At 36.0% G+C, this 72,089-nt stretch overlaps 3 protein-coding genes across 3 annotated transcripts; 1 reads left to right on the top strand and 2 right to left on the bottom strand.

The window, feature by feature from the left end:
- Positions 1-33,262: 33,262 nt before the first annotated feature.
- LOC145067646 (protein FAR-RED IMPAIRED RESPONSE 1-like) lies at positions 33,263-44,682 on the bottom strand. The gene is made up of 6 exons (XM_079014736.1): positions 44,595-44,682; positions 43,970-44,168; positions 34,678-34,901; positions 34,110-34,519; positions 33,518-33,730; positions 33,263-33,406 (listed from the first exon to the last, which is right to left on the bottom strand). The coding sequence occupies exons 1-6, from the start codon at positions 44,680-44,682 to the stop codon at positions 33,263-33,265; spliced, it is 1,278 nt and encodes a 425-aa protein (XP_078870862.1).
- Positions 44,683-45,627: 945 nt separating this feature from the next.
- On the top strand, positions 45,628-48,015 carry LOC145070585 (LRR/ubiquitin-like domain protein). Its single transcript, XM_079017526.1, has 9 exons — positions 45,628-45,882; positions 45,964-46,061; positions 46,190-46,453; positions 46,540-46,640; positions 46,720-46,857; positions 46,999-47,047; positions 47,139-47,204; positions 47,472-47,591; positions 47,696-48,015. The coding sequence occupies exons 1-9, from the start codon at positions 45,699-45,701 to the stop codon at positions 47,804-47,806; spliced, it is 1,131 nt and encodes a 376-aa protein (XP_078873652.1). The 5' UTR covers positions 45,628-45,698; the 3' UTR covers positions 47,807-48,015.
- Positions 48,016-50,178: 2,163 nt separating this feature from the next.
- LOC145068775 (serine/threonine-protein kinase STY46-like) lies at positions 50,179-53,306 on the bottom strand. Its single transcript, XM_079015773.1, has 3 exons — positions 52,732-53,306; positions 51,478-52,579; positions 50,179-51,128 (listed from the first exon to the last, which is right to left on the bottom strand). The coding sequence occupies exons 1-3, from the start codon at positions 53,139-53,141 to the stop codon at positions 50,814-50,816; spliced, it is 1,827 nt and encodes a 608-aa protein (XP_078871899.1). The 5' UTR covers positions 53,142-53,306; the 3' UTR covers positions 50,179-50,813.
- Positions 53,307-72,089: the final 18,783 nt, after the last annotated feature.

Here is a 72,089-nt window from a genome sequence, read left to right on the forward strand (position 1 = left end):
ATGTGTGTCTAAACAATTAAGACTAATTGCCAAACCTCACAATTCAAATTATGGAAAGGGATACCATAACCATGATCGAATTTGAGAATGCAATTTTACAATCACTATCTTCTTAAAATCTTTCTTAGTGAAAGCATTTCCTCACAATCATTTTCATGAAGGAGGAAATCTTATGACACTTAGATTTAAATGGTGTATGTGTTCCTATCCATGTGAATTTTTTAAAACTAAAGTTTACGACAAATTCAAACTCATATGGACCGAACTTTCTTAATCTTGATTTCTTGCCTTATGGTAGCATAGCTGCCCACCATGTCTTCCAAGTAGTTAAGCAGCTCACCGTTTCTTATCAATGTACCTTTCATTGATTAAGGTGCTTTGCCCTTTTATGCGTTCAAAATGAGAACTCATAGAACTCACATGCATAATCAACTCGCTTGGATTGGCACAGAAACAAAATAATGTCAACACGATAGGTTGTAAATCTCAACTTGTGTGCTAGTGATGATCGATTAAGGTTTATTTGATTTGTTCTTGAAACCTTTCAAGACCATTAAGACTCCCACTGACTCCTTGACATATAAGATTCTCTTGTCAATAACCATTTCTTGACAAACAAATATTCAAGAGTTAGTGTATCTTTTACCAATACACTTCATAAATTGGTCCTAGTTGGTCTTTGTCTTATCCAAGACATCACAACTTTCCACATTTGATGAATGTTATAAACCTTCTTAATACTTATCACTCAATGTCACAATCTTAACTCTAAGACTTGTTTTGGAACGAAGTATGATTGACTTCTTGATTTAACCATTTCTTCAATTCTTGATTCCTCTTCTTAGACATACAATTGTACTAAGACTCATTTAGAGGATCAATTGAGATATGGTTCTTAATCATTAAGACCTATCATAAAGCATAAAAGGTACTCTCCCTTCTTCTTAGAATGGAGAAACTTTTATCTTTCTGCCTACTTGATTCTTCTTATTCGCTTCTGCTATTGATCTAAACCCTTTAATCAATTCACAATTACACTTAATCTTGTAAGTATAATCACATTTACTAAACCTTTAGTAAATCATGACGAATATCTTTATTATTCTTGTGGTGGACTTGATCAACACACAACTTTGTGTACTCGATCTCCTAGTCCTTCACTCGACACTTTGTCAATGAATTAGTCTAATTACCAAATATGAAATTTCTCATTCATCGTGCAACCAAGTTGCATGATTCCAAGTTTCTGTCCAATTGAAACTTGGACGATGAGAAACTCTCCCTATTTGGTAAACTCTCGACTTTCCATAACATAATAAGAACCAAATCCATTATTGCTAATAATAGAAACATTTTAACATCAATTTTTCATACACGCCATTGCAAGGATAAAAAAAAATTGTCCTTACAATGCAACTCATTGAAAAACTTATGCTAATACATCTTTCTTAGCAATCTAATTCTAACTCTAAGTAGTAGCTTAAGAATCTAATCTCCGAGAATTGTGATTGAAATCCATTCCTTCTCGGTTAGATTCTGCTCACTTCTTCCCTTAAGCGTCCCTTTTCTTTTCTTCGATCCTACAAAACATCAATTGTAATCTTATCACATTATGTTTTAAGAATCTAGAATAGAAACTTAAAAGAGTTAGTCAATGGATATTACCTAAAGCAAAGCCATACGTTTTGACTCTCCCATCTCTTAGATCTCTTAGGTAAATAGGGCAGCTTCGTCTCCAATGCCCTTTCTCTTGGCAATAAAAGCAAATTGACTCTTTTGGAACATAACATGGAACTACTTCAGACATTGCCTTTCTCTTATGATCAAACTTTTCGATCATAGCATGTCTTTCATTGCCATTGTCTATATTCATAGAGGTCTCGAAGGCAGATTCACCAATCAACTTTGCTTTTCTATTGCGCCAAACCATTGTTGACTCAGCAGCAATAAGCATATAGGTGAGATCTATAAGGGTCACGTCGCGGTTCATCATATAGTACTCTCTTAGGAACTCATTATATGAGTTAGGAAGTGACTGAAGAACCCAATCAACAGCCATCTCCTCACAGACAACGGATCCCATCATTCTTAACCTATCAATGTGTGACTTCATCCCTAGGACGTGTGCACACACTGACTTTCCTTCTTTATGTTTACTTGCCAAAAGGGCTTGAGTGATCTTGAACTTTTCAAGCCTTTGAACTTGTGGGTTAGGTAGAATAATTGGAGGAGGAGGAGGAATTGAAGTATGATCTCTTGTTGCTCGATCGAATCGTGGAATATCATCTTCATGTGGAATGCATGTTCCACGGGATTTGGGAAAACCATAGTTGTCGAACTTTGACATCTACAATATGGGAGAAAACGAATTCAAGTTAGTTGATTGAATGAGTCCTTAGCAAATCACCCAAATGAGATACTAAGGCTTGGACCCAACACAATATTCTACAACTCGGGAGAGGGATGTCGTAACCCTAATTGCAGAATATTTGAAGGTAAGTGAATGACGATTCACTAATTTCCACCACGAAAAAACAAAAAGGAATTTAAGTTTTTAATCTATGAAAACTCCTAGATCCTTTGAGATTCATTGAACTTTCAATGGCATGTTTAAATCTCGATATGCCCCTCTTGTTTGTGACTGGGATGCCGAGGATCACAAAGCGGGTGTGAATAACCATGCAAACTTACATGGTGCCCTCACATGTTACAGTCACCTATTCGATGTGCCGGTAAACCACACACGCTCCACCGAACTATGACAAACATTGAGTCACCCTTTGCTACCTTTGCTTAGAACCATTTAGTGTGCCGGTAAACCACACACGCTCCACTAACGTCTTCGCAAGGGCACAAAGTGTAATTTCATGGAATTGCATCAATTCACTTTTGCCTAAGTAACTAAGATTGGGAATTTTATGAAAACATTTAGTTACTTTAATAATTCATTATACTTATAATGGAAGGTTTCGTCCTATCCTACCCGTTCGGCTAACGACCCTCCACTAGTCAAGAGTGTGGTGGGTAAGAGTGGATACCCATTCAATCGCCATTTTACAGGCAATTTCCTTAAACACCCCTTATAGACCAGCTTCGTGAATGAGGCCTACTAACGGTAAGACTGACTTTTACTCATACATATATATAATGTTAGACTTTTAATGTTATATATAGTATAGGGTATATTTTACACTTTTAAAATACTAGGTGGTCAAATTTAATAATTATACCTTTAATTCAATTAAATTGTAAACCAAAACTTTTTATGGATTTATTAAACTTCTTTAATTATACACCTTAATTAATTAATAAAACCATAAGGGTGTGATTTGAACTTTTCCAAAACTATACTAGAGTTTTAGAATTTAACATTCCTAATTAAACTTTTAATCAACTTTTAAATTCCAAAACTTGAGGGCAAGTTTTGAAACATTTCAACACATTAGGGTTTAAAATTTAAATATACATCAAAATTAAACCATTTAATCAAAATTTAAATTCCAAAACTTGAGGGCAAGTTTTGAAACCTTTTTCAAAACATAAGGGTTTCAACTATTTAAATTTCAAAACTTTTGGGTTCAAATTTAAACTATAAAACCTAAGGGGAAAATATGAAACTTTTCATAACAACAAGGATCAAATAACAAATAATTTAAATTAACATTTAATCACATAATTATCCATATTTGATTTGTTTAATGATTTCTTGCAAAACAATTTATCAATTTAGTTAAAATAATTAATCAATTATCTTATAAGGAAACAATTATCTTATTAATTGATAAATATCTTCAATTAGATCAAAATTATAGTAAAATATATCATATAATCGGATTAATATTCATCTAACATGATAAGGTAACTATCACAATGCAAAAACAGCAAGAAATCCCAAGATAACCTCCATCTGACGAGTTGACTCGTCGAGTCAAGCCTGGACTCGTCAAGTCACCTTGGACTCGGCGAGTTCAGCTATGGAATCGGCGAGTCCAGCCACTAGAAACCCAAAAAACGAATTTTCCAGATATGCAATGCATCAATACAATTGAAACCAAGCTAGGCTCTGATACCACTGATGGGTTTTGGTCATAAGACATCCTATGTGCTCATACAAACCCTAATGCTTGGATCTTGGTTTCTCTATTGTACATGCTTTGAATCCAAGACTATAAACCCTAATTCTAGCATATGGAAATCAATATTAACATATAATTAGGTTTAAGATAGTACCTTGATTGTTATGTAGCAATAACAATCCCAATTCCTCCTTGAATTGACTTTGGAAGGCTTAGAGTCACAAGTGTCACTCCCCTAATGGCTCACAAACACCATAAGCAAGAGGATGAAGAGGAGAGATGTTAGAGGCTGCCCAAAAACGTGTGAAACCCTAGCAAGAAGCTTTCCCCCGTTTTTGAGCCTTAAGGGTTCTATTTATAGTGAGGCTATTAGGGTTATCTAACAGGGAAACCCTAATTTGGTTGCTTAAGCCCTAAGCAACCCATAGACTCCTTTAATCAAGCCCTTGGACGATTTCCTTATGGGCTTCCCATAAGAATTCGTCCACCTCTTGATTTAAGACAATCCATGGCCCAAATTGCAATTATCTTATAATTACAATTTCAGTCCCTTAAGTTTAATTAATCTCTTTTAGTCACAAAACTAATTACCAATTAATTATTGACTAATATTAATTAAACAATATGATTTCTCCTTTAATATATTATTCCCATAATATATTAATAAATCATATTTAATCCTTTCTCTCCATAATTCATCCTATCAAGTTGCTTTGGTGAAGGCAACCCAAAAGGACCATGCACCATCGGGTCAAGTACATACCAAAATAGTTATGGACTTAGACACTAATCCAACAAACCGGTCAAAATAAACCGGTTAAACCAAATAAAAACACATGAAAAATAACCATTTACATAATGAACTTTGCTGATTTTTTAAAATCTATTTAGTTTTCTCTAAATAAAAACATATGGTAAATGTTATAAATTCTTTTGATGTGTTTGTATTCATCAATAACTATATTTCGTTTCGGTATTATACTTTATTTTCTTTTTGACGTATATGGATTGATGTAAAACACTAAACTTATGGTTATGTGTTATTTTAATGTATTTGGATTCATCTACAACTTATTTTATGTGTATTTTTATTGTTTAAACTTGTAAACATCAAATTCATAATTTCTATATGTATGTATGTGTAGGAAAATAGAAAAAAAAAACATGAAAAATATAGAAACCGGTTCATCCGGCGGTCGAACCGGTTAAACCGGGAACCAGTCACCATACCGGTTCAACTAAAAAACCGGTTTTTAAAACATTGATACAAACCATCAGAATACACATTGATATATATATATATATATATATATATATATATATATATATATATATATATATATATATATATATATATATCGGGGAATCACAACTCCTCAAGCTCCTTGGTCCATCACAACTTTCCTTGAATTGAGTATGGATCCCCTGCTTCCAATAGTACAGGCCCATACTACCTTCCACATCTATCCGTATTTTCCTCAAGAATCACTTTGACGCAACCAAGTTACTCTATAACCATATAACCTTCCTTCACAGATAAAGTTCCCAACACTAGATCTCATCCTAGGTTTTCCTAGGGAAAACTCCATACCACTCTGCACCATCAGCTGCAGAAGGAACTACTGTTAACTTCCTCTAACTAGCTCACGAATACAATTACATATCACTAAAACTAGATAATTCTTCGAATGAGAGGTCTCACACTACAACGGTTGGACTCAAACAAGAGTTGCACAATAGAGTTAATACCTAACCTTCTAAAATTATTTAATACCCATAATATGTAACTTAACATATTCGTTTACTAGTTAGTTGAAGCTAGTTAGAATCCCTAAAAGCACAAAGCAAATAACATTCGAGCATCAAGTAACTGGAACCAACAATAACCTAATCAGACCATCCTATCACTGACTGATCAGTACTAGCATGCAAGTCTATAAGCTCATACAACAGGCATATAAAGGCATCTCTCCTAGCGTTCTATCATGCAGAGACTGAGTAGATCCTTAACCCTAACTAGCATGTGGTTCACAGATTCACAAATCAAAGCATAACAAATATCATGTATGAGTATTTTGGGAAAACTTACTTGAGCTCGAAAGATTGCATGCACCACACCCCGTCTTATTTTAGAAAAACTTTTTTCTTAAAATATTTTTCTTTTTGAAAAACTTTACCAAAACCTCAGTATAAGTTCAGACACACCCGAGAGTGTGCCCAAATCCCTCAAACCAAGGCTCTGACACAAACTTGTATCGTCCCAAAAACATGATCCAAAATTTTCTTTTTAATTTAAGTAAAAACAGTATTCCAAACATTTCCATACATCCTGAATAAACTAAGTGTATCAAAATCAGAGTGAAATCTAAATGCAGAATCCATATGGTGTGTGCGATGAAGTTAACTCGAGCTCTTCCCTTTGGAACTAGAAATACCTAAAACATAAATTGAAAACTGTAAGCACAAAACTTAGTGAGTTCCCACATACCATACATAAATACATAACGGGCCCTACCTAACTCGCATAACGGGCCCGCCCGATGAGTATAACGGGGCCCACCCTAACTCGCATAACGAGCCCCGCCTACATACAAATCATAACACATGACAACTAATAGCATACAAAATAATCGTCGGGCCCCACCCATTAAGCATACGAACACACACACACACTAGTGTTACACAGACAATGAGTATTCTAACATATCAAATCCCGAGTCGGCATTAGTGCCTTCAACCCGCTATACATAGTGAGGAAACTCACATCGAATGTTAAATCTCACTTAAGATCCCTAACTGTTGTCCTGATGACTCCCTGAGCTATCAGTACAAAATAACACCTAATTAACACTTAGGCTCTAAACTATATCCAATAATCCATATTTAGGGTAAAATGACCATTTTAACCCTGATCTAGTTTAACACAAAACTAAGACCCAAATCCACAATCTAAAAGGCCCAAAGTCAAATAATCCTTCATGGCCCATTTATAGCCCAATTTTCTCAATTGGGCCCAACCCTTTCATGGGCCTTCCCTAATCCCAATAAAAATTTTTAAGACCAAGACACTTGCTCTCAGAGGGCCTAACAATAGATCATAAACCCAAGCCCAACAGGAGGCCCAAACCCTAATCCCAACTCGCAAAATCCCTCTGACTAAGTACGTGGGGTGTACTCAGTTGTACGCTAAGCGCACTCACTGCTTGGCTTGTACGTTGCGCGTACCGGCTTGTACACCCAGCGTACTCATCCATTAAGCCAACTTTTCCATTGAGATCTTATTGCTTAAGTCCAAGGGTCCAAACCACAAATCTAAGTCATAATCAACTTCTAGAACCATAATTCACTGACTTGGTGACTTTGCATGCCCCAAATGAACCCAAACTAGAAATATAACATTCTATTTCCATAGAATGAACTCAAACTCATGCATGGGTGAGTTCCAACCCAAAAGATGCTAACTTTAAGACTTAGAAACCTCAAAAACGTTAAGAGGAGCAACTCATAACTTTTGGTATTGCATCAAGCCACCAAAACTCACTCATGGGACCAAAAGTTAACCAAAATCAAGCTAAATCTATATCTAAGCTATAACACATCATGTTCAGAACTTTATACCTCCAAAGTGTGCCAAATGATGATGATGATCCGTATCTACAAGCTCTCACTCTTCCAATGAAGTTTCAAGATGATCTCCTTCCTTCAAAAGCACCAAAATACACCCAAAAAGAACTTATAATCTCAAGAACACTCAACAATGGAGTTAGGGTTTCGTGGAGGCTGATAGAAAGGATCCTTGGGACATCATGTTCTTTAAATAATGCTCAAAACCCTAAATATTAGGGTTTTGGGTCTGGACATGTACGTCGTGCTTACCAACTTGTATGTTGCGCGTACATGCATCTCCATTTTCAAGTACTCATCAAAATTAAATGAGAAACCAAATTAAGTGTGGTAGTTACAGTAATCTTTAAGTGTGGTTACTCCAATACTTAACATCTCCATTTTCAAGTACTCATCAGTATTGCTCGCAAGACTTATCAATGTTCATCTCTATGAACAATCTACCAATACTATGGCAATCTTAATTCACTACTATCTTCCAAGATTAGGATTGATTGTGGAAGTTTGAATAATATATTATTCAGGAAGTGGTTCTAAACATGCAAAAATGGAACATAGTGATATCCTAAATGAAATGACCGATCTCCATCAAATATTAAGTTCTCCACTTAATAATCGTACAATCAAATAGAGACTTATACTGCATTAGTTCCTAAATAAACTAAACTACACATGGAAATCTAATATATGATTCAATTAGATATGATTTTCTTCACATTCATGAACGTACTTACTAAGTATTTACCATGTGATCTTATGTGACTTGGGATCTATACTCGATGGAAAGTCACCTTATAGTCACAAGAAACTTAAAGAGAACCATTAACGATTGAATATTTGGGGTTACTTTTGAGTTCCTTTTAGTCACATAGTTTGTCATTACAATGCAATATACTCTAATATTATTATCAAATCCACTTAGGTGTATTACTTAGTACTCTTCAAAGCTAATACATTTATTAATTAAGAGCACAAACTCTTATTGCTAAACATAAATTATCAGGTATTTCAAATCATTCTTGAATATTTCATATTCTATTATTTACTATTAATTAATTAAACTATTAATCAATTAACAAAACAAGTCCCTCATATAATTATATTTTCAGTTTCGCTTTACTTTTTTCTTGTATGTAACCCAAAAGGACATTGTTATTTATAGTAATATTACCGGTTTGTTATGGCTATGGACACTATTATCCATCATCCTCATTCTTTGGAATGTCCTATAAATGCCTATGCATGCTCCTTTCTATGATTTTCCAAATGCATAGAATAGAGGTCACAATACTCATTGGATTGAATCCTTTTTCCACATCTAAAAATGGTCAAAGAATCGGTTGACTTAGTTAAATATTTTTTTACTAAATTTTGATATTTAAATGACGAAAGTAAACACTAAGCGAAATATTATTTATCAGCCAATCCGTCCACCGGACGTGTATTACGCTAGTTCTAAGTATTCATTAGAATGTTAAATAGTGCATGTCTCTTAGGGACTAAAATTCAGTCTTTATTAAGTGCCCTAATTAAAAGATAAATTTGGTGCAATTGTATAATTGACTGAAATTCAGTCCCTAATAAGGTTCTTGCATAGTCAAAACTGGTAGACATTTATTAGGGATTAAAATTTCATCCCTAATATGTTTTTATCAAAAGAATATTTTTGACTGATTCATTAGTCTCTAATATCTGGTATATATGACTAAATAACATGTTTCAAAAACTAAAATTCAGTCCCTAATGATTTCTCTCCAAAGAAAAAAGTGGTTTGTCTATCCAAGATTGGATTTCAGTACCTAATAACTTTCCTTCCAAATAGTATTTGTGATTGATTCATTAATCTCTGATATACGGTACAGTCTTAAATACTAAGATCTATCCAGTTACAAATTGTTCAGTCGAATGTGAAATAGTACATGTCTATAAGGGACTGAAATTCAGTCTTTAAAAAGTTTCTCATATGTAGGACAAATTGGTGCAATTGTATAAATGACCGATAAATTGGTGCAATTGTATAAATGACTGACTTCAGTCCCTAATAAGTTTCAAACACAATCAAAACTGGCACAAGTCTATCAGTAACAGAAATTCAGTCCCTCATAACTTTCCCTACAAAGTCAAAGTTTGCACAAGGCTATTCGAGACTGAAAATTAGTCCCCAATTTGTTTCCCACCAAACCTAAACAGATGCAAACAAAATAGGATTGATGTTTTGTCTTGAATAAGTTTGGTCACTCTCTAATAATTCATACATTAAAATTAGTTCTAGGTAGATTTTGAGACTAATTCATCTCTATGATATATGGTATCCAAGACGGATTCATCTGACATTTTAGTTACAAAAGCCCTTTTCTTGTAGTGGAGGGGTGTGTATATATATATATATATATATATATATATATATATATATATATATATATACACACCCCTCCACTACAAGAAAAGGGCTTTTGTAACTAAAATGTCAGATGAATCCGTCTTGGATACCATATATCATAGAGTATATATATATATATATATATATATATATATATATATATATATATATATATACAAGTAGGTTCATGCGAAAACATAAATATCCGGCGAAAACGAGAAAATAGATTTTATCTTATAAAAATCAAACACAAGTACTATAAAAATTAAATTTATTAGCAATAAATTAATGATAATAAGTTTATATTGGATTGTGTTACGATAATATAGATTTAAAGACGATTTTATCAACTATTTTTTTCACGTTTTTGACCACTTTTAAATTTATGTTTTCATAATAAAAATGTCAAAACTCATATTTTTCTAATATGAAATAATTTATGTGTGTAATCGATTATCATCATGTAGTTCAAAGTTTGGATGGATTATTGTCCAAAATATAAGGTTGAGATGGCAAAATCTCATAGTTTTTTCTTGTTTTCGCGTTTTCGCAAATTATTTGGATTTTCGCATTAACCTACCCCTCTCTCTCTCTCTCTATCTCTTTCTCTCTCTCTCTCTCTCTCTATATATATATATATATATATATATATATATATTGTCACACCCCAAAACCGGAACGTCGGAAACGTTCTGGGGTGGATGACGTCATGTCAAGTATCACAACACATGCATTATAGTAATCAAAGTACAACAAAACATTGCATTAATAGTAATAGTTTTACATGGTTACATTAATACATCAACTCAAAGTAATACCAGTAATAGAATAGATACAACATGATACTAAGTTATCTTCATCAACAGCTCTGAGATGTACCTGTCTAATGCTAACCTGAGAATACAAGTTATTTGAAAAGCGAGTATCAGCATTTTTACAAATGCTGGTGAGTTCATAAGTATTTAGTGACATTTATCCAAATAACTTTATAAAGTAGTAGTTTAAGTGTTTATTGTGTATTAGAGTTCTTTCCAGAAAATCCTATATTTTCTTTATTAAAGCAGCATTCTACCAAGACTGGTCAGTGTTATGTGGTAAAAAGTCATTTTCCCTAAATTGCTATCATTATCAAAATATTGAATTTGATTATTGAGGAAAGCAAACGACATCAGGGAATAACATATGCCTCAGCAGTGAGGACTGCTGACTAAGGCAAGGAATCATAGACTCCAGGAGAGTATCGAACTAACGACACGCATGGTTCAGTCTAACAAGTAGAGACTCAGACCCCAGAAGGTACCAAATGAAAGGTACAGCTGTTAAGGTCTAAAACAGTGAATAGCAGACCCCAGACAGTATCAAATGAAAGATACGTCTTGTAAGGTCAAAACAGTGAATACAGTGGATACAGTGAATACAGTGAATACAGTGGATACAGACCCCAGACGGTATCAAATGAAAGATACGTCTTGTAAGGTCAAAAATAGAGAAAACAGACCCCAGACAGTATCAAATGAAAGATACGTCTTGTAAGGTCAAAACAGTATGACTCTGAAAATGAATTACCAGCATACAGTGTAAATTTCCAGTGAAATACCGTTACCTTAAGGCCAAAGAATTATAAGGTAACCCGGGATACTCGTAACCATACTGACTAGAGTTCCAGACGCCCTACAAGCATCTATAAGATGTGACATTTGTCACCCGTTGGCTTGGTAGGCCGGGACTGTAGCTAGCAGTCTGGGTGCGGGGTTGTCAATCCCGTATAGATCTATACACACAATGTCTGCTCTCCCTACAGGAGACTCTGGTTACCAACTAGACAACGGAGAAGGCCGTGTCCTGAAGATGCATCCCAAATAGTGGGTAGAGACTTCCAACTAGTGGGTTTCTAATGTAAGTGCTGAACTGGAGGTAGAGACTCTTAACTGAACTGACTGGAATAAACCCGTATGTCTATGCTTGTGTACATAATATATAACTAATGAATCAACGACCTTCGGATGGACATCCGATCCCACCAGACCACATCTCAACAAAGAAAAGGAAATAGGGCGAACAAGCCTTCCTAAGTCCTTCAATCATTATTTATATGCATCTATACAAGCACAGACATACATCTAACTACACTTGAGTGTGTATCAAGTGGAATCATATCGTGAAGTATAAGTGTACAGTGTGATATCCGAGTCGTGAAGTATAAGCGTATAGTGAAATATCCGAGTCGTGAAGTATAAGCATACAGAGTGGGATAATCGAATCGTGAAGTATAAGTGTACCAAGTATAAGTGTATCACGAAGTGGAAACGACGATAAGTGAAGTAAGAGCATCTATCAAGTATAAGCGACTACAAGTATAAGCGAAATAGAGACGATAACAGGTATAAACGCATCACGAAGTGAAAGCGTTATCAAGTAGGAGTTTAAAATACATGAAAGTGAAACAGCAGTAACTAACAAGTAAAATCATACGTCGTGAAAGTGAACTTTGATGAAAAGCCTTTATACTCGGGAAAATCACAATTTGTATTCTTTTGTAAAAACATGTTTGAAACCTTTGGAAATCTTTCATAAACCAGTTTAGAATGAATTTAAGTAAACAGTATAAGTAAGAGTTCTAAAACAAATGAAAACCTTTTTAGAAAACCATTATAGTGTCCTACTCGGTAAAACAGTGTACAGTGTGGTAAAATCTTGAGCATGCGGGTTATCAATCACATGTGGTTGATATGATAACTGGCATGTTTAACTTGTATTCCCCCCTATAAAACATGTAAAAACATTGAAAGGTTCATTCAGGGGTATGAACTCACCTGGTGTAAGTAGGTCCGACGAAGGTGCCGTTTCGGCGTTCGGTGTCACGCAAGGACTTGAACACACACAATGACCTATTTAACATATGATAACATATGTTCACATACAATTAGTATATTTAATACTAATTAAACAAATATACGCGCTCAAAGGAGCGGAAAACACTTTGGATAAGTGTTTGGGTGTCCCGGGTAGCGTTTAAGGGTGTGTATGACCTAGGAATGAAGTTTACTCTCCGAGAGTAAACCCTTAATACTTAGTTTACGGCCCAGGGACTACTCACCATGAGTTTACGGCTGTAAACTCATGGTGAGGGTATCTAGTGTGCTAAAGTGTCTCATATCCATGGTAGATTTATGTTAGGCTCAAATATCAATTGTGTAAATGGGTTTAAGGCATGAAATGGTCCCTTTGAGGAGTTTACGGCCATAAGCAAGGGAGCTTACGGCCATAAGCTCCTATACATACCTTATTTTGGTGTTTTTAAAGGCTTAAGTGGTAGAGGGTAATTTCCTAAGCATTTTGGTAATAGTCTAAGGCCATTTGGGGGACAAAATTAATGTTTTGGGCATGTTTAAGGGTGTTTACGGCCCTGGTACATGCCTGGGCCGTAAACTCCTTATGACCCTTCATTTAGTTGTGTTTAATTGGTCCAAACCCCAAATACTAAGTCCCTAAATTATGTATGAAGCCTAAGGGTGTTTTAGGAGTGTGTTAGGGGCACTTTTGCATGTTTGTGAGGTGTTTACGGCCTTGGCAAAAGCCTGGGCCGTAAACTCCATTTTACACCCTCAATCTTTATGTTTAAGTGATCTAAACCCAAGAGGATAAGCCCCCAATTTATGTGTTAAGCCCTAGGGCGATTTTTGAGAGTATTTGGGACATTTAGACAAGGTTTAGAGGTGTTTACGGCCTAAGCATGTGCTTGGGCCGTAAACTCTCTTTTATGCCTCATTTTGATTGTTTTAAATGAGCAAACACTCCTAGGCTAATTCCTCAATTTAATTCCAAGCTTTTAGGGACAAGTTTGGGTCTTTTTGGCCTCAAATAAGGTGTTTATGGCCTAAGGAGGATCTTAGGCCGTAAACTCCTTTTCAACAGCTTCTAAGTCCGATTTTTAAGCTATAAACACGAATCAATATGTTTAGAATAAGCTAGGATAAGCGGACTTACGATTTGGAAGCGTTTGGTTGCGGTTTTGAGTCGAAAACGAGTCTAGAGAGAGAGGGTGGAAAAGCTCCAAATGGAGTTTACTCCCCTTTATATATGGGTGGGAGTTGGAGCTCAGTGGAATTCTACCCGATACTGCCGTCAGACGGGGCTTTTGGTCGCACCCGATTTAGTGGTCGTAATAATAAAACTTAACATTTTCCAACTAAATGGAAATGTGTGTTATGTGTTTTTATTTCCTGTTATCACAACTTAACGGCCTATTAAATATAAACACACTGAAATGTTTATTTAATTGACGACCTTTAATTAACGGAACTTTTATAAACTGGAATATTCCGTTAACGGTAACGGGGAAATGTAACGGAACAACTTGGGTTGTCACATCATCCCCCTGTTAGAGGGAATTTCGTCCCGAAATTCAGGTCTAGGCAAGGAAGTAGGTATGAATGGCCAAGTAGAGGTAAGAGAGTACTTCCTATACGGTTGTCCTCGCTTTCCCAAGTGAACTCTAGTCTGTGCTTGTCATTCCGACAAACCTTCACGTATGGGATGCAGATTCCGTCTCGTGTAGCTAGTGGGTTCCAACTGGTGTATCTACAAGGTTAGGGTTCTCAATGGGTTCTATCAAGATGAGTGAGGCATGAAGAGTGAAGTCAGGAAATCACAAATCAAGTCTAAGAAGTGGATCGATCGGGTGTGAATCTTGTGGTATATCCGAAGGTAGTGGTGGCCTGAAAAGGGTTGGACCAAGTCTCCATGAGGATTCTCATATGGTCCTAAGCTCTCGAAATGGTAGAGCTTTTCAGTACCAAGAACATAGTGTACTTCTATGGTAAGATCATCACTGGCGTGATCGCCATTCCGAAGTTCCTAACGTTCTCACTCGTACTGGCAGTGTAGTCCTTCAGGTTGGTTCTTAGGAATCTCGAGTGGTCTTCGGTTTCGCGTTTCCTATCAACTGGCCGATGGAGACTTTCTAGATCGTCAAGTGGGTTGCGTAACTATGGTTGTCTGTTTGCTGAAGAGTGTCTATCTCAAGCTTGTGCAAAATGGGCCTGCACTAACGAATCTTGAGATACGGAAACCCTGAGGGTCGGGGAGATAGGGTTTCACCAGACGAGTGTTGGACCATCTCAGGAGGTGGTTCTACTATTTCTGGCTGAGATAGTATTCGTGGAACACCTAATAGTCCAATGAATCTCTAAGACTTTGGTATATTCTAGCGCGAGAAGCGCATGTTCCTGCATAACCCCTCGACTAACACCGGGGCTGGTGTCGAGTCTATAATCTCTTCGGGATCTGGGTCACGAGGTTCAACGCAACTACTATCGCAATTTGATTAAGGATTCTTGGCCGCGAAGGCTATCCTGTGGTTCTCGGTATCCTAGTGTTCACTTCGGAGAATGAAGTCTATCGTCTACAGGGTGACGACGATTTCCTCCATACGAGAGGGTGGAGGGTGATAGGCACTACCTGTCTATAACAGGGTGGGCAAGGTGCCTGAGTAGTAAGAGCATCTACTGCAACTACTCTTCCGAAGGTTCTGAGTTTCCTCGGTCTAGGTCAACTCTAGTGAGTATAGGGTCTCATCACTCGGAACTTTACTAGTTTAACCCGCAGTGATTCTCTTGACTCCGGCTCCTATGTCATGGAATAGGGTGAAAGTGTTTTGCGAAGAGGTTCGTGGTAGAGCTCATGCTTGACTTAACCGCTAATACTTCGTGTAGGCAAGCAGTATACAATTGAGGTCGGTAGGATGTTCAGTTGTGCGACTCCACCCCAAACCCACAACCCAACGAGGAACAGGGAATAGGGAGGAAACACACACCTTAAATCTTTTTGATCTCAATTATATGCCACCTTTACGCATATACCTAGATATAGTGGTCAGTCTCATGAGTTCTAATCTCTATGCTTACGAACCTGACGTGCAAGGTGCGAAGGGTCTTTTTGGGGAAACTATGAAGTACGCTTCGGATGGTTGTTGTCTTCTGGAGTATCTGCAATGTCGTTCACTTCGGTGTTCATCTGACTACGAGGGGTCGGTCGACGGCGCGTGGTACCCTCTCTTGGTTACTTCGAAAGGTTTGAGATAAGAGGGACGATTGACGGATCGCATTAGGTTAGATTATTTGTGTTAGGTTTTAGGTTCGGTAGAACCTTTATTTGCCGACATGGCAATGGAGAAAGTTCTTTTTACACAGCACTAAGGATGAACACATGGTTGCACGAAGTCAAACCATGATCAATAGAGTCGTCGAAGTTGGCACACTCCGACATGATATAAAGTGAAGGTCGATAGAGTCATGCGTCGAACAGGCACACAAGTTCTAGGCGTCTCGGGTTTCGTCATGTGTATCACTACCACGGATACTTGGACCGATAGAGTCGACGCGGAACTATAGAGAGTTCTAAGTGTTTCCGAATAGAGTATCTTTTCATGAAGGAATTCTCACAAGGCATTTCTATAATCGCCTAACATATACTAGTCATGTATATTTAAGGTGGGGAGGACTGTTAACTGAGCGACCCCGCCCTAAATCCACAACCAAACGAGGAACAGGAAATGAGGCGGCATTCGCTCACTCTAGGTCTGTCCATCTTAAATATACATGGCTGTAACGTATATGTTTAGCCATTATAGTTTTACCTGATGAATTTTTTTTAAATCTTATAACAGTGCTGCGACTTTCGCCTTACTGGGGAGAATTTACATTTGAATTAGTCTTTTATTGTTCTTTTAGTTATCCGAGATCGAGAGACGTACCAAAATCTAACGAGTGTCTTGATGCTTCTCCCTAAGCAGTAGAGTTAGGCTCCTCCTGTGTCTTTGTTTTTCCTTCGGTTGGGCAGTCCTTCTTTAAGTGTCCCATTTCACCACATATATGGAAAACTGTGCGGGTCGCCACATTGGTGGTTGATGTAATGAACTCAACCGGGGTTCTGCAGACGCGAGCGGTATGCCCCAGCATGTGGCACCTAGCACAATAGAGTTCCCGGCAGGCACCATGATGATGGTAGTTGCACTTGCTGCAGTAGGGAAGGTCTCCTAGGTACGGTCTTCTTGGAGTCGGGAGGGAAGGATTGACAAGGGTATAGACTGCCTCAGCTCGTTGCCCTTCGGAAGGTCCTTGAGCCGAGGTACTTCCCTCCTCAATGTTGAGTTTTCTCTTTAGTGGGTTTGAGTGAGGTTCTTGGGTGGCTGAGTATGGAAGTGTTGGTTACTGCTGTCCATTGCCAGGATTGGAAATCCCGACAAGGCCCTTGCTAACATTGGCGGTGTTAGCATTCAGGTGAGCCATGACAACTGCTCCGGCTGCTGACACTGCAGCTTGGAACGTAGCTTCATCGAATAAGAGAGTAGGTTTCTTGCTTGTGGATTGGTTACGCTTCTTCGGTGGCATGGTTTTCCTACACGGAAAGGAATACAAGGTAATGAGAGACGATGGTTAACCCTGGACATTTCTGTCCTGAACGTATTAGGCATAAATTTTCCCATGCCTCGGGTACTAGTCGTCTGAGTGTCAACCTACATCCCTATGATGTAGTCCTGGTAATCGAAGTGGGTGTATGAGTATCGGAAAAAGGCCATAAGATGCGAGTCGTTCCTACTAAGTTACCTTTATACTGGGAAAGGTTTCACTCTCCCACTTGGAGAGATTTGAGAACGGTTCGGAACGAAACTGCGGAAAGAGAGGCTCACAAGGGCAAATGGCTAAAATTCTCTCAAATAGAGATGCGGGGATCTGCCCTAATCGTGTATCTGGCAACGGGAAACGATGATTTACCTAACACATAGCGTGAGTAGTGTAACCACTAACTCACTAAATTGTATTATTTTATGGGTGTATTAGCGTGACAAATCACGAGGGGAAGACAATTCCCGGGTTCCATGTACTCGCTCCCTCGGTCTGCCTCGTATCTTTGACTGGAATCAGCATTGGTTTCCTTCGGATAGTTACCTAGGGTTCTTTTCTTGTGAAGACATATTGAATTTCTACCCCGCCTTCCTTCTGATTCCAACTCTGGGTGTCACCGCTTCATGATGGATGACTGGAAATCTCCGAAGTTTAGGCGGATTTCCTCACCGATGTCCCTAAAAGAATATAGGCACCTGGTGAATTCAATAGTCTCGACCCAGTTCATTTATTTCCGAACAGGAAATCTTCTCAATGAACCTTCTCTGGGTCTGAATCAACTCATCTGCCGAGCACTGAAGTGGATACGGTTGTCTACAGGGTTCGCGCGAGAATGGAAATGTCTAAAGAATCCTAAGAGATTATTAACATTTCACTGGATGATCCATATCGAGTCCTGCTACGATTACACAGGGTATACAAATCATATATAGCTTAGATCTGATAGGCCTTCGAATATGTCATACTACTCTAGAACCACATCCCAACGAGGAAAAGGAAATAGAGAGAAACCACACATTCTCAGCCTATGGGATCCTTATTATATACAACCTTGGGAGTATACCCTCTATAGTTGTAGGTATATCAATAAGGATATTTTTAGTTATTCACGCAAGGTTGTTAATGGATTCTAAAATACCCCTATGGTATCTTAATTCTTGTTTGATTCTTATCTTTGGATTATGATTCTGGGATTAGTATGAATCTTTTAGCGTTCTAAAATACTCCTATAGTATTTTAACTTTATGTTTGGCTCTAGCAATCCTAGTTGGTAAGTTTCAGACCTGTTGTACACCACTATCACTCCCAAGCACACGTTCATCGCATCTCGGATAAATGTAGTTAATCAGGTTACATTTATCCCAGCTTACGATTACATAATTGCCCAGGTTTGACTGTAGTGCTCAACATCCGAAGACTTTTATTATTGTTCTTCTTGTGATACTTTTGTTCGAGTGTTTAGATTTTGGATGTTATTATACTGTGGTAAAATATGGTTATATTTTAAAGTATAATTCTTGGTCAGAGTGTTTTATACCTTTGTGTTTATAGGTTGTATATCTTTTATGAATTGATATACTTAGCTCACTATAAACAATGCTCTGATACCAATCTGTCACACCCCAAAACCGGAACGGCGGAAACGTTCTGGGGTGGATGGTATCATGTCAAGTATCACAACACATGCATTATAGTAATCAAAGTACAACAAAACATTGCATTAATAGTAATAGTTTTACATGGTTACATTAATACATCAATTCAAAGTAATACCAGTAATAGAATAGATACAACATGATACTAAGCTATCTTCATCAACAGCTCCGAGATGTACCTGTCTAATGCTAAACTGAGAATACAAGTTATTTGAAAAGCGAGTATCAGCATTTTTACAAATGTTGGTGAGTTCATAAGTATTTAGTGACATTTATCCAAATAACTTTATAAAGTAGTAGTTTAAGTGTTTACTGTGTATTAGAGTTCTTTCCAGAAAATCCTATATTTTCTTTATTAAAGCAGCCTTCTACCAAGACTGGTCAGTGTTATGTGGTAAAAAGTCATTTTCCCTAAATTGCTATCATTATCAAAATATTGAATTTGATTATTGAGGAAAGCAAACGACATCAGGGAATAACATATGCCTCAGCAGTGAGGACTGCTGACTAAGGCAAGGAATCATAGACTCCAAGAGAGTATCGAACTAACGACACGCCTGGTTCAGTCTAACAAGTAGAGACTCAGACCCCAGAAGGTACCAAATAAAAGGTACAGGTGGTGAGGTCTAAAACAGTGAATAACAGACCCCAGACAGTATCAAATGAAAGATGCGTCGTGTAAGGTCAAAACAGTGAATACAGTGGATACAGTGAATACAGTGAATACAGTGGATACAGACCCCAGACGGTATCAAATGAAAGATACGTCTTGTAAGGTCAAAAACAGAGAAAACAGACCCCAGACAGTATCAAATGAAAGATACATCTTGCAAGGTCAAAACAGTATGACTCTGAAAATGAATTACCAGCATACAGTGTAAATTGTCGGTGAAATACTATTACCTTAAGGCCAAAGAATTATAAGGTAACCCGGGATACTCGTAACCATACTGACTAGAGTTCCAGACGCCCTACAAGCGTCTATAAGATGTGACATTTGTCACCCGTTGGCTTGGTAGGACAGGACTGTAGCTAGCAGTCTAGGTGCGGGGTTGTCAATCCCGTATAGATCTATACACACAATGTCCGCTCTCCCTACAGGAGACTCTGGTTACCAACTAGACTACGGAGAAGGCCGTGTCCTGAAGATGCATCCCAAATAGTGGGTAGAGACTTCCAACTAGTGGGTTTCTAATGTAAGTGCTAAACTGGAGGTAGAGACTCTTAACTGAACTGACTGGAATAAACTCGTATGTCTATGCTTGTGTACATAATATATAACTAATGAATCAACGACCTTCGGATGGACATCCGATCCCACCAGACCACATCTCAACGAAGAAAAGGAAATAGGGCGGACAAGCCTTCCTAAGTCCTTCAATCATTATTTATATGCATCTATACAAGCACAGACATACATCTAACTACGCTTGAGTGTGTATCAAGTGGAATCATATCGTGAAGTATAAGTGTACAGTGTGATATCCGAGTCGTGAAGTATAAGCGTACATTGAAATATCCGAGTCGTGAAGTATAAGCGTACAGTGAAATATCCGAGTCATGAAGTATAAGTGTACAGAGTGGGATAATCGAATCGTGAAGTATAAATGTACCAAGTATAAGTGTATCACGAAGTGGAAACGACGATAAGTGAAGTGAGAGCGTCTATCAAGTATAAGCGAAATAGAGACGATAACAGGTATAAACGCATCACGAAATGAAAGCGTTATCAAGTAGGAGTTTAAAATACATGAAAGCGAAACAGCAGTAACTAACAAGTAAAATCATACGTCGTGAAAGTGAACTTTGATGAAAAGCCTTTATACTCGGGAAAACCACAATTTGTATTCTTTTGCAAAAACATGTTTGAAACCTTTGGAAATCTTTCATAAACCAGTTTAGAATGAATTTAAGTAAACATTATAAGTAAGAGTTCTAAAACAAATGAAAACTTTTTTAGAAAACCATTATAGTGTCCTACTCGGTAAAACAGTGTACAGTGTGGTAAAATCTTGAGCATGCGGGTTATCAATCACATGTGGTTGATATGATAACTAGCATGTTTAACTTGTATTCCCCCCTATAAAACATGTAAAAACATTGAAAGGTTCATTCAGGGGTATGAACTCACCTGGTGTAAGTAGGTCCGACGAAGGTGCCGTTTCGGCGTTCGGTGTCACGCAAGGACTTGAACACACACAATGACCTATTTAACATATGATAACATATGTTCACATACAATTAGTATATTTAATACTAATTAAACAAATATACGTGCTCAGAGGAGCGGAAAACACTTTGGATAAGTGTTTGGGTGTCCCGGGTAGCGTTTAAGGGTGTGTATGACCTAGGAATGGAGTTTACTCTCCGAGAGTAAACCCTTAATACTTAGTTTACGGCCCAGGGACTACTCACCATGATTTTATGGCCGTAAACTCATGGTGAGGGTATCTAGTGTGCTAAAGTGTCTCATATCCATGGTAGATTTATGTTAGGCCTAAATATCAATTGTGTAAATGGGTTTAAGGCATGAAATGGTCCCTTTGAGGAGTTTACGGCCATAAGCAAGGGAGCTTATAGCCATAAGCTCCTATACATACCTTCTTTTGGTGTTTTTAAAGTCTTAAGTGGTAGAGGCTAATTTCCTAAGCATTTTGGTAATAGTCTAAGGCCATTTGGGGGACAAAATTAATGTTTTGGGCATGTTTAAGGGTGTTTACGGCCCTGGTACATGCCTGGGCCGTAAACTCCTTATGACCCTTCATTTAGTTGTGTTTAATTGGTCCAAACCCCAAATACTAAGTCCCTAAATTATGTATGAAGCCTAAGGGTGTTTTAGGAGTGTGTTAGGGGCACTTTTGCATGTTTGTGAGGTGTTTACGGCCTTGGCAAAAGCCTGGGCCGTAAACTCCATTTTACACCCTCAATCTTTATGTTTAAGTGATCTAAACCCAAGAGGATAAGCCCCTAATTTATGTGTTAAGCCCTAGGGTGATTTTTGAGAGTATTTGGGACATTTAGACAAGGTTTAGAGGTGTTTACGGCCTAAGCATGTGCTTGGGCCGTAAGCTCTCTTTTATGCCTCATTTTGATTGTTTTAAATGAGCAAACACTCCTAGGCTAATTCCTCAATTTAATTCTAAGCTTTTAGGGACAAGTTTGGGTCTTTTTGGCCTCAAATAAGGTGTTTACGGCCTATAGAGGATCTTAGGCCGTAAACTCCTTTTCAACAGCTTCTAAGTCCGATTTTTAAGCTATAAACACGAATCAATATGTTTAGAATAAGCTAGGATAAGCGGACTTACGATTTGGAAGCGTTTGGTTGCGGTTTTGAGTCGAAAACGAGTCTAGAGAGAGAGTATAGAGAGAGAGGGTGGAAAAGATCCAAATGGAGTTTACTCCCCTTTATATATGGGTGGGAGTTGGAGCTCAGTGGAATTCTACCTGATACTGTCGTTAGACGGGGCTTTTGGTCGCACCCGATTTAGTGGTCGTAATAATAAAACTTAACATTTTCCAACTAAATGGAAATGTGTGTTATGTGTTTTTATTTCCTTTTATCACGACTTAATGCCCTATTAAATATAAACAAACTGAAATGTTTATTTAATTGACGACCTCTAATTAACGGAACTTTTATAAACTGGAATATTCCGTTAACGGTAACGGGGAAATGTAACGGAACAACTTGGGTTGTCATATATATATATATATATATATATATATATATATATATATATATATATATATATATATATATATAGAGAGAGAGAGAGAGAGAGAGAGAGAGAGAGAGGAAAGAGAGGAGGGTTCAATTGAGAAAAAAAAAAAGGTTGAGAATGGGGGAACCATTCTTAGCCAATCATTTAATGAGCTTAAAAAACGCACGGTGGCAAACTTGTAAATAATCCAAATAAATTAATGAGCGGTGGCAAATTTGTAAATAATCCAAAAACATTAAACCGTCAGGGCACTTGAGTAATTTGATAACACGTCAAATCTCGACAGAAAAGCACAATTTCCCTCTTCGATACACGATAACACGAAAACCATTTGCAGAAGAATCGATAAGAAGAAAACCATTTGCAGAAGCATCAAATAACATAAACGAAGAAAAATGTCTTCCGATGAAAACATTAACGAGACCATTTCCTCACTCTTGACAATGAAAGGTAACCATCGGCGTTTTTTCTCGAGTTTTTAACGATTTCGAATCATTTCTAAAATTATCACTTGATTACTTAAAATTTCTCATAATCTTCGATAATTATTAGTTGATTTAGAACTAAAAACATTGTTTTCACACTGTTCATTCTTCAAAAAAAGGTTGTTTACTTCAATTATTATGATACTCGTTCATTCTCGTAACCCTCCTTCGTTATTACTTTATTTACTTGAAATTTTTGTAAGAATCATCCATTATTATTTGATATATAAATGATTTTACATCATCTCTTCATTTTTCATCTTTATTCAAAACTATTCTATCAAAATACAAACGTTACTTAACATTTTGCTTATGTTTTCCTAATATTAACTACTTACCCTTACAGAAACAACACCAACAGTGAAGAATACATATAAACGAAAACCAAGAACAAATCAAAAAGGTAAATAAAATATGTTTTGTTTACTTCTAATCACAAGCAAAACTAATATTAATTCGTGAATATGTATCTTATATTCACATATGAATAGAACATAGCCTGCTGCCATAGATACATTATTCATATGTGAATACAACAAGAATTACTTACATATGTTCTATTCACATATGAATATAACAAAACATATTCATATGTCAATATAAAAATATGAATACATATGTTTTATTCAAATATTCATTCGTGAATATGTATGTTATATTCACATATGAATAGAACATAACTTGATGTCATACATACATTATTCAAATGTGAATACAACAAAAATGACTTATATATGTTCTATTCACATATGAATATAACAAAACATATTCATATGAAAATAAAAAATTTGAATACATATGTTTTATTCAAATATTCATTCGTGAATATGTATGTTATATTCACATATGAATAGAACATAGCTTGTTGTCATACATACATTATTCATATGTGAATACAACAAGAATTACTTACATATGTTCTATTCACATATGAATATAACAAAACATATTCATATGTGAATAAAAAAATATGAATACATATGTTTTATTCAAATATTCATTCATGAATATGTATGTTATATTCACATATGAATAGAACATAACTTGCTGCCATACATGCATTATTCATATGTGAATACAACAAGAATGACTTATATATGTTCTATTCACATATGAATATAACAAAACATATTCATATGTGAATAAAAAAATATGAATACATATGTTTTATTCAAATATTTAGTTGTGAATATGTGTGTTATATTCATATACGAATAGAACATAGCTTGCTGCCATACATACATTATTTAAATGTTAATACAACAAGAATCACTTACATATGGGCTATTCACATATGAATATAACAAAACATATTCATATGTGAATATAAAAATATGAATACATATGTTTTATTCAAATATTCATTCGTGAATATATCATAGCTTGTTGCCATACATACATTATTCATATGTGAATACAACAAGAATCACTTACATATGTTCCATTCACATATGAATATAACAAAACATATTCATATGTGAATAAAAAAATATGAATACATATGTTTTATTCAAATATTCAGTCGTGAATATGTATGTTATATTCACATATGAATAGAACATCGCTTGCTACCATACATACATTATTCATATGTGAATACAACAAGAATCACTTACATATGTTCTATTCACATATGAATATAACAAAATATATTCATATGTGAATAAAAAAAATATGAATACATATGTTTTATTCAAATATTCAGTCGTGAATCTGTATGTTATATTCACATATAAATATGAATACATATGTTTTATTCAAATATTCAGTCGTGAATATGTATGTTATATTCACATATGAATAGAACATAACTTGCTGCCATACATACATTATTCATATGTGAATACAACAAGAATCACTTACATATGTTCTATTCACATATGAATATAACAAAACATATTCATATGTGAATAAAAAATATGAATACATATGTTTTATTTAAATATTCATTCGTGAATATATATATATATATATATATATATATATATATATATATATGTTATATTCACATATGAATAGAACATAGCTTGCTGCCATACATACATTATTCATATGTGAATACAACAACAATGACTTACATATGTTCTATTCACATATGAATATAACAAAACATATTCATATGTGAATAAAAAAAATATGAATACATATGTTTTATTCAAATATTCATTCGTGAATATATATATATATATATATATATATATATATATATATATATATATATATATGTGTGTGTGTGTGTGTGTGTGTGTGTGTTATATTCACATATGAATAGAACATAGCTTGCTGCCATACATACATTATTTATATGTGAATACAACAACAATGACTTACATATGTTCTATTCGCATATGAATATAACAAAATATATTCATATGTGAATAAAAAAATGAATACATATGTTTTATTCAAATATTCATTCGTGAATATATATGTTATATTCACATATGAATAGAACATAGCTTGCTGCCATACATACATTATTCATATGTGAATACAACAACAATGACTTACATATGTTTTATTCACATATGAATATAACAAAACATATTCATATGTGAATAAAAAAAATATGAATACATATGTTTTATTCAAATATTCATTCGTGAATATATATGTTATATTCACATATGAATAGAACATAGCTTGCTGCCATACATACATTATTCATATGTGAATACAACAAGAATCACTTAAATATGTTCTATTCATATATGAATATAACAAAACATATTCATATGTGAATAAAAAAATATGAATACATATGTTTTATTCAAATATTCATTCGTGAATATATATGTTATATTCACATATGAATAGAATATAGCTTGCTGCCATACATACATTATTCATATGTGAATACAACAAGAATGACTTACATATGTTCTATTCACATATGAATATAATAAAACATATTCATATGTGAGTAAAAAAATATGAATACATATGTTTTATTCAAATATTCATTCGTGAATATCAAACTCATTTATCTTCTACTTACTATTGAATGAAGGTAAGAACACTAACATCTCCGATAAAGATTCACCAACAATGAGAGAAACAAGATCAATGCAGAAGAGGAAAGATGCGAAAGGTACAAAATTCCTATCATATCTAATATATTCATATATAATAAAATTATATATATATTAGTTATATTTTGTAATAAATAAATATTAATAAATCAACGAGCATATATCATATTCATATATCAGTAACTTATTCAAATATTATATGTTTTCATTTCCCAGATAAAAAAGAAACAAAAGTACCAAAGAAAATAAAGCATCAAAGCAGAAAAAGTCCATCAAAAAGGAAAACTCCTGAAAAACAACAACTACAAGATTCAGACTCTGATTTTGAAAGTAGTCATCCATTGAAGAAGGCAAAAAAAAAGGAGTCACCAATTAAAAAAGACAAAAAAAAAAAAAAAAAAAAAACCAATGGTAAAAGAATTTTACTCAATGAAAAACAGATGTTCACCTGAGGCATTACTATCTATAATCCTTAGGATGAGCAAAGAACAGAAAGAATCTGTAAGATCTATGGGTTTTGGAGCTTTGTTAAAAATGAAAATCACAGATATACCACTGAAGCTGGGATTTTATGTTCTTCAAAAATTTGATTCTGAGAGAATGGTGATAGATACTGAAGGAAAGGAATTGAAAGTAACAGCAGAGTCTGTTCATGACATGTTGGGCATACCAATTAGTGGAACCAAACTTACACAACTGGATCAATGGCCTAAGGATGATACAAGTTATGATGAATGGAAGCAACAATTTAAAAAAGATTCAATCATCCGACTGAGTGCAATCAAAAATGTTTTTGTTTCTACCACACAAGCTGATTTCAATTTCAAATTGAACTTCTTAGTTCTTTTTGTCAACACTTTTTGCGAGTCGACATCAATGGGAAGATGCAACCTGTTTCCCTTGAGTTATATTTCAAGAAAAGCAGATATCAACAGCATAGACTGGTGCTGCTATGTTTTTGACTGTTTTGTTAGAACAAAAAACTCATACATACCATACTCAGATACCAGCTTCTTTGTTGGACCTTCAGCTTTCTTGGTGGTAAGTTAGTATAATGTTTATACTCAATTTTTAATAATATTGATTATTCATAAACTAATAGCAAATATTCATATATGAATAAGAAAAATATATTTGTTCACACATAATGCTTTACATTACTTATTCATATATGAATAAGTAAAAAAATAATATTACTTGTTCATATATGAATATCAATTAGTTATCATTTATGTGCAGTTGTTCTATGCTGATAACATCCACTCAGAAGCTTTAACAGTAACACGTAAACGTCCAACAATTTGTTATTGAAGTTCAGAGAAGATTAGATATCGAGAGACATTTGAACAAGAAAAAGGTAGATTTGGAGTTGGAGAATTAAACGAAGAATTTGTTAATGAACAAGATGAAGGAGATACAGATCTCGAAGACAGTGATTCTGATAAAGATGAAGATCATTCTGTTGAGGTAATTAGTTTTAACATGTTAATAATATATGATTACATTAAATTATTATATTAAATTCTAATCATATACTTCTTTTTGTTATATAGGCATATGAATCAAAAATATCAAAATGCTTAATAGTTTTGAGAGGATGAAGGAAAAGCTGAATTTAAAGCTTAATGATGCGATGACAAAGTTCCCTAAAAAGGAAAGTTTTAGAATTTTCAAAGAAAAAGATGACAAATATGATTGTTGAATAAAAAACTGAAAGCACAACACTTTTTAATTTTCCAAGTAATGAAACTGGAGTTGAAGGAATCAATTTGACACCAATAATGGGTCAAAAAACAAATGATCAAAAAGAAAATGAAGATAAAAAGGGAAATGGTGAAGAAGACAGTGATAATGATGCAAGTCAACCAGAAGTAGATTATTTGCTTGATTCAAATGAAGCAGAGAATGAAGGAATAAAGAACGATGCAGATAAGAATCAAAAAGAAGGTGAAATTGGAGTAAAAAAGAAAGATGGAAAGAGGAATGAAGATGAGAATGATGAAGAGGAAAATGATGATCATGCTGAGGAAACAAATAATCATGAAGAGACTATTCAACAAACTGAAAATGAAAATTTGTTGGATAAAGTTGTTGACAACATTGTGGACAATGTCCTTGGAATTGGAATTTCAAGTTTAAATAGTCAAGAAGATGAAATCTGGAATCACCCTGAAATGAAAACTATTTTCGATAATATTGATATAGGTAAATTTTGTCTTACTTTTATTTTAGAAAAATATATAAAAATATTAATACACAATAACAATTTTGTTTGTTAAATTTTGACAAGGGTCACCAATGAGTACAGGTAAAACTAATACTCTTGCAGAAAAGGAAAAATCAGAAGGTGTACATGAACAAGGAACAAAAGTTAAAAGAACAAAGGGAGATGATACAGGTAAATGAATGATTTAAAATATATTACAATATTTATATTGATTTTTTTTAATAACATTGTTTATTCATAAGTGAATAATACACTATATAAATGACTAAAAAATAAAAAATATTCATATATGATGTATATGTTTCAGGCAAGGAAAACTCTGAAGATAGAAATAAATGAGGAACAGAAGCTAAGAACACGAAAGATGGAGGTGAAGATAAACATACAGAAACTGAGAAAGGAAATGCAGAAGATAAAGGTAAATAGTTGAATCACTAAGAAATGAATATAATAAGTTTTATTATTCACAAATAAATAACACAATATAAAAAAATAAAATTTTAATATTTCTTATTCATAAATAATGATATGCATTACTTATTCATACATAAATACATTACTTATTCACATATGAATTACTTAATCAAAGTTCTTTATCTTTCAGGAAAGAAAAAGTCAGAAAATGAAAACAAGAAAGGAGAAAAAGCTGACAAGACAAAAGGAAATAAAGGAGGTAACAATTTGGATAAACATTTCAAAATATAAACTCAAATATTATAATTAACTTACAACTATTTATATGATAAATCTCCTGGCATGCAGATACTCATCCAAGCTTTAGTCTAGGTCTCAGTCAAGATTCAGATCAAACTTCAAGTAAAAAATCTAATGAATCTTTACCAAAAAAACAACTTACAAAGAAACAAATCAAAGACGACCATCAGAAGGTTGTTATCAGATTAGCAAAGAAAAATGTTCTTAATCCAAATCCAATCTCTGTATCAATTCCTAATGAAGTAGGACCATCAAAGCATGATCTGGATCAACCAAGAGAGAAGAAGCTTGTTGATGCTTTCAAATCACCTTTCAAATGCAGAATAACAGACACAAAACCCAAACTGGCACATCAGGAGAGTATTGTCTGTGAATGGTTGTTCAACTTACAAGGCAATACATCGTAAGTAACTTTATTTTATATACATTCATATATGATTATTATATAGATAATAATCTATGACATTTTGATTATATATTTGCAGAGATGTGGTTGTCCAGACAAAATATGGTCAGACAACAGAAAGAGCAGTTATGGAAAGTCTATATGCAAACACAGATATTTTTGGAGAAGTTTTAGACACTTGGTCTGATTTACTTAACCACCAAGAACTGGAAAGGGATTTTGGAAATTCACCATATAGACTCTTCTTGAAAGTTGGAGTTTCTGTAAGTTTATGTTCTAACCTTAATTCCTTCCTTATTCATAAATGAATACACCAATATGATGTATTCATTTATGAATATTATATTTTTTTACAACTGAAATTCACATATGATTATACAAATATGATGTATTCTTTAACATAATTATATATATTCAACTGAAATTCACATATGATTATATTGGTTACAGACTGCTTATCTAACTTCAACACTGTCTGATGAAAGAAAGTATGAAAAATTCAAGGAGAACTTTCATGACAGTACCAATGGGTACAAAAAAATCTTGAACATAAAAGATATTGACATGGTATGTTAATTAAAGTTGTTTTTTATATATATTTTATCAACAAAATACTTACCATTATATACATAAAAACAGGTATTCTTTCCAACTATTAGAAGTGCTCACATTTTTGTGATTGTCTTCAACTTAAAGAAACCGTCAATTAAAATTTTAGACAATAGTGCAGTTGAGGGGGATTATGAAGGGAAATACGGAGTAATATTGAAACCTTTGGTATGTACCCAATTCACAACAACATAAAAGAACCAATTTATTACATATCTAACTTTCATTTTATTTAATGACCAGAAAAATTTGTTTGTGAGATACTTTAAAGAAATAAACTATCCAAGAGCAAATGCAACCTCAAAAGAAAGTATCAAACCCCAACGACTTGAAATGTCATGGAGAACAGTTAAAAACAAAGTTGATTGTGGGGTCTTTGCAATGAGACATATGGAGACCTATATGGGACAACCACTCTCAAAGTGGAAACCAGGTCTTCATAAAGAAAGTGCAGTTCAGCAAACTACTTTAGAGAAGCTCAGGCAAAGATATGCACACATAATGCTAACTTCTGAAATTAACATGTTGAAGGCTAAGGTGTTGGATCTTGCTGAAAAATATCAAAAAGTTGAATTCAAAGTGCGTACTGATCATGCATACAAGGCTATGCAAACAATTCAAAAAAGGTTAAAAGAATATTGATGATTGCTTGTGAAGATGAAAGAATGTTGAAGTGTGATGCTATAGAACAGTTTGTGTTGAAGATGAATGGATTTGAAGTACATGTAAGATGATTCTGCGAAACAAGTTTTAAATGGTTTGTTAAATGTTATTGAACATCGTTTTAATATTTTGTGAAATGCTTATGAACAACTTTTATTATCTTGTGTTGAATGATTATGTAATAGAAACAACTTCGCTTATTTCTGTCAATTTTTTATATTTAAAAATTTTCAAAGTTTATTTATGTTTATTCATAAATGAATACGAATATGATATATTCATTTATGATTAAATTAGGAGTAATATGTCAGTATAACAAAGTTCATATATGAATATAACAAATTTCATATATGAATATAACTAACTTATTAGTAGAAACAAGTTTGCTTATTTATGTCATTTTTTTATCTTCAAATATTTTCAAACTTTATTTTTATTTATTTATAAATGATAAATGAATACGAATATGATATATTCATTTATGAATAAGTTTAAAGTAATATGTTAGTATAACAAAGTTCAGATATTAACATAAAAAAGTTCAGATATGAATATTACTTATTTATTAGTATAACAAATTTCACCTATTTGTAATCATTTATGAATAATTTACAATATCAATATAACTTATTTTATAGTAATTTAAAAAAAACAAATATCAACATATCAATTTACCATATCAATATAAATGTGTATTATTCATACATGAATAAAACCAAAAAACATAAAATAAAAAAAATAAAAAATAAAAAAATAAAAAAAACTAACAAATCCCTAACTGTCTTTTGCTGATTTAGCTAGGAATGTCAACGGGGGCAAACGGGAGCGGTAATAGGTGCCCCCGCCCCCGCCCCCGATAACAGGTGTTGCCCCCGCCCCCGGTCCCGCTCCCGCTCCCGGATCCCCCGTTTACACAGCCCCGGGTCCCGCCCCCGGTTACCTCCATCTCCCCCGGTCCCGCCCCCGTTCCCTCGGTTCCCCCAGCTTAAAATTTGATTTTTTTTTTTGCTAAAAAACTGTTTTGTTTTTGGAAGAAAATACTATTTTTAGTAAATTTAAAAAGCTTAAAACATAATCTTTTAGAAACTAAAAAATTAAAAATCCAACAATTCGAACAATCCAACAATCTTACAGTTCCAAAAAAGTGATGAAAATACATGTATATAAACAAATTGAATTTATTTAAAACTTCTAGATTCTATTACAGTTCTAGACAATTGACTTCTATTAACCACAATTGACTTCTAGATTCTATTACAGTTCGACATTCTATTACAGTTCTAAACTTCTATTACACTTCTAGATTTCTAGTTTGTGAAATTGATAGCAGCAAGCAACAAATTTAATTAAGACTATGAATTAAATCTGATAAGGAAAGACAAAATAAACCTTAATTGAGAAATTGATGGCAGCAACCTTAATCCACACTAATGTTTGAGAAATTAAAATCAACAAGACTGAATAAATCTTAATTGAGAAATCGAAATCAGTCAAATGGTAGAATCGACTGTGGAATGGAGAAGGAAAGACAGAAACGCAAATGGAGAAGGAAAGACATTACCGTGGAATGCAGAAGCGGTCGGCTGCGGCGGCGGGAAGGAAGGAAGAAGCTGAAGTCGGAAACACTGAATAAACGGTAAACCTTAATAAACCTCGATGGTCGCCTACTCGCTTGTCGTCGGTCAGTCGGTCACCTGCATACTCGCCTGTCGCAGTCGGAGACTAGGAGTACACTACACTGTATAATCGTGTATAATCGGAAGGAAGGAGGAAGTTGAAGTCGTAACCTAGGCGTATCGTTATCGTGTACTGTCAATTTGTGAAGGGGGTGACTGACCGCTTACGAGAATGAGAATGAACGAGATGGATTGAGTGATCGACGGAATAAGGAAAGCTCTAATTTCCCAGTTGTATTTTAAATTTTATATATATATATATATATATATATATATATATATATAAACGGGGCCCCCGCGGGAGTACGGGACGAAAATACTCACTCCCGCCCCTGGTCCCGAAAATAAACGGGAGTTAATATCGCCCCCGCCCCCGCTGCCGCTCCCGAATTTTTTAAAAAATTAGTCCCGTACGGTATCGGGGTCCCATGGGGGTTTTTGACATCCCTAGATTTAGCAGCTCCAACTCTTTCTGGACAAGTACGTAAATTGTGTGGAACTCGTTTTCCACATCCTGAACACATTCTATGTTCTTTTTTAGAATTTTCATATGCTACTTCACCTGCACTTTGAATTCTTTTCTTGATTCAAGAACCTTTATTGCTTTGAACTTCAGGAACGTGAATATTAATCTCTTCTGGAATAGGAATAGTAACACCCAAAAGCTTGCATACGACTTCACCATCTGTCTTGCTTTTCAATCCAGGAGAAATATAATCACTCTCAAATTCCTTCAACAACATTTGTTATTTCTCAGCAAACAAAGCCAATCTCTTTTTGTCATCTCTTACAATATCCAAACATGATTCAAAACTATAATATGAATCATTGACTAGCTATACATTCTCACAATCACCCGAATCGGATTGAACAGAACTAAAACGATAATTTCTTGATATCACATCCTTTCTCCATCTCTTCAAAATGTACCTTTCAGGAATTTCTTTAACACCACATCTCATCATTATTGTAAAAGCATGTCTACATAAAACACCCATACGCTTAAAATGTTTACAACTGCAATTTATTTCTTTCTCTTCAGCTTTTATTTCAACCTGATACAAAAACAAAATTTACACATTTACATTCATATAACAATACTCATATCAACACTCATATATTCATATATTCATATAATATTCATATATGAATATATGAATATTGATATTCATATATGAATATTCTCATATTCATATATGAATATTGATATTCATATATGAATATTCTCATATGAATATATGAATATTATTACATTTTTCATAAAAAAACAAGTAACATTACCTTAAATTCATTTTTAAAATCACTTTTACTGTTGTTGTGCTGCACAATGTAAACTTCCCAACCATCTTCAATACCAACATATGAGTATGTACAGAAAAAACATGCTTTATATATTTCTTTTTGCACCTCAAAAGATAATGTACTTGTATAAACCTTTGATGCTTGCAGTTCTATTTCTCGAGGTGTTTGCATTTTATATGATGCTTTCTTTGATGCCTTATCAAGCTCTCGTTGAGTATTCCTTTGCTTTTGAATGGCAGTGTCGTAATTCATCATGAAATTCAAAAGTAAGTTCCCACTTTCTGAATATGTATTAAAGAATGAATTCATACTCTTTGACCTTGATGTAGTCTTCATCAAACCACACATTGGAATATCACTAAAATATCTAGGTATCCATGAATCATGTATTGTAAACATGTCTTTAAACCAACTTGTGTCTTCAAGATTGAATTCCTTCATAAGCAAACCCCACTTCACCTCAAAAACATCGGGTTTCATATTAATGTCCCAAACAAGCTTCAAAAACCTTTTTCTAAAGTCTGTGTTTGTAAATAAATCATCTGATATATGTATTAAAACAAAAATATTCATAAATGAATAAATAATAATAAGTAAAATAACAATCAATATTCATAAATGAATATACTAATAAGTAATATATTTGAAATATATTAAAATAATACCTTTTTTTTCAACTTTTTCATTATATGCCACATACATAATCGGTGCTTTGAATTACGAAACACATTCTCAACAGCTTGTTTTATTGCAGCATCTTGATCGGTTAAAACAAGTGTTGGTTCTTTCCCATGAGTTTTAAGAAATGCTTTAAGCAACCAAGAGTAAGACTCAATGCTTTCATTGCTTAGCAACCCAGATCCAACAATAACCGATTTTTTATGATGGTCAATAGCAGTAAACGGAACAAAAACCATTTGATACCTAACACACAAAAAAAATGTTCATTAAAGTCATAATTTAATGTATTAATAAGTGAATATAAAAATATTCATATATGAATAAGCTATACACAAAAGTAGATAAAATAACTTATTTGTTTGTTCGGAAAGTCACATCAAACGAGATAACATCACCAAATTCAGCATAATATGCCTTCTCCATTTCATCAACCCAAAACATACAGTCCAAAACATCATCTTGACAATTAAACTCAAATGAGTAATTTGGATAGTGAGCTCGACGGTCATTCATTGTGTTTACTATCATTTGGGCATCTTTATAACCAATAACCCTGTTGATATCTCTACTTAAATTTTTATAGTCAGCTACTTTGGGCTTTACAAACTCATACCCACCTCTCAGACTTGACCTCAACTTATGAGCCATAGTTGGACCTATTTTTAATGTGGAAGCACGCACAATAAACTCTTTTTCTAAATATGACATTTGTCTCGCCTTTTTTAAATCGCTTCTCTCCTCAAGTGGATGGTTGTGAAGTTCATCAAACTAAAAAACTTTATAATCTGGAGTTCCATACATAGATTCAAATATAATCTTTGCTTGACAACCAATAGATCTTGAATGTGAATTTCGTTTCCTCCTAACACCACTTGTACCTAATGTTGTAACGACCGAAAAATTCCAACCAATTTAATTTTTTCAAAAACAACCCGATTCCATCAAAGTTATTACAAAAAAGGTTTTCAATACAATTTATTTAAAGTATTCCCAAAATCACATCACGACAAAAACATGAGGAGCGGTACAATCACGCCTTCGCCTTGCCACGGTCTCCTGAAGAACCTGAAAAACATTAAACCACAATTGTAAGCCCGAAAGCTTAGTGAGATATCCCCAAAATACCAACCACATATACCATACACGCATAACATGCCATAACATATCCGATCACAGAACAGCCATGCACTTCGGGTCTACTGTGTGACTGGTCCGCCACACCGGCCAACAATCCACCTGGTCCACCCTCCGAGTCTAGCCATATACATCGAGTCTACAGTGTGATTGGTCCGCCCGCACCGGGCCTTCAATCCACCCGGTCCACTCTCTGAGTCTACAGTATGACTGGTCCGCCGCACCGGCCAACAGTCCACCTGGTCCACCCTCCGAGTCTAGCCATATACATCGAGTCTACAGTGTGATTAGTCCGCCCGCACCGGGCCTTCAATCCACCCGGTCCACTCTCTGAGTCTACAGTATGACTGGTCCGCCCACGGCGGGCCTTCAGTCGGCCTGGTCCACTCTCCGAGCCTCGGCACGTCTGGTCCGCCCTCTTGGGGCCTACAGCCTATCCGGACCGTTCGTTGGGCCTTCGGGACAACCGGTCTGCCCTGGGTATCTTGGCCTACAGCACAAAGCAGGACCCGCCTCAACCCAACTCCAATCCAAACAACCATGTGCACATAAACATATAATCATATAACAATTCACAGTCAACAAACCGATCAAACAGATCACATAACATATCATCATCCTAACTAAGATACCGACCTAACCGGTCACTAGCATAGCATCACCCTACATTTCAGGATACCGACCTCAACCAGGTCTCTAACATATACCATCCTAGCTACCAGGATGCAACATATCAAAGCAATAACATACAACAAATACCCGGATCTCAATCCGATAAAGGGCCGGCCTTGGTGCCTTAGACCCTGTTGATATAGTGAGGATAACTCACCTCGAAACTGTGAGCTGAAAAGATAAGATCTCGTTGCTCCAAACTCCGACACGGACTCCTCCACTGAACAACACCAAAGCACTGAACTCAATAATTACCAAAATACCCCTGGAAGACAACTAGTCAACCCTTGGTCAAAGTCAAAGTCAACCCCTGATTGACTCTACTCGCCGAGTCAACCCGATGACTCGCCGAGTCCCCATGCCCAGCATTTCCTTCAATCCGCGACCCAACTCGCCGAGTCACCCCGAGACTCGCCGAGTCCAACAACTCTGAGTCCACTCGCACACAACTCACAGAGTCATCCCTTGACTCACCGATTCTCGGCTCAACCAGAAAAGATTGGGACTCTTCGACAAGACTCGCCGAGTCCAAGAACAGACTCGTCGAGTCTAAGGCTATCTTTAACTTACTCGCCGAGTTGTTCTTCCAACTCGCCGAGTTCCAGGCCATCTTCATCCAACTCGCGGAGTTCCAGCCTATCTTCAAGCAGCTCACCGAGTCTACCCATGTGACTCGCCGAGTACCACTGGGTCTGAATCCATACCGAGGCTTTCCAAGCCATGCAGATGATCCAAACCATAGATCTACCCTTCCTAAGGCCATCCATCACGTAAAGTGGCAAACTTTACGTGAATCCAAAGGAGATCTAGGCATTTTCACTCTAGGGTTTGGGTTTGGGACAAGATAGCTCCTTCAATCACTCAAAAACAGGGACTTTTATGCATTTCAACCCTTCTCCATTCCAGATCTGAGGTAGCAACCTCAGATCTAACCTCTAAACTCCAATACACCAAAGGATATGATCTCTAACACCTCCAAAAATGATGAATCTAGATAATAGCAGCTCAAACAATGAAATAATACCTCAAAAGGAAGCTCCAAGAGAAGATTAATCTGAATCCTTGCAAAGCCCTTTGACCCAAGTCTCTTCTCCTTCAAGATTCCTTCAACAATCACTTCTCCAAGCTCTAAATGCACTCTAATCCCTCAAAATCACGCCTCAGGGCTTTCTGGACTTCAACAGAGGGTAAAGAGGCTGGGGAGAGGGTATAATGTTCTTTATATAGGGCTCTTCCTCCGGATTTAGGGTTTTCTCCACTCAGCGCCTACTCGCCGAGTCCATCCGCTGACTCGCCGAGTCGGCCACTTAACACGCGACCAAAGTCGCGACCCTACTCGCCGAGTCCATCCATGGACTCGCTGAGTTCCCCTTCCCAATTTACTCTTTTAGCCCTTCAACTTTACTCTTGATATTCCAGGATGTTACAATTCTCCTCCACTTAAATTAGGCTTCGTCCTCGAAGCCTGCGGCAACTCAACTCTTGAAATACTCCCGCAACGTGCCACCTGGCATTAACCAGACCAGGTTCCTCAAGGCACAACCATCGAAACTCGAAGTCACTTTCTCCTTTCTTACGGTGTCCTGACCACCGTCTCAAGCCGGCCACCGACTTCACCCTCTGATAACCCCACTTAACAACTGAGTACTACTCATGATGCAACACTGCTCCAAATCGCAACCATCACTCGACCCATATGAGCTAGAAATAACCATGCACCACCGGATTCCCGATCCGAGTCCAACTCTATCCATTCCGCTGACAGAAAGACACATTCTTCAGAGCAACTCCCATGAGTTCTCCTCTTGTAATCACATACACATGCTGAACTAGCTCTAGCACCCTCGGGTTAGGGAAAACCCGTTACACTGACGACACCTTCAACATCCCCCACGGTGAACCACCATTACATACACAATTCCCTGATCAGAATCACACTGAGAGCCCAAGACTCCCTCCCTGCATCCTTTCCGAGCCTCTTGGCTCTACACCCGCGGAATTCCTTCCGCAACCTCAGCAGACATCCCAAACCGGATGTGATTCCATTCCACTGCCGCAAACACGCTGCTCAATGACCATACTTGGATTACTCCAAACATAACTCTGCGCTGCTGCTTTCACTTCCGTGAATTTGCACTCCCTCTCAGAGTTACACTCCTCTCTCTTTCCTTTACCAGGGAAATCCACTTGGCCGCCTTGTCACTACTACAAGTGCCACGGTGCTCGCCCAATGCTACACCACTCCTTCATAGCGTAACTGCTATCCATCCAACACACATGCTCTGACTCTACTCGCAAGGACTCTCGAGTCCATGCACCATCTCCACTAATCAAGATCAATACCCGGGGCCAGACCTTCTAATGCTAACACATCGCAACATATTCAATCCATTTCCTCGAACCGATCTATCAATACCTGCAGAGTCTTCAGCATGACTGGACCGCCTTAACAGGCCTTCAGCCAATCTCGACCACTCTCAGAACCTTCAGCCAATCTGGACCGCCCTCCAGTGCCTTCAGTCTGGCTGGACCGTTCTCCGAGCCTTCGGCCTGACTGGTACGCCTACCGGCCTTCAGTGTATCCGGACCGCTCAACTAACGTTCATCATTCTGAGCTATCTCTCCGGGAAATCCTCCCATGCATACTGTTCTAGCCCTCTAGGGGTTCCGAACTCTATCTCCATCACACAACTCAACCCCGGCCTGATCCCAGGCCCTCCTCAATTAAGTACCCTTGGTCTGTATCCCGCCCCGCATGCCTTCCACTTACTCATACCAGCCTACGCTCTCGGCTGACAGAACACTGTTGAATCCCAAACAGCTAAGCAACCTCACATGCTTATCAATCTTCCGGAGAATTTTCCAATTCACCCCCGCTTAGGGCACTGACTATCAACCATCGAGCGCTATCACCGACCTCCCAAAACAACCCTGCACAAAACCAACACTTACACGCGGACTGATTCCCACTAGCACTAACAACCTTAACAAAAATCCCATTTCCACACTGATCATCCCGCTCGAAAGAAACTCAATCTGCAGCTAACCACTCCTCAGAAATCATATGCTACCCGACATTCAGACCAACGCCAGATTTCCACTAATAACCCTCATGAATGATAACCAATGAAATTCCCAAACAATAACCCATAACCAAACCATAACCCTCAAAAACAACAAATACCACACCAAAAACCACACAATGAGACTAGCAGATAAACCAATACTCCACAATAGCCATAAGATAAACAAGACATCAAGAAAGAAACATACCCGCAGCTGCATCCGGCACTGCTCTGACCTCCTCTGTTGTAAGCTGAAAAGCACGACCCTGAGCCCTTGGGGGCTCCGCTCCACCCTGACCTCCACCCGTGATCCTCAAACTGGCCGGTGTTGGAGCCTGCACCGGTCCTGCAGCGAGCTGTGGACAGTTGACCCTCAAATGTCCAACCTGATGACAATGATAACAAATCCTCAAATCCTGAACCGGCGCTGACTGCCAACAATCCCTCACATAGTGCCCCTCTTTTCCGCACTTGCGGCATGCACCACCGGACCTACAAACTCCGGTGTGACTCCTCCCACAGTTCCCACAAGTGTGGCTACTCAGATCTCCCATCCTAGAATCAACGGTCTTGGACCGTTTTGGCGCCGGCTGCGACTGCACCGGAGCCTGCCTCAGCTCACGCAACTGCAACTCAATCTCTAACTCGTGGCGCCTGGCGGCCTCCTGCAACTCCAACAAAGTCTCGCACCTCTGCGTAGACACAAACTGTCTGATATCCCTCTTGAGCACGCTCAGATATCGAGACATCTGAGCCTGCTCCGAAGCGAACTCAAGGCAGAACATCGCCCTCTCAGTGAACATCCTGGTGATTTCAGTCACCGACTCCGAACCCTGCTTCAGCTCAAGGAACTCCTGAGCCAATCTCTCTCTCTCTCTCAACTTGCGGAACATAATGAGTGTTGAACATCTCTCTGAACTGATCCCATGAAACCGCAGCCCTCTGCGCATCCGAATATGACCCCGTGGTCAATCTCCACCAATCCTTCGCCCCGAGCCTCAACAGGTTCAGAGCACACCTCACCCGCTGATCAGCAGGGCATGAACATGTGAAGAAACACCCCACCATGTCCGATAACCATCTCATAGCAACAATCGGGTCCTGAACTCCATCAAAGGTGGGAGGCTTCGTATTATCGAAGTCCCGATACTGAAAACCCCGACCAGTTCCTCCCACTGCCGCTGCTACAGCCGATGTAGCCGCCGAGGCAGCCGTCTCTGTGAGAGCTGCATAGCGCTCATCAAAATACTCAACCATGGCGGTCTTGATCGACCCAAACAGTTCCGGCAACTCGGCTCGGAACAACGCAGTAACCTCATCATGCAGGATCTCACGAATCCTCGCATCCAACTCGCACGTGCTCATCTGACCAATAACCTCGGGCGGTACTGACCCACCCGGAACTCCCTCTCCTGCTCCCGATCCTGATCCGGATCCACTCCCAGCATGTCTCGGAATCTCCATACTGAAATAACACCACAAAATCTCAGACACTTCCCACTAACCCGGGAACCAACTCTCAACCCCACTCTAGAGGTCATGGTTTCCCTGATACGCGTATGGGTCATGTGCTTTCAGTAGTACGACCCATACTACCTTACACACCTACCCATATTTGTATGAAGTACTACCACAACGCCCTAGAGAAAACATACAAACAAGTGCTCAACCCTCACCACTAGAGGAACACTGGAAATCTCCCACAAGGAAACCCTAGGCTACAGGCATCACAAATCAGGCAGCATTATCATGAAATCCTGAAGATCCCTAGCCTAGCACTAGCATGTTGCTCTATCAAAGATAAAAAAACAAATATCATGTATGGTATTTTGGGGTTACTTACTGGCTCCGGCTGATCGTACCTCCGCGTACTCCTTTACTCATTTTGAAAACCATTTTAAATTCTCTTTTGAAAACTCTCCTCGATTTGAGACTGGAGTCACACGAATGTTCCTCCAATTCACTCAAACCAAGGCTCTGATACCAACTTGTAACGACCGAAAAATTCCAACCAATTTAAATTTTTCAAAAACAACCCGATTCCATCAAAGTTATTACAAAAAAGGTTTTCAATACAATTTATTTAAAGTATTCCCAGAATCACATCACGAAAAAAACATGAGGAGCAGTACCATCACGCCTTCGCCTTGCCACGGTCTCCTGAAGAACCTGAAAAACATTAAACCACAACTGTAAGCCCAAAAGCTTAGTGAGATATCCCCAAAATACCAACCACATATACCATACACACATAACATGCCATAACATATCCGATCACAGAACAGCCATGCACTTCGGGTCTACTGTGTGACTGGTCCGCCGCACCGGCCAACAGTCCACCTGGTCCACCCACCGAGTCTAGCCATATACAATGAGTCTACAGTGTGATTGGTCCGCCCGCACCGGGCCTTCAATCCACCCGGTCCACTCTCTGAGTCTATAGTATGACTGGTCTGCCGCACCGGCCAACAGTCCACCTGGTCCACCCTCCGAGTCTAGCCATATACATCGAGTCTACAGTGTGATTGGTCCGCCCGCACCGGGCCTTCAATCCGCCCGGTCCACTCTCTGAGTCTACATTATGACTGGTCCGCCCGCGCCGGGCCTTCAGTCGGCCTGGTCCACTCTCCGAGCCTCGGCACGTCTGGGCCGCCCTCTTGGGGCCTACAGCCTATCCGGACCGCTCGCTGGGCCTTCGGGACAACCGGTCCGCCTTGGGTATCTTGGCCTACAACACAAAGCAGGACCCGTCTCAACCCAACTCCAATCCAAACAACCATGTGAACATAAACATATAATCATATAACAATTCACAGTCAACAAATCGATCAAACAGATCACATAACATATCATCATCCTAACCAGGATACCGACCTAACCGGTCACTAGCATAGCATCACCCTACATCTCAGGATACCGACCTCAACCAGGTCTCTAACATATACCATCCTAGCTACCAGGATGCAACATATCAAAGCAATAACATACAACAAATACCCGGATCTCAATCCGATAAAGGGCCGGCCTTGGTGCCTTAGACCCTGTTGATATAGTGAGGATAACTCACCTCGAAACTGCCGGCTGAAAAGATAAGATCTCGCTGCTCCAAACTCCGACACGAACTCCTCCACTGAACAACACCAAAGCACTGAACTCAATAATTACCAAAATACCCCTGGAAGACAACTAGTCAACCCTTGGTCAAAGTCAATGTCAACCCCTGACTGACTCTACTCGCCGAGTCAACCCGATGACTCGCCGAGTCCCCATGCCCAACATTTCCTTCAATCCGCGACCCAACTCGCCGAGTCACCCCGAGACTCGTCGAGTCCAATAACTCTGAGTCCACTCACACACAACTCACCGAGTCATCCCTTGACTCACCGATTCTCGGCTCAACCAGAAAAGATTGGGACTCTTCGACAAGACTCGTTGAGTCCAAGAACAGACTCGTCGAGTCTAAGGCTATCTTCAACTTACTCGCCGCGTTGTTCTTCCAACTCGCCGAGTTCCAGGCCATCTTCATCCAACTCGCCGAGTTGTTCTTCCAACTCGCGGAGTTCCAGCCTATCTTCAAGCAGCTCACCGAGTCTACCCATGTGACTCGCCGAGTACCACTGGGTCTGAATCCATACCGAGGCTTTCCAAGCCATGCAGATGATCCAAACCATAGATCTACCCTTCCTAAGGCCATCCATCACGTAAAGTGGCAAACTTTACGTGAATCCAAAGGAGATCTAGGCATTTTCACTCTAGGGTTTGGGTTTGGGACAAGATAGCTCCTTCAATCACTCAAAAACAGGGACTTTTATGCATTTCAACCCTTCTCCATTCCAGATCTAAGGTAGCAACCTCAGATCTAACCTCTAAACTCCAATACACCAAAGGATATGATCTCTAACACCTCCAAAAATGATGAATCTAGATAATAGCAGCTCAAACAATGAAATAATACCTCCAAAGGAAGCTCCAAGAGAAGATTAATCTGAATCCTTGCAAAGCCCTTTGACCCAAGTCTCTTCTCCTTCAAGATTCCTTCAACAATCACTTCTCCAAGCTCTAAATGCACTCTAATCCCTCAAAAACGCGCCTCAGGGCTTTCTGGACTTCAACAGAGGGTAAAGAGGCTGGGGAGAGGGTATAATGTTCTTTATATAGGGCTCTTCCTCTGGATTTAGGGTTTTCTCCACTCAGCGCCTACTCGCCGAGTCCATCCGCTGACTCGCCGAGTCGGCCACTTAACACGTGACCAAAGTCGCGACCCTACTCGCCGAGTCCACCCATGGACTCGCCGAGTTCCCCTTCCCAATTTACTCTTTTAGCCATTCAACTTTACTCTTGATATTCCGGGATGTTACAAATGTGTCACAAGATTTCTTTTTCTGTTTACCACCACGATTACATATAACATGTTTCTTCTTTATAATCTTGTTATCAAACCTTGACTGTGTGCTCGGTCTAACATCAAAACCACCAATTTCAGCATACTCAAAATACATTTTGATAGCCAATTTTAATGATTTGAAGATTAAACTCTTAAATGGAATAAGTTGAACAGGTACATCTGGCTTATAGACATGTTCTCCAATTATATCATCAAAATATTGTGCATCATGTACTAAACTTGAAGATTCACCACCTAAAATAATAATGCATGAATAAAACAATAATATATATGAATACATAAAAATCATATAAATAAAACAAAAAACATTCATATATGAATACATAAAATTCATGAGGATTCAAAATATATAAAATAAAACATAACTTATTCATATATGAATAAAACGAAAAAATAATAAATTCGAAATTACAATTAACACACGTTTATTCATATATGAATAAGACAATAATTTATTCATTTTAACATATTCATATGTAAATAAAACATAACTTATTCATATATGAATAAAACAAAAAAAATAATAAATTCAAAATTACAGTTATCACACGTTTATTCATATATGAATAAGACAACAATTTATTCATATTAACATATTCATATGTAAATAAATGATAATCAACAAAATTAAAAACAACAAAATAATTCAATAACTGATACCTTCAAAAAATGAGTTCTCAACATCTTCTTCTTCACTCTCACTCATAGAAGAATACAAATCACCATCAATAACACTAGAATTCGACATAATACACCAAATGATCTATATAAATAAACAAAAACAATCTTAATATCGAATATATCTCATAAAAAAAGTCGTAAAGATGAAAACCTGGTTAATTTCGAATATATCTCACCTTAACGTATAAAATATCTGAAAGAAACTTAAATCATATATGATCAGATGATGTAATTAAGCACTCTCTCTCAGTACAGAGCGTAAAAACTACAACGATATAACTGATGAAATAAATATCTCAAACTACTTAACAAAAATCCAATGAAATAACTCCAATACATATTCGAAACTTGATAATCTTGATAATGAACTCCGATGAAAAAACTCCAAAACGAATATAATAAGCGTAATTCCAAACAAATTATAAAAAGCAATAATCTTGATAATGAACTCCGATCTATCCGATTCAAACGATATACATACCTGATTAAATCGGAAACTGAAAACGAATTAGAAAACTGAAACACAGATGCGAAACTTCACGATTAATGGAATGAATATGTATAATTGCTAACGAGTTATATAAAGAAAATAATCTTAATAATGAATTTCTCATATCCGATTCAAACGAGATAAAGATGTCATCAAATTGGAAATTGATAACACGAACAGGTAAGTTCTATGTAAAAAAGTTGCTAATTTACAAAGATATGCTTAATGAAAATGGATACGCGCATTTTTTTAATTTGAACATGTTAGATTGGCTGAGAATGATTCCCCCATTTTCAACCTTTTTTATTTTCTCAATTGAACATATATATATATATATATATATATATATATATATATATATATATATATATATATATATATATATATATATATATATATATATATATATTTGCTTTTTTTAATAATTAAAAAAGTAAATAGAAGAAATGAAAAAATAAAATATCAAGTGTATTAAATTTAATTTTTTTCTTTGGAGCAAACCACAACAAAAATTACATTTTTTACGACCATTTTTGCAATTACGGTTGTATATCATCCTCTATTGCAAACTGGTTTGAGCTCGAGAGGTCGGAATGGCGACAAACGGCGCTACCGGTGACGGAAGCGATCCCGCAAACACTATTAAAATTAGCGTGAAGTTCAACGGACGATCGATACCGGTGAACCTTTCTGTTGAATCAACCGTTAAAGACCTAAAGTCTGCGCTTCAACCACTCACCGATGTTCTTCCTCGCGGTCAAAAACTTATCGCTAAAGGTAACCATCCCTGTTTACCAAACACGCATCATCTTCAACACACGAAAAAAAAAACTAATTTCAAGGAACATAATGTTACAGGGAAAATTCTTGACGATGAAATGAAGTTTAGTTCATTGGGGACATACAATGGAGTCTATAAGATCCAGCTCTTAGCTTCCCAGGGTCTACATCAAGGGGTAATTTGAAAATTCATGTGTATCGATCAGTAATCTAGTTTAGAATTTGCAATCTGTCAGTTGAATGTGATTGTTAAGGAATTGGGTGTATTAGGTTTTGATTGAGGGAATATTTTTGCTTCTTATAGAGTGGTCCGATCAAAAAGGAATCTCCGGTGGTCTCAAATTTAAGAAGAACTTCTGAGAACAATAGAAAGGAGAAACAAGCGACTGTCGTGAAGAGTCAATTTGAAAGATGGAAGCTTACTGGAGTCATAGCACTTTCTAATGGTGACATAAAGGTCATACCTCAAGAAGTATGGAATTGTGGATCTTCTGTAAGATTTCTTGATCTCAGTTGTAACTCGATACAAGATATACCCGAAGCTATTGGTGGATTGAGTTCTTTGCAGGTAAGAGTGTCATACTTGTTAATTTGAATGAAAGATTCCTGTTGAAAAAAAAGTAGTAATATGTTGATTGTTCCTTTATTTGTTAGAAACTTCTCTTGAATTCAAACTGCATAGAAGACGAATCTGTTAGCTGGAAAGGACTTTCATCATTAAAATCTCTTTCTTTTCTGTCTTTGAGCCAGAATCTGTAAGCATCTCTTTGTCTTATAATGGCCTTGCAACAATTATCTTTCATACCAACTACATTGATGATATAATATTTGCAGTTTGACAACTTTACCCTCCGATTTGGGAGCATTAACTACTTTGAAGGAACTTCATGTTGCAAACAACAAGTTAACATGTCTTCCTGATGAAATAGGATTTCTAGCTCATCTCGAGGTTTTAGAAGCTAATGACAATAGGTAACATGTTCATATTCACTCTTTATCATGGCTAATTTTCTAAATTCTAACAATTAAATTATCGATTAAAGACTTACCAATAAGAAAAAAACGTTGCAATTTTCATGAGACATCTAATGAGAATTTATATTTTATATGAAGGATTAGCACCATCACTTCATGCATAGGGAGCTGTTCTTCTCTTGTTGAAGTAAGAGATTTCATATTTATCTCTGAAATCCGACTCCTTTTTGTAAAATTCGGTTTTTTTTATCCATAATTTGAATCTATACACTATACAGGTTGATCTTTCATCAAATCTTCTTGTAGAGCTTCCAGAAACTTTCAGCAATTTAGGAAATCTCAAGGTATTAAGTTTAAGCCTTCTATGGCTATTTTTTATGAACAGAATGAGGAGGGCATTTACGTCTTTTGCACAGATGAGAGATTGCGATCGAGAGCAAGTCTATGTCCCACCTTGTTTCGCATTTTTTGGTTGGACAAAAGTTTGAAAATTTTGTAGGGTTCACATCTCAGTCCAATCGTGTCAAACGCAGTATAAAGCTGTCATGTCATGTCAGTGTCATGTCTATATCTGGGCCAACTTTATTAAGATTGTCTTCAACTACTTGTAGGCTTTACATCTCCACAACAACGGGCTTAAATCACTTCCTATGACACTATTAAAAAATTGCACCCAACTTTCAACCCTAGACCTCCATGGCACGGAAATAACAATGGACATGCTTCGAGAGGTATGTAATTTTCATCCAAAGTTGCTAGTATTTTGTATAACAATCAATGGCCGAGATTGGAAAGCAGTTGTCAGATGAATTTGATCCAAGGGTTGTGATTGTAGTTTGAAGGATGGGAAAGCTTTGACGAGAGGCGTGTGCTAAAGCATTCCAAACAACTTGCGTTTCGGGTGAGGGGAGCATCTTATTTTGACGAAGGTGCCGATAAAAGTTAATAAATATTTTTGATGTTTCAAGACTTTGAGAGATGTGTTTAGCATTGATAGCATGTGTTCTATTCTTGTGAAATTTTGTATCTTTTTGTTGACATGAATATGTTTGTTGTTGATGTGGACCGATGATGTGACGGCTTATGAGAACATCTCCAACATAGCTTAAATTTTTATACCAAAATGGTGTAAAAAAATGGTTCGATATTGTTTTATCTTTAATCTTATACCATTTTTGCATCGAAAAGTATATCCTATAGTATATATGTTTCTAGTCTTATATAAATTGTCAAAAATACCTTCAACTTACTATTTTTTTACATCTTTTTTTTTGTAAAAACTTTATAACATATTATTACAAACTTATAACCAAATAAATTATTACATGTACAATATACCTAGTCATATTAATCTAGAATTGAACTGTTTAATAATTATTATATTTTGAATATACCTAGTTATATTTTTGATAAAGTAAAAATAAATAAAATTTGAGGCACTAAAAGTAATACATGAAACGTTGAATGATGTAAATGAATAATATTATACTAAATTTGATGTTATGTCTTTTATATGAAAAAATGATGTAAGTAATGAAATGAGATTGAATGAAGATTATCACCAACTTGGTGCAGAAAGTAAGATTTTGAGTAAATTACACAAATTGTCCTTATAGTTTAGGGTAATTTACGCGTTTGGTCCCTAACTTATTTTTTTAACTCATAAGGTCTTTATTGTTTGTTTTTATTACACGCTTAGTCCCTGTCTTACCTAAAAAGACTATTCTACCTTTAATTTTTTTAATTTATTTAAATAGACACACCCCCAACCCCACACCCTCAACATACCTTACATACCCCATCATTTTTCCGTATTTAAATAATAGTATTTTTAGGTAAGACAGGGACCAAGCGTGTAACAAAAATAAATAGTAGGGACCAAAAGCGTAACAAAACCAATCTATAGAGACCTTTCGAGTTAAAAAAATAAATTAGGGACCATTTGTATAATTTACTCTAAGATTTTTGGTGTTGGGTTGGAGTTATTCCAAAACAGTTTAATTTACATAGGAATCAAATTTTAGTTTTATTCTAATTTTGTAAAAATGTTTATATATAAAAGGAACACTAAGGTGCTATTTTTTTTTAAAAAAAAGAACACTTCTAACCATTTATTGTTGCGCCGCGTAGCACTTGGCCCTTTACAATTGTTTGTTTTTTGGAAGATTTCTGACTTAAAAACTGTTGCGCGTGTGCTGCATGACGCAGCATTTAACCCTCTGTTTCAAACTTCTTCACGCCTTACTTTAACTTATTGTAGCAGTCTGCAGAGGTTAAAAAACAAACAGACTTTTTATTATATGTTGTAGTTGTTTGGTCCCCCTCTTCTGCTAAGGGTTACAGATAGCAGAAATGATCCGCAGACTTCAAGCATTTTAGCTTCGAAAAAACAAACACCTAACTATTGATCAAGCTTCATAATTGTTCTATTTTGTGAAAAAAAGGACTCTCTCTCTCTCTCTCTCTCTCTCTCTCTCTCTCTCTCTCTCTCTCTCTCTCTCTCTCTCTCTCTCTCTCTCTCTCTCTCTCTCTCTCTCTCTCTCTCTCTCTCTCTCTCTCTCTCTCTCTCTCTCTCTCTCTCTCTCTCTCTCTCTCTCTCTCTCTCTCTCTCTCTCTCTCTCTCAATGTATTTTATTTAATTACCCATCATTACCAAAATAGGAACATGTTTATACTTTTTGCCAATAATAAGTAACATGAAAACTATAGTTTGTTGTAATACATATTTACATATAAATGTAACAACATATTTATAAAAAATTCCCATAATAACAATGTGTTTATATTTTCTTCAGAAATAACATTATGTATCAAAATAAAATACATTGACCATATAAGTAGATACAAGCGAAATATAAGTATGTTTGTATTAAGAGTAGGAAAATACAAAATACATTGCTAGTATGGGTGAAAAGTAAAAATACAAACAAAATTATTGGTAAATAGTAAAGTATATAGCCTATATCGGTAACAAGAGCAAAATAAGTTACTATTTTCTACAATTTTTCCATGTGAAATAAAGTTTTATAACAACACAACAAAGAAAAAAAATAGAAAAGGTTATCATTTAAACAAAATTGAAAGTTGAGAATTTGATTTGAAAAAAAAAACGAGGTGTATACTATATAGATAAATAAGTATAAAACTTGATTCCTATTTAATAATATTAAAAGAAACTAATAATAATTGTAGAGTAGAAATATTTGTGCAAAAATCCAAAAGGTCACTTGTTTTCATATTCTTTGAATCTTTTGTCCTCCATCTTTGACTATTTTTCATATACAAGTTTCATTATTTTGAAGAATCTTTGAACAAAACTTAGCCAAAAGTCATATAAATTATATTCTAACTTCATACATCGTAAATATATTAAAAAAATAAATACAGATCTCTTAAAGTTCAAAGACAGGTATGCAAATGAACCAAAAGAAAGATTTCATATACTTTTCACATCAAAGACATAAAGGGCCCACAACTACAAACATAAACATCAAACTCAAGACAAAATCCCTTCAATCACTCCAAAACTTCACATTTTCATCTCTTTGTAGCTCCTTTTAACGATTTCCCATGTTCCCCCAAAATCAAATCATACCAAAAGCAACAACGTATATTCATTTACTTATGTATTATAACATTATTCTTTCCATTTTTTTCAGTTACATCATTATATTTCGAAAATCTATCCAATATTTTGTAAAATCCAGTAAAATTTGTTTTGTATTTAAATAGATACCTTTTTCAAAACACGCTTTTGTAATAGAAAGAAATGGAAGCATGATGTTATAATAAAATAAACCAATGAAAATACGTTGCTATTTCTAGCATTTAACCCAAAAAAAAAATCAAAATGAAACCATGGCTGGTAGTATGAACATCTTTATCGCAACTATTTTATGTTGCAAAATCAACCCATGCATTTCTGTATGCTAACTAAACATCAATTTCTTCTGTCACCTGCTAAAACTGTTATTGTTATTGTTACTGTTATTGTTTGACCGAGTCAACAACGAAATAATCTCCAAAAACGGAGGCCTTTTTGAAGGAATATTATTCCAACATTTGTTCATTAAAGACCGGAGATTTTGAGGACAATCTTTCGGTATATCGGGTCTAAGCCCACACGCGGCGATCCCCACCGCAGCTTGTACGGGCGAGAGCGCGGAGTATGCGGCCTCCCCAGTCACCATTTCCCAAACCACCATTCCAAAACTAAACACATTGCTCATCCATGTCTCCGTGACCGTTTCCGGGTCCCCCGCAATTATCTGTAAAAAAAAATTGTTTTTATTTTGTGGGTCCCGCATCACGGAATAAAACGGTATAAAAATAATAGTTTTTTTTTTGTTTTTTGAATTTGTTAGTGGAGGGCATCATTGGAAACTAATTTGATGGAACTTGTGTCATTAATTGGATGCATTTGTTATCAAGTGAAATGATGCAAGTGGTTTAATAAAGCCAAAAGTTAAGCAAGAGTGATAATAATGTCTAATATGGTCACCTAATGATGTTGAAATTTTTGTTACTTTTTTTATTTAATCTTATATATGGTTGTTTCTTTTTAACTTAATACAGAAAGAACGACTTAACAGATTAACATGAGTAAAGAAAACTAACCTCGGGAGCAAGCCAACGGTAGCCATCCATTTCATAATCCATAGTCTCACCCACACTTTTACAAGCCCCAACAATGCCCATATCACCTAAACATGCGTTCAAGTTTTTATCCAATAAAATTCGTTGCGTGTTAAGATCTCTATACGCAACACCATGATCATTCATGAACTTCATCCCTTCCGCAACATCTAAAGCAATTCGTATAATCTCTTTCGTTTGAATCTTTTTGTTTTTAACCATGATTCGATCATGAACCGATCCACCCTCCATCAACTTAGTCACAACACATAAACCATGAACATCATCGATACATACACCATAAAATTGTAAAATGTTTTTATGCCCACATGTCATTAACTCTAGAAGATCTTTTCGGATTTCAAATTGGTATGAATTACCCTTTTCACACCCTTTTAGCTTCTCGATCCCGACTTTTTTACCTTTGTATGTTCCTTTAAATCTACCGGATCCAATTTGATCGATGAACTCTAAACTATCGGGGTTTAATAACCATTTCTTGATCTCATCGACTCCGGATTGAACTGTTTGCCATTCATCAACGGATATTACTATTGATGATTTGGGTAGAGGTAATTCTAGTTTCAATTTTGATGAACTTGGAGTCAATGTTTCGACCCCATTTTGGTAATTTTGGGTGTTGGAATCGTCTTCGGGTTCACCAAACTCTTTTCCCTTTGTACCCTCTTCTTGACACCCACAAAGCCCAAATGGGAGCTTCATAGAATTTGTTTTATTCGGCTTTTTTAAAGCTGATTTCAAAGCGGTTTCTATCCGGGATTTGAATGTTTTCTCTTGCTCTGGTTGGATTGGAATCGAAAGAAGAATGACTCCTAATGTGAAACCTTTTTTCTCAAAGATCTGTATCTTCTTGCAAGAAATTGATAACGTATCTAGTGCTCCCGACATGGTTGGCCATGAAAGTGATGAATTGCAGGCGAAAGTGAGCTTGAAAACAGATCCTTGAGGTTCTTCGTCTGAAAGTTCTTGTATCATTATAGCTGGGAGGTCATCAGCTGATGCTTGTTCTATCAATCTAACATGTAAGAACACATCCTTCATTTCGAATCCTGCTTGTGCATAACTGTCGGGTACATCACCATGAACATGATTTTATAGTTTTTAATCAGATTTAGCAAAAAAACAGAGATTAAAGAAGGTAAAGCAATGATGGGTGTTACGAAAATTTGAATTTACAAAGCCCTAAGATTAGATGTTTGTTGATAGAGTAAAGACCTGAGAGGTAGAGAATCATAATGCTTCCGGATATTGGAAACGAGCTTCTCGGGGAGTTGACTTCCGGGATAAAGCTGAGTCAAATTCCGAACGACGCTTCCCCAGACATGTTTCCGGGAACTATCGATCCGGGTCGGATTCGAATCTCGGGCCGGGTCGAGATTCAAGGAGTTCTTGAGAGACGCAATGGCTTCTGATACATTGCGGCTGAGTTTCTGAAACTTCTTCTGCATCATGGAACTGTCTTTAAGAGAAGCACCGGCGGAAGCGGAGGGGGAGGAGGAAGATGAAGAGGTATCAACGGCGGCGGTTGAAGATTCCGATCTGTCTCCGGTTCGCATGAGACCTTGCTCCACCATGTCTTCATCAGTGCTCGTACGGCTAGACCAGCATTCAAGAGCAGCTGCCATGGCTGATTACGACTTGGTAGCCCCAAAATGTTAAACAATAACAAATTTGCTGAATGGGGTCTGGGTATTATGGCTCTCAGATCAGTTGCTCACATTTTGATTCTGACATGAAGAGAGAGAAAGTAAGAGGCGTAGTAGCTTTGCTGGGAAGGGGAGGTAAATAAGTGTGTACTGTTGGGAGTAACAATCTTACCTATCCTCTTTCGTCATCTTTAGTCATGTTTTTTTTCTTTTCTTTTTCTTATTATCCTTTTCAAAATTGTTGAGTTTTTTAACCAAAAATTTGAATTGAAACCTAAATAGGTTGGAACCGAGTAATAGTGTTGTATTTAATTTGGTTATCCTGATTCTAGGGGCGGACGTAGGAATATATAGTAGGTGTTGCCGATATAGAAGAAATAAGTAAAAAAAATCAAAAACTCAAAAAAAATTTCACTATGGACAGAAAAAGAAGGTGTTGCTGGTGCCACACCGGGACACCTATTAGGTCCACCCCTGCCTGATTCATTATTTTGGTTTTTGGTTCCGATCTAATTCGGGTTGGTTCGGTTCCGATATCATTTTAGATAACACACTTGATAGTAGAACGGAACCGGAACTGATTGGAACCGGAAAGTGGTATTTAGTCCGTTTCTCGGTTCCATGTTTACTCCTTAACCAGTTTTTGGTTTTTTCTGCAAAGGACTCAGCAAAAACCGTGTTAAAGGCTTGCCATGTCGAATTTGAGCACCACACACAGAAGAAAATTGTCATGACCCCTCTCTATTTTTTTCCCATATATAAATATCTAAATTTAAAAATTTTGTATATTCTCTATTCTTTATTGCTTGTAATATCTAAATTTAAAAATTTTACCAACTTCAAATGAAGGAATTATGACAGTTTAAAGAAAAAACACGTTATTCGGATACATATTGATTGAATTACACCCCATAACATAGGGTATCAAATCTGAATTATTTTCTATTCCAGCACTATGCACAATTTGTTCTCTTCTTTAAAATGTCATAATTCTTTCGTTTGAAGTTGGAATGACAAGATTTACTTCAACGTGTATTTAATTGTTTGTAGTTCATTTTAAACTACATAAACGTCTTTGGTTCCATATTCATCGAGTTATAAGCCCCATGACATTGGACTTTTTGGTTGAACTGTATTATGTTTCGGTACTATGTAAAATCTGTCTTTTTTTTTTAAATTGTCGTAACTCTTTCGTTTGAAGTCGAAATGTAACACCTATTTTTCAAAGTTGATCGGTTGAAAACTTTAAGGGGTCAAAGATAAGGTTTTTGAGGAAAACCTTATCTCACGACGTGGTGCACGGAGTGCCACGACGTGGCATGACACTTATGTATCTCGTGTTCTGATTAACACTACGACATGACAAGGTGACGACCACAACGTGGCAGCTGCTGTAGAGCAGGCCCATGATTCTTAGGGTTTCTTCCATATTTAAGCACCTAATCTCAACAATTTAGGCATTCTCTCCAGCCTCCAACCCTTCAACACGAAACCGTACCCTCCATGCATGTTTGAGAGCCTATTTTCTTGACTTAGAGCATATTCTTTGGACTTTAATTAGTAAAACTTGAGGAAGTAGGAAGTTCACTTTGGTGCAAGGAAGCAAGGATCTGGTTGGATCCATCATTATCTTCTGATTTCTGAGCTATTTGAGGTCTAAAGTTCATACCTTGGCATTTCATCTTTTAGATTCAGTTTTGGGATCATTTTTGGGTAGTTTTGGTCCCTTCCATGGATGCTCTTAGAGTTTGAGGAACTCCAGAGCTTGTATGGTCCTCTTATGGTCTCTAAGCTTTTGATGATTGAGAAAAGAGCCATGTTTGGAATCATCTTGTGTCCATGCACAAGTTTGGGTCACAATAAAGACTTATTAGATATAGAATTGTAGATCTTGCCTTGTGGTGGAGTCCTAATGGATAAAGTTGGAAACTTTATCCATTAAGTCAAATCGGATATGAAGTTATGAGTTTAGATCTATAGGGATTAAGCACTTAATAAAGAGTATGTCATTTTAGAAGGAACCACGACGTTGCCAAGGGATTGCTACAACGTGGCGTGGACCTGCATGTCGACTGTTTTGTCTGACATGCCCACGACGTGGCCAAGAGGTCTCTACATTGTGTTGACCGTTGACTTTTCTTAACCGTTGAGCGTTAACTTTTGACTTGTTTGATTTTGGGTCAAACTTGAAGGACTTCAGTTATTGATTAAGGATTTATGTATTTGGTGTTAGTCGGTTCGTCAGACTGATTGGTCCAGGGAGTGTGGGTGTTTATGTGATTCCTTGGGTCTTCGATTCAAGTGAGTTCCCTTACTATATTATGTGTTACAGTGTATATCCTTGTGTGTCAGGATATAAGAGTAGTGGTATCCTAGTTAGAGTACCAGTAGGTTGGTAATCATCTAGTGGAGTGCCCTAAGGGTTGTATGTTGATGGGTTTTGAGAACTACATCATTCATATGGTGTACATGCAAACCCTAATAGATTTTGGATCTAGTTTGTCTAATAAACATGCAATTGAATATCCAAAGCTATAAACCCTAGATCTAACATATTATAATCTGAATTAGGATTTAGAGAATACCTTTGATTGTTATGTAGTAATAACAATCAATTCCTTGGCTTCAGAAAGTTTAGTGCCTCAAGTGTTGCACCTCTAATGGAGTCACAAACAACACTAAGCAACTAGATGAAGAAGAGAAGAAGAAGAGCACCCAAAAGACGTCCAGAAACCCTCTCAAAAGGATAGCCACGTTTTTGGGGCTTAGGGGTTCTTTATATACTTAGGCTATTAGGGTTTTGAACTTAGGAAACCCTAATCTGACTGCTTAGGCCCTAAGCAGCCCATGGACCCCTTTAGAATATCCCTTGGACGAATTTCTAATGGGCTTCCAACAGAATTCATCCAACCTATTATTCTTAGGTGATCCATAGCCCAATTGCAATTATCTTATAATTACAACTCCAGTCCCCTAAGTTTAATTAATCTCTTTCAGCCACTAAATTAATTATTAATTAACTCTTGACTAATATTAATTAAACAATATGATTTCTCCTTTAATATATTATTCTCATAATATATTAATAAATCATAATTAAGCCTTTCTCTTCTTAATGCATCCTACAAATTGCTATGGTGAAGGCAACCCAAAAGGACCATGCTCACAATCGGGTCAAGTACATACCAAAATAATTATGGACTTAGACACTAATCCAACAGTCTCCCACTTGGATAAGTCTAATAACTATATTGCATGACTTCAGAACCTGATCAACAATCGTAGCTTTCAAAAGCCTCTGTCAACTCTGATCTTATCAGATACGCGTGTCCTTTAGATAAGGGATCATATATTCCTCCATTCTCAAGATATCGTATATACATGAATTTTAATCATTCTCTCTGTCTATGTATTGTTTCCCTACATCCGATTTATGACGACTGACAACATACTACAATTGAACACATCAACTTAGTCCCGACTTGGCCAAGCACTTAGGGTGTCATCACTAAATAATCGAGGGGCCCACATATATCGCTTTTATCCAACTTTGGGTAAAAGGAATGGATAAACTTTGACGCAAATGCTCGCTTGCTCTTACTTATGAAATTACACACAACAATATGTTTTATAACACCAAGTTACTGGTGTGTTTACATATTATCAATGTGTAACCGAATCATAATTACAACTCACACGTCTCGGTTTCAAGAATATACAATATTATCGTCTCATAATCACTCGCGATAAAATCCATGAAGTGATTCAAGTGAGCGTGGATTTAATCCAATACTTTAATCTTATTAAAGCACTCATGAACTCTGCAGCAAACTTGTGTTATGTCTAAACACTTTAGACAATCTACAGACAAATTCATGACAGTCTTGCTTCATACCTACTTCTAACGTATGACCGACTGTGGAGGTTCGAATAACCCAGTTATTCTGGAAGTCAAAACATGCAAAGCGAAACACAATAATAATACTTAATCCTATATGGCCTCAAAAACTTTTGAGAATAAATAAAACATCTCTTATTTAGTCACCATATTGATTACTAATTATTGATTGTATAATGTTTCGGATAATCAACTAATTACTTGAATTATAACAATAGTTGTCCCATGCTCCGAGCATGCACACTATTTTTCCTATGGTCTATGCTTTGTGAAATAGATCAATTAAAAACTTTTCCAATGATGCTCATTGCACAATTCCTAATCCTCATCGTTAGTGTAAGAATACAAGGTTCTTGTCACTATTAGAATATGTTAGATTCTAACATTTTATGCAACTATCCTTTCGTAAAGTCATAGCACAAAAGTCACCAAGACTTGGCCAGTGAAATTACAAAGTACTCTATCAGAACTTGTTACAAAACAATTATATAGATGTGATGTCTCTCACTCAAAGTACATTCCTTTGAACATCCTTTTTTGCATAAAATTTTCTAATCTAGACATAAAAATCTTAATATCTAACTCCCAATTATGGAAACATTTCCATATTTGCCATATGACAACTCATTCTTAATAGAATCTTATCTATTCATAATAATGTCGATATGGTCCATCCAGTACTATACTTCCAACTACTCACAAGCGACCAATCCTCAGTGAACTTTGGATCGTCCTTTGATAGTTGTTTAATTATTTTAGTCAAAACCGATTCTAGTCCCTTTTCCTTCTTAATGCACTAGGCATTTGGAAAATTTGAGAACGGTCAAATATTATAGCATACGCAATCGATCCTATACTCAAAACGTATGGAAAACGATGCATAATGTCTTACATAAAGACGTGATACTTTACCAGTCTTTTGCCATAATATTTTGTTAGTCATGTTCTCACAATTCGAACCATGAAGAGGGAAGCCGTAATCATAATCAAATTTGAGAACGTGCTATGTATCCTTGACTAAATTTTATTAACATTTCTCGATCTAAGTTTTTAGATTTTGAAACAAAGTATAATATTCTCTCCCTTAATAATAGCAAAACAACTTTTCAACCCTTACGACTCTGCAAAGTATAACTCTTGTTTTCTATAATTAATATTGCTAACTTTCAATACTTACCATAATAATCATGCTCCCAGTAACATGATGATTATTTTCTTACCAGCATAACACTTATGTTCTCACTAGCTTTGACATGTATTGAGAAAACAGCTGAACTTCGAGAAAACAATGCTTATTGAATTCCTTATCTAAGCTTCTTAAACTCATACACCTTTGTCTTAGAAAGCTTACATGTATGTGTTATACAAATTCAGAACTTATGTTACTAAGTCCTAAATGTTCAGAATAATTGTCAAATCTCACAATTCGAATTATGAAAAGAAATGCCGTAATCATAATCGAATTTGAGAATACAATTTTCACAATTTCTATCTTATTAAAATCTCTCTTAGTGAAAGCATTTTCCTCACAATCATTTTCATGAAGGAGATAAACCTTATGACACTTAGATTTTATGGTGTATGTGTTCCTATCCATGTGAATTTGCCAAAACCAAGGTTTGCGACAAATCCAAACTCATATGGACTGAACTTGTTCAATCTTGATTCCTTGCCTCATGGTAGCATGAATTCCCACCATGCCTTCCAAGCAACTCACCCCTACATATCAATGTACTTTCCATTGATCAAGGTGCTTTTTCTTTATGCATTCAAATGAGAACTCATAGAACTCACATACATATTTAGCTTAATTGGAATGCCACATAAACAAAATAATGTCAACACGATAGGTTATAAACCTCAAGTCGTGCGCTAGTGATGATCAACTAGGTTTATTCCCGATTTGTTCTTGAAAATTTTCAAGACCATTAAGACTCCCACTGACTCCTTTGTTGGATTAATGTCTAAGTCCATAACTATATTTGGTATGTACTTGACCCGACCCGGCATGGTCCATTTGGGTTGCACTTCACCGACACAATTTATATGGATAGTCTTTTGAGAATAGTATATTTATGATGTATATTAATATATTATAAGTTCTAATATATTAATATATAATCATATTATTTAATTAGTACTGATCAAGAATTCATTTAGAATTAATTTATAATTAATTAAGTGATCAAAATGAACTAATTAAATATGGACTCTTATATATATGGAATGGGCCAAGTTCATTTAGGTTGGGCTAAGCTTTCATGGATAGTCCATGGAGTGTTTAACCCATGGATCATATGAAATGAAAGATCATGGGTTTAACCCTAGTCTCCATACTATATAAAGATGTCATTGGTTGGTGAAATTGGCACTAGTGTGGTACACTAAGAAGGGCTAGCCGATTTTACTAGAGAGAACCAAGTATCCATATTCTCTAAAGTCTTCCAAGGTGTTTTGGTGATTTGTGATTCCACTTGAGGCTTCCACACTATTGGGGCTAAGCTCTTAAAGCTTGAAGACATCAAGCTACATCAAAAGGTATGTCATCTAACTAGTACTTCGTAGTATAAGAGCTTTATAATATGCTAGTTAGGATGAAACCTTGGAATAGTTCATATTTGCATGTATAATAGAGAAAACATAGATCCAAGGTTTATAGGGTTACATGTACACCATAGGAGTGTTAGAATGCTCAAAACCCAACAGTGGTATCAAAGCCTAGGCTTGTTTTCTTGTTATACTTGCAAAAGAAGCTGGAAAATCGAGTTTTGATGCTGTCTGCCCAGCAGACTCGCCGAGTCCAAGGCAAAATGCATCCAACTCGCCGAGTTGGTTCGTGCACTCGACGAGTTGGACCCACAGACAGCATAAATTCGACTTTTTTGGCTAGAAATGGACTAGGAACATTACCCTAAGATGTTTTGGACTTATAAACTTGTTTTTGATGTGGTAATGTTCATGCTAATCCAATTTCAAAGATAATTGTCAATAGATTCATGTTTTGTATTAGTTTAAGGTTTAGACTAATTACATGAAAAAGTTTGATTTGAATTATCTTGTTCTTATGAGTTGCTTAGATTAATAGAAAAATTGAGTGAATAGTTGTTTTCAATCCAAATTAATCTAAGAGTTGATTCTAAAATGTGTTTTTGTAACTTGTCCTCAAGTTATATGAAAAGTCACATTTAAGTTTCATAAAACTCATAAAAGTTGGCAAGGGTTACAAAAATGAAGAGTCTAGTTCTAATTAAATGATTTTATGACTCCATAACTTGTCCTCAAGTTATAGAGGACCAAGAGTCTCTTCATTAAATAATAAAAAAAAGGTGTAACCTTAATTAATTCCATAAGTTATAAAAATAAAGAAAAGTTAATTCTTTTATTAGTTTAAAGTCTTTCATAACTTGTCCTCAAGTTATGGAACTTGAAGAGTTTTTGGATTAAAACTACTTTAAACACATAAGTTATGGAATTAATTAGTTTTGAATAGTTTCAAAACTTGCCCTCAAGTTTTGGAATTTGAAAAGTTTCACTTATGAATACTTTAATTCCAAGTTAGCCCTTAGAATTTTAAAAGTTAAAATTCAACCCTTATACTTTATAATATTATAAGTTAATATATATATATATATATATATATATATATATATATATATATATATATAAGAGTAAAGTCAATCTTACCGTTAGTAGGCCTCATTCACGAAGTCGGTCTATAAGGGGGGTATAAGGTTACTGCCTATAAAATGGCAGTTTAATGGGTGTCCACTCTCACCCACCGCTTTCTTGACTGGTGGAGGGTCGTTAGCCGAACGGGTTTGACAGGACTATAATTCTCCCTTCATTAAAAGTATTAATGATAAATACTAAGTAACTAAACTCTTAATAATACCCAATCTTAGTTACTTAGGAAAATGTGAATAAGGTGCTAATCCATGAAATTACACTTTGCACTTTGTTTAAGTCAGTTAGTGGAGCGTGGGTGGTTAACTGGCACACTAACTCGTATTTAACAAGGTAGGCAAAGGGTAACTTAATGTTTATCATAGTATCGATGGAGCGTGTGTGGTTAATCGGCACATCGATTGAGGGGTAAACACTTAAGGGTACCTAGTAATTTGCATGGTTACTTCACACCTTGTTTTGTGATCCTCTGCATCCCAGTCACAAAACCTGAAGGGCACGCTCGAGATTGAAAAATGCCATTGAACAGTTCAATGAATCTCAAAGATCTAGGAGTTTCAAATCCAATTAAAACCTAATAATACATTTCATTTATCTTGGTCGAAATTGGTGAATCGTCATTCACCTACCTTCAAATATTTTATAGCTTGGATTACGGCATCCCTCTTCTAAGTTATAAAATAGTTTGTAGGGTCCTAGCCTTATTATTTCATATTGGGTGTTATATTAAGGACTTTAAATCAACTATCTTGAATATCTCCCAAGAGATGTCAAGTTCAGACATCTATGATCTTCCCAAATATATTGGAACTTCACTTCCTTCACCTCCTCCAATTATTCTCCCTAACCCACAAGTTCAAGGTCACTCAAGCCCTATTGGCAAAGCAAGGTCTAGGTGTGATCACATCTTGGAGATGAAGTCACATGCTGACAAGCCGGGAGAGTTGGGTGTCAAAGTCTTGAGAAAGTTAGTGGTTCAATCACTTTCTAAGTCACATAGTGAGTTCCTTTGGGACTCCTATGAAATAGACTATGACAAGACCTTTAATGATCTTATCTATTTGCTTGGTGTTGCTAAATCAGAAATGATTTAGTGTACTAGTAAAGCAAATTTGATTAGGAGATTAACTTCCCAAAACTTTATGGACAAGGACAATAGTGACACAGGAAATCAGAAATGCATTCTCTTCCCAATGGAAAGGGATTGGCCATAGTCAACTTGGTTGACCAAATGGTAAAGAGAAAGGCTAAGTCTGAGATAGTCCCATGTACTATTACCTAAGGGTCCATATATTTCTATTGCCAAAGGAAGGGGATTTGATTATGAAGCTGCCAAACTTACCTAAGGATGGTAAAGTCAATAAGTTTGACTTTATTTCAGGTAAATTCCATTGTCTAACTCTATTAAGTTCCTACTTGGAGATTCTTATTACATGATGTGGCTGGGTCACATGTTGATGTTTTAAGAATCAAAGAAAAGTAAAGAAACTTAAAGGAAGTATATGTTGATTCTGATCGTAAAGATGGATCGCATGGTTCGGTGATCAGAATTTTGAGCATGTGCTTAAGAGTTATGATAGATTGCTTAGGAATAGATAACAGCAAGTTTTCATATACATTTGCATTGTAAGGATTAGTTTTTCCGCAAAGTTTTAAAATAAAAGAAAAGTTTTTATTTTTGTTTATTTTAAAATATCCTTACAATGACATTTGTAGAAAAAGGAAAAGATGTTGCTTATATGATTCCATTGATAGCAATATTGGAAATATGAATTTGATTCTTTCATTTGTGGTAGTGTCTAAATTTACCAAATAAGGAAAGATTCTCATCACCCAAGTTTCAGTTGGATAGAAACTTGGAATCATGCAAGTTGTATAGTATGATGAATGAGAACTTTCGAGCATTGTAAAATTAAGACTAACTGCTTGTTCACATGGATGTGTGAGTCAAGAGAAGGACTAAGGGATCAAGTACACTTTCTTGTGCACTTGTCAAAGTCCACCACAAAAGATTGATAAGACTATTTGTCATGATTTACTTAAGTTCAGTAAATATGGTTATACTTACAAGCTTAAGTGTAATTCTGAGACATTGGAAAAGGTTCCGATGTATGACAGAGCATATAAGAAGAATCAAGTTAGGCAGAAGGATAAAAGTTTCTCAAATCTGAAAAGATGGGAGAGTACTTTAGTATCTATTTTTGCGATCATCTTAATGATTAAGAAACCATATCAAAATTAGTTCTCTAAGGAAGTCTTAGTGCATTCTTATGACTAAGAAGGGGACTTGAATTGTTGAAATGGTTAAATCAAGAAGATGAGTCATACTTCGTTCCAATACAAGTCTTAGAGTCATACTCCAAGATTGTAATTTGAGTGACATGTCTTAAAGAAGGTTTAAAACACTTGTCAAATGTAAGAATAAAAGTTTTCTACTCTTGTACATTTGAAATTAGTAAGTTGTGATGTTTTGGATAAAACAAAGACCAACTTAGGCCAATTGTGTGAAGTGTTTGTCTTGATTAGAATCCACACTATCTCTTGAATATCTGACAAGAAAGTCTTATATGTCAAGAGGACAGTGGGAGTCTTAAAGTCTTGAAAGTCTCGAGAACTAATCAAGAATAAAACCTAAAGTTCTTCACCAGCACACAACTTGAGGTTTATAACCTATCGTGTTGACATATTTTGTGCCCATTCCAGTTAAGTTGGCTTTGCATATGAGTTCTACATGTTCTCAATTGTTTGTATAGATACTTGGAAGCAATGGCAGGCCCTTGAGCTGCCAGGTGGCAAGAAGTTAAGATTGCACAAGTTCAATCCATATGAGTTAGGATTTGTCACCAACCTAGTCCTGTGATTATGGTTTTGACAAATTCACATGGATAGGAACACTTACACCATAAATCTAAGTGCCATAAGGTTTCTCTTCGATTCATGAAAATGATGGTAAGGAAACTCTTTCACTAAGTAGATTTTAAGTAGATAGCAATTGTGATATTTGCAGTTCTCAAAGTCGTTAGTGGAGCGTGCGTGGTTAACCGGCACACTAACATTGACTTATGAGAAATGGCAAAAGGTCTAAACAATTTAGACTATGACTGCGGTATCCCTTTTCATAGTTCTGAAATTTTTTAGACACACATGTGTGCTATCTAAGAGAGGTGTATGACATTGATAAAGTCTTATCAAGGCAATCTAGTATCAGAAATCTAAACTTTGGTAAGAAAGTCAATAAAGTATTGATTTCTAGAAGTCCAGTTGATTTCTGGGTACATGTCAAAGCTAGTGGGAGCATAAGTGTTATGCTATTAATCATCATGTTAGTGGGAGCATGATAATTATGATAAAGGTTGCAAGTTAGCAATGTTAATTATAGAAAAACAAAAGGTCTCAATTGGGAAAAAGTTGTTTTGCTATAATTAAGGGAGATGATATTATACTTCATCTCAAACCTAAAAGCTTAGATTGAGGTTTTAATCGTATTTATTCAAGAATATATATGAATTTCATGTTGGAATGGCTCAACATAAGGAAATTCTATATATGGGTCCATTATTTGCGTTCTAAAATTCGATTATGATTACGGCATCCCTTTTCATAATCTGATTTATGAGAACTTGGCAAATAGAAATGGAAATATTATAGCAAAAGACTAGTTTAGTCTTTATGTGAGACATCATGAATCGTGTCCCATATACTTCGGATATAGGATCGATTACATGTGCTATATTCATCCTTTCTAAAAAAAATTCCAAATGTCCGGGGCATTAAGAAGGGAAAAGGTCTAGAATTGGATATGACTAAAATGATTAAGTAATTGTTGAGGACAATCTAAGGTTTACCAAGGATTGGTTGCTCAAGGACAGTTGGAAGTATAGTGTTGGCTTTGGAAGGACCATATTGACATAGTCTGAAAAGAAGCAACTCTTGTTCGGAAGTGATAGTCAAAATGGAATATGGAAATGTTTCAAAGTTAGAAAGTATTCAATCTGTAAGATTAGGAAACTTAATGCAAGAAGGATGTTTCCAAGGAGTTGATCTCCTTTGGAATACACTGTAATGATTGTTGTCAAGTCTTTGTGAATTTGTGCATAATCATTACAAGAGGATCAATGCATATAAGTTTAGAATCTAACAGATTTCAGTAAATGGCATGAATTTGGAATTCTTGCATTTGCAGTAAGGAATTGGGACTGTGAAATGAGAATCATTGAAGTTATGTTCAACTGGCCTATTTCGCAAAGTAAAGATCATAGACAAACATAGTATGCATACTTGGTGTGTGGCATGACTAGTGTTTAGAAAACATAGTGTACATGCTTGCAGCATGGTACAACTGATGTTTTAATTCAAGTATAAAGTTGATAAAACCGAAACAATGAATAATGAGTAATCAGTATGGTGATAAATAAAAGTGTTTATTTATATTCATAGTGTTTGATACCATATTTGATTCATTTATTCTTGTGTTTCACTTTGCATGTTTTGACTTCCAGAATACACTAGGTCATTCTTCTAGAATGACTAAGTTATTCAAACCATCCACAGTCGGTCATATGTTGGAAGTAGATATGAATTAAGACTGTCATGGGTTGGCTTGTAGAGGTCTAAGATGTTGGACAAAGGGCTACAACACTCATGAGTGCTCATAAGTTCTGAGTATTGGATTCAACCCGCGCTCATTGGAATCACTTCATGGATTTTATCACGAGTGATCATGAGACGATAATATCTTATATTCTTCAAACCTAGAGATGTGAGTTGTTACTATGAGTTGGTTGTACATTGATTGCACGAAAACGCATTCGGTAACTCGGTGTTATAAAACGTGCCTTTGTGTATGATTCAACAAGTAGTAGAACAAGCCATATGAGTCGAAGTTTATCCAATCCTTTTCCCTTCGGGATAAAAGTGATATTTGTGGGCCCCTCGATGGTTTAATGATGACACATGTGAGTGCTTGGCCAAGCCAGGACTGATTTGATTTGTTCAATCAGTCAGTCGTCATGAATCGGAAATCGGGAAACAACAAATGGATAGACAGAATGATTATAATCCATGTCTCAGTCCATATGATATCTAGAATGGAGGAATATATGATCCCTTATCTAATGGACAAGTTCGTTGACAAAGATCAGAGTTCGACAGCGGCTTTAAGAGCTACGATTGCCAGTTAGGTTTTGAAGTCATACTCAATAATAGTTTTAGACTTATCCAAGTGGAAGACTGTTGGATTAATGTCTAAGTCCATAACTATATTTGATATGTACTTGACCCGACCCGACATGGTCCATTTGGGTTGCACTTCACCGACACAATTTATATGGATAGTCTTTTGAGAATAGTATATTTATGATTTATATTAATATATTATAAGTTCTAATATATTAATATATAATCATATTATTTAATTAGTATTGATCAAGAATTAATTTAGAATTAATTAAGTGATCAAAATGAACTAATTAAATATGGACTCTTATATATATGGAATGGGCCAAGTTCATTTAGGTTGGGCTAAGCTTTCATGGATAGTCCATGAAGTGTTTAACCCATGGATCATATGAAATGAAAGGTCATGGGTTTAACCCTAGTCTCCATACTATATAAAGATGTCATTGGTTGGTGAAATTGGCACTAGTGTGGTACACTACGAAGGGCTAGCCGATTTTACTAGAGAGAACCAAGTATCCATATTCTCTAAAGTGTTCCAAGGTATTTTGGTGATTTGTGATTCCACTTGAGGCTTCCACACTATTGGGTCTAAGCTCTTAAAGCTTGAAGACATCAAGCTACATCAAAAGGTATGTCATCTAACTAGTACTTCGTAGTATAAGAGCTTTATAATATGCTAGTTAGGATGAAACCTTGGAATAGTTAATATTTGCATGTATAATAGAGAAAACATAGATCCAAGGTTTATAGGGTTGCATGTACACCATAGGAGTGTTAGAGTGCTCAAAACCCAACATCCTTGACATATGAGGTTCTCTTGTCAATAAATATTTCTCTACAAACAAATATTCAAGAGTAATTGTAGCTTCTTATCAAGTTTAACACTTCACACAATTGGTCCTAGTTGGTCTTTGTCTTATCTAAGACATCACAACTTACCAATTTCAAATGTACAAGAATAAGAAACTTTCTTATTCTACATTTGATAAGTGTTACAAACCTACTTAAGACTTGTCACTCAAATCACAATCTTGGAGTATGACTCTAAGACTTGATTTTGGAACGAAGTATGATTGACTTATTGATTTAACTATTTCCATAATTCTTAATTCCTCTTCTTAGACATACAAATGCACTAAGACTCACTTAGAGGACCAGTTGAGAAATAGTTCTTAATCATTAAAGCTTATCATAAAACACAATAAAATGTACTCTCCCTTCTTCTTAGAATAGAGAAACTTTTATCTTTCTGCCTACTTGATTCTTCTTATTCGTTCTGCTATTGATTGAAACTCTTTCAATCAACTCAGAATTATACTTAATCTTATAAGTAAAATCATATTTACTAAACTTTAGTAAATCATGACGAATATCTTTATCACTCTTGTGGTGGACTTGATCAACGTACAACCTAGTGTACTCGATCTCCTAGTCCTTCTCTTGAAACTTTGTCAAAGAAATAGTCTAATTTCCAAATATGAAGTTTCTCATTCATCACGCAACCAATTTGTATGATTCCAAGTTTCTGTCCAACTGAAACTTGGGCGATGAGAATCTTCCCTTATTTGGCAAATTATCGACATTTCCACAAATAATATAATTAAGAATCAAATCCATTATTGCTAATAATAGAAACAATTAAACATTAATTTTTCATACACACCACTGCAAGGATAAATAAATAAGATAAAATCAAATTTTATTTTATTGCGGAAAAATTTGTCCTTACAATGCAGTTCAATTGAAAACTATGCTATTACATATGTCTTATCAATCTATCCTAACTCTAAAGTAGCAACTCAAAAATCCGATCTTTGAATCCATGCGATTGAAAACCATTTCTTCATGATCAGATTCAACATGCTTCTTCCTTAAGCTTCCTTTTTTTTTCTTCGATCCTGCAAATCATCAAAATGCAATCTTATCACATCATGTATTAAGAATCAAAGAATAGGAACTTATAGAGTTAGTTAATGGATTTTACCTGAAGTAGAGTCATACGTCTTGACTCTACCATCTCTCAGATCTCTCAGGTAAATAGGGCAGCTTCGTCTCCAATGCCCTTTCTCTTGGAAATAGAAGCAAATGGACTCTTTTGGAATGGCACAAGGAACTATCTCAGAATTTACCTTTTCTAGATTTCCAATGTCACCATTTTCAATGTCCATTGAAGTTTGGGAGTTTGATTCACCATACAAATTTGCTTGATCAGCACGCCAAATCATTCCTGACTCAGCATTTATAAGCAAATAGGTCAAATCAATGAGGGTCACGTCATGGTCCATCATATGGTACTCTCTAACGAACTCACTATATGATTCAGGAAGCGACTGAAGAATCCAGTCAACAGCCAACTTACCTGAAATCTCGACACCCAACATCCTTAACCTGTCAATGTGTGACTTTATCTCCAAGACGTGTGCACACACAGGTTTCCCATCTTCATGTTTACTTGCCAATAGGGCTTGAGTGAGCTTGAATTTTGCAAGCCTTTGAACTTGTGGGTTAGGGCGAATAATTGGAGGAGGTGGAGGAAGTGAAGCATGATCTCTTGTTCACACCCAAATTAGTATTAAGGCTAGGATCCAACACAATACTCTACAACCTAGAAGAGGGATGTCGTAATCTAGTTGCAGAATATTTGAAGGTACGTAAATGACGATTTACCAGTTTCCACCATGAAAAACGAAAAAGAAGTTTAAGTTTTAAATGAATTGAAACTCCTAGATCTTTTGAGATTCATTGAAATTTTCAATGGCATGTTTAATCTCGATTATGCTCTTCAAATTTGCGACTGGGATGTCGAGGATCACAAACAAGGTGTGAATAACCATAAGAATCTACGTGATGCACTCAATGCTAATATCACCTAATCAATGTGTCGGTTAACCACACACGCTCCATTGATCTATGATAAACATTGAGCCACCCTTCACTACCAATGTCAACCCCAAATTAGTGTGTCGGTTAACCACACACGCTCCACTAACGTTTGGCAAGGGTGTGAAGTGTAATTCCATGGATTAGCATACAATTTCACATTTTTCCAAAAGTAACTATGATTTGGGAATTTGTAAAAGCATTTAGTTACTTTGTACTTCATTATACTTATAATGGAAAGTTTCGTCCTATCCTACCCGTTCGGCTAACGACCCTCCACTAGTCAAGAGTGCGGTGGGTAAGAGTGGATACCCATTTAATCGTCATTTTATTGGCAATTTCCTTAAACACCCCTTATAGACCAGCTTCGTGAATGAGGCTTACTAACGGTAAGACTGACTGTTTACTCATATATATATATATATATATATATATATATATATATATATATATATATATGTAACGCCCGTAAATCCGGGCTAGTCAAATTAGAGGCAATAGGGGTCGAAAACGACTTTTCGACAAAATGATTATTTAGAATAAATAATCTTAACCAAGTTTTAGTATATGTCACAAGGTTTCCGTACATATAAAGAACGCCGAAATCCGAGTCATAACGAAGAAGCTATGACCCGTCGAAGTTTTGCGACAGAACCGGCACGATACCGGGAAGCGTGAATAGTGAATTTACGATAGAGCGAGATTTAGCCTTAGCAATCTAAACGAAAGTCGTAGAATATATTAAACTAAGAACATCGATAAAAAGAACGCCCAAATCTGACTACGTATGAAGAAGTTATGATTTTTCGAAGTTTCGGAATAGCAGTGTACAACCCGAAATTCGAATATTAGATCGAGCGGTTTTTAGCCGACACGACCTAAACAAGAATCGAAGATCTCGTTGAGAGTAGCATAACGAGAAAAAGATGGGCGAAAACGGATGTCGGATGAAGAAGTTATGAGGATTTAACGGACCAATCGTGTCCCGGCCCGTTAATAATATTAAATTTAAAATCGAGCCAAAATTAGCCGACGAAGTCTTAACGAAAGTTGTAGAGTACGTTCCCACCTTCGCGTGGATATAAAGAACGTCAAAAACGGAGGTCGTACGCGAAAGTTACGAATTTTTGAAGTTGTAACTCGAAATTGCGAAATCTGATGCTAGAACGATGACGTGGCAAGATCCTGACCGTCGCTTGCTGAACACGGTCCTCACTTCGGATTGCGACACGCCACCCCTCGCTTACGCCCCGCGTCCAAAGTTTGTACGCCCCGCGTACCCTCACCCTGATCTACTCCGAGTGTTAGACAGTTGGACCCTCGCTGGCGCTCTTATCCGATGACTACGCCCCGCGTAGGTCCGAGGTACGCCCAGCGTATCGAGGCCTCGCAGGGGTATAAAAGGAGGCCAATGGTTCTTCATTTTTCACACCAAAATCACTTCTCTCTCTAACTTCTTTCTCTCTCTACAACCCCAAACCACCCCTAAGCCCTAGTTAAGCCCCTTAGCACCCTAGGGAAGCCCCGAGGCTCCCGGAGTCTCGAGAAAAAGGAGTTTTTCGGTTGCGAAACGCTGCTCCAATTAGGTCCCGGTTTTCGATAAAATTCGTTGTAAGTGTGCTACGCTTACGCAAATTTTAATATAGCTTTCATATAATTATAGGAATGTTATTAGGTCCTTAAAATAATTATTTGGGCTATTAAAATGAGTTATATCGAGTATTATTAACACTTAATATTACTCGGACTAATTAATTTGTCATGGTTATCGTTAAACTAAACCCTAGTGGTATTGGTACTAGGTTTTATTGAAGGAATATCATTTTGAGAGTATCGAAGCGCTGTCCGAGTACTGAGTCACCACCTACTCAGGTGAGTGCATAGTCCTTTTCATCTTACACATAGATATGAAGTATTTTATATAAACTACGTGCTATGTGTGCATATTATCTGAATACTTGTTGTCTATGCTGGTTGAACGTTTTATACATGTTTTAAAGGACTTAAACTGTATACGTATTTTATATATACGAAAATGTTGGGTATGAGATGGGTAGATGAATGATGAGAGATAGAAGATGACGTGAGTATACATTGGCAGCTATAGACTTAGTGCCTATGGGACAAACACCGGTAGCTATCGACTTAGTACCTTTTAGACGTTGGTAGCTATGGATTTAGTACCTGTTGGGAATTGGTAGCTATGGACTTAGTACCTATTAGTTAGACGCTGGTAGCTAAGGATTTAGTACCTGTAGGAATTGGTAGCTATGGACTTAGTACCTGTTGAACATTGGTAGCAATGGACTTAGTACCTATTAGATAAAGACTGGTAGCTATGGATTTAGTACCCGATGAATAGACTATAGCAGCTATGGAATTAGTGCTTTATGAACGAACATTGGCAGCTATGGATTTAGTGCCAGTCCTATAACCCTGGAAGTAAGGGACTTCGGAATAAACGAATGCAGGATAACGACTCTTAGGTTAAATCCTTAAAGAGTAAAGAAGATAATGGGGATGGGTAATTGGGTTGATTGTTTGATTGAACATAATAATTATATTATTGTGGGTTGAAAACCCTATGTACTCACCAGGTTTCCCAACCTGACCCACTCAGTTTATTTATATCACAGGTGACGATATGAAGTGACATTACACTGAGAGATTTAAAGAGATGTAGATCACTAGTGTAAATCATTGTAAGTTCTGTTTATGCTTATGTTTCGGTATTAACGATGACATCCCAAACGTTTTAAAATGAAATAAATATGTTTCTTCGAAAATATTTTAATAACGTATTTACCATGTTTTTCTGGGAACAAATTCCGCAACCTTTTTTTATATATTGAAGTACTCTGATTTTTATAAAGCATAAACAAAAACCGGTCTTTTCTGGCCGTGATTTTGGGGATGTCACAATATATATATATATATATATATATATATATATATATATATATATATATATATATAATATTAGACTTTTAATGTTATATATAGTATAGGGTGTATTTTACACTTTTAAAATACTAAGTGGTCTAATTTAATAAATTATACTTTTAATTTAATTAAATGTAAATTAAAACTTTATGGGTTTATTAAATCTCTTTTAATTATACACCTTAATTAATTAATAAAACCATAAGGGTGTAATTTAAACTTTTTCAAAAAAAACTAGGGTTTTAAAATTTAAATATTACATAATTAAACTATTAATCAAAATTTAAATTCCAAAATTTGAGGACAAGTTTTGAACTTTATCAAAACATTTGGGTTTAGAATTC

The sequence above is a fragment of the Lactuca serriola genome, chromosome 8 (genome assembly GCF_051521515.1).
Source record: "Lactuca serriola cultivar US96UC23 chromosome 8, Lser_US96UC23_V15, whole genome shotgun sequence".
Lineage (NCBI taxonomy): Eukaryota > Viridiplantae > Streptophyta > Magnoliopsida > Asterales > Asteraceae > Lactuca > Lactuca serriola.

What these genes read in the sequence shown, in the direction of transcription:
- LOC145068775 (XM_079015773.1), bottom strand. Translation starts at nt 53,141, where the DNA reads ATGGCAGCTGCTCTTGAATGCTGGTCTAGCCGTACGAGCACTGATGAA. An exon ending in TATGATTCTCTACCTCTCAG is followed by an intron (nt 52,580 to 52,731) that starts GTCTTTACTCTA and finishes TGTACCCGACAG; the next exon opens with TTATGCACAAGCAGGATTCG. An exon ending in ACCGTTGGCTTGCTCCCGAG is followed by an intron (nt 51,129 to 51,477) that starts GTTAGTTTTCTT and finishes TTTTTTTTACAG; the next exon opens with ATAATTGCGGGGGACCCGGA.
- LOC145070585 (XM_079017526.1), top strand. Translation starts at nt 45,699, where the DNA reads ATGGCGACAAACGGCGCTACCGGTGACGGAAGCGATCCCGCAAACACT. An exon ending in CCCAGGGTCTACATCAAGGG is followed by an intron (nt 46,062 to 46,189) that starts GTAATTTGAAAA and finishes TGCTTCTTATAG; the next exon opens with AGTGGTCCGATCAAAAAGGA. An exon ending in TTAGAAGCTAATGACAATAG is followed by an intron (nt 46,858 to 46,998) that starts GTAACATGTTCA and finishes TTTTATATGAAG; the next exon opens with GATTAGCACCATCACTTCAT.
- LOC145067646 (XM_079014736.1), bottom strand. Translation starts at nt 44,682, where the DNA reads ATGTCGAATTCTAGTGTTATTGATGGTGATTTGTATTCTTCTATGAGT. An exon ending in TAGAACTGCAAGCATCAAAG is followed by an intron (nt 33,731 to 34,109) that starts GTTTATACAAGT and finishes TTTTTGTATCAG; the next exon opens with GTTGAAATAAAAGCTGAAGA. An exon ending in ATTCGGGTGATTGTGAGAAT is followed by an intron (nt 33,407 to 33,517) that starts GTATAGCTAGTC and finishes ATGTTGTTGAAG; the next exon opens with GAATTTGAGAGTGATTATAT.